This window comes from Mixophyes fleayi, chromosome 2 (assembly GCF_038048845.1).
Source record: "Mixophyes fleayi isolate aMixFle1 chromosome 2, aMixFle1.hap1, whole genome shotgun sequence".
Taxonomy (NCBI): Eukaryota; Metazoa; Chordata; class Amphibia; order Anura; family Limnodynastidae; genus Mixophyes; species Mixophyes fleayi.
This window is the reverse complement of record NC_134403.1, coordinates 51,033,247-51,105,335: the sequence shown is the minus strand read 5'-3', so window position 1 is coordinate 51,105,335 and position 72,089 is coordinate 51,033,247. Positions and strand designations below refer to the sequence as shown.

The 72,089-nt window shown below is 41.8% G+C and overlaps 3 protein-coding genes across 3 annotated transcripts in view; all 3 read right to left on the bottom strand.

Annotated features, from left to right (window-relative positions):
- Positions 1–6,828, bottom strand: part of TEX26 (testis expressed 26) — a 21,140-nt gene extending 14,312 nt beyond the window's left edge. The window contains exons 1-2 of the mRNA XM_075197949.1: positions 6,554–6,828; positions 5,219–5,420 (exon numbers count right to left, since the gene is read on the bottom strand). Coding sequence (XP_075054050.1) covers positions 5,219–5,420; positions 6,554–6,568 — 217 coding nt within the window. The 5' untranslated portion in view covers positions 6,569–6,828. The remainder of the gene's footprint in view (positions 1–5,218; positions 5,421–6,553) is intronic.
- A 25,715-nt stretch (positions 6,829–32,543) lies between these two features.
- On the bottom strand, positions 32,544–50,871 carry MEDAG (mesenteric estrogen dependent adipogenesis). Its single transcript, XM_075198954.1, has 5 exons — positions 50,422–50,871; positions 45,005–45,117; positions 40,497–40,609; positions 36,626–36,917; positions 32,544–33,563 (listed from the first exon to the last, which is right to left on the bottom strand). Exons 1-5 carry the CDS (start codon positions 50,673–50,675, stop codon positions 33,487–33,489), a joined length of 849 nt encoding a protein of 282 aa, XP_075055055.1. The 5' UTR covers positions 50,676–50,871; the 3' UTR covers positions 32,544–33,486.
- A 16,208-nt stretch (positions 50,872–67,079) lies between these two features.
- The window catches only part of ALOX5AP (arachidonate 5-lipoxygenase activating protein), a 17,535-nt gene continuing 12,525 nt past the window's right edge, over positions 67,080–72,089 (bottom strand). Inside the window, exons 3-5 of the mRNA XM_075197948.1 lie at positions 69,072–69,142; positions 68,024–68,105; positions 67,080–67,375 (exon numbers count right to left, since the gene is read on the bottom strand). Coding sequence (XP_075054049.1) covers positions 67,213–67,375; positions 68,024–68,105; positions 69,072–69,142 — 316 coding nt within the window. The 3' untranslated portion in view covers positions 67,080–67,212. The remainder of the gene's footprint in view (positions 67,376–68,023; positions 68,106–69,071; positions 69,143–72,089) is intronic.

Genomic DNA, 72,089 nt, shown 5'->3' with positions numbered 1-72,089 from the left:
GTGACACACGGGTGGGGTTTGACCATGGAATGTGTGACTGTGCGGAAATTTCTAATTTTTCAGAAAACAGTGCTACACTATAGAAAGAACGAAAACAGAGACGAGATCCTAATCTTAATCTCAAGTGACTGTTCACCCAATTGTTTTAGAACACTGTGTCATTAGTTCTACTTTTCTCAAAGTGTTTTGCAACTCTTTTATTACTAGATTAGAAGATCTTAATTTAAAAAGATATTGGGAAGCCTATTTAACATGTATCACCTCATTTCCTGTTCTGCTACCACCATTTTGATGGTTATCTAAGCCATACCTTTAACAGATCATATGATACAAGCTATCATTTGTAAGAGATAAACACTACACAAGGGCAGTATATACAGCCCAATTAAGCATGGGGTCTGCTTTAATACTGGTTATAATTCATAGAAGGTGACTTTCAGATTATTAAATTTTTATATTCGGAAAGGTTAATTTATAATAAGCTTACCATAATAACTAGGTCAGGGGAATACAATCCCATAGAAACCTTTCAACCTGAAATTACGATAAAAATCTTATCATGCCTCTTGATCAGATAGTTTGGTGACAAAGAATTCATTAACATTTTCAAGTCATCTAAAATATGTTGTATTAGAGAAACCCGGCGGAAACTGCCTTAAATTAAATGTAATGTTGTGACTAAATTACTTTATTAATAGAATTCAATAACTTTTTTATGCATTACATGTAGAAATGTTAACAATGGAGTATAATAAATAAATAACAATATTATCAATCACTATCTTAAAGGAACTAAAGAATTTCTTTATATACTACACTATATGTAAAACTTATTCCATCAAAATTACATTGCTGAGCATGGTCACCACAAGACACACTGATATATGTGGCTACAAATAACTGTCACAGGTTTCAGACCACCCAGCAGGTCACATGTTCCAGGTCACCCAGCAGGTGCACAGGGAGAGTTCACTAACTGTCACAGTTTAGCAGGTGCACAGGTGTACTGCCGACTGTCACATTTCCAGAGGACAATGGTAATGCATAGTTGTAAATGGGGGACAGACGTTGTGTGAAATAACTCTGAAACAATGAAAACGATTACAACGCTATAAATATTTTTCTGCAAATCTACAGTTCAAGACCTTTAATTTGGTATATGATGTGCCCTGCTCAGACAATGGCATCATAGAAATAAGTCACTCATAGAAGACATACTTATGCTATTAATATATACATAAGCAGGGGTGGGGTGATGTCGATTTTTCACTAATAGCAGTAGTGGGCAGAGGCAGCACGCTATATACATATTCCCATCAGCAGTGACTGGTAGGCAGCGTGGCTGGACAGGATTCTCTATTTGTCTCTCTTTTACTGCCTTGACACATGGATTGAATCGAACCCATGGCCCCAGCATTGTGTGTCAGCACCTAGTATTCCCAAGCGGTCTCCCATTCAAGTACTAACCAAGTCTGACCCTACTTAGCATGCAAGATCGGGTGATGTTGCCGTAGAAACTAATGTTTATTTAAGTGCACCATAGTTTTAGTCCATGGGGTATATCAGGGCCCTCTTAAGAACATCTTGGGCCCCCGGGCACAGCAGTGCACCGGAGCCCCTATATATACATATATATATATATTAAAAAAAAAATGATTATATATATGGGCCCTGCAGCCCAGGGGGGCCCGTCGGAGGCAGCAAAAAAAAAAACAAACCTGTAAAAAAAAAAAAAAGACAATACTTACGTTGCAGTCAGCTGCCGATCCAGCTCCCTCCATGGTCTCCTCCTCCGTCGCGCTCCGCAATGGATGTCGGACGGGCGTGATGATGTCACGACCGACATGCACTGCGAGCGCCGTACGGAGAAGGAGACCATGGAGGGAGCCGGATCGCCAGCTGACCACAAGGTAAGTATTGTCTTTTTTTTTTCCAGGTTTTTTTTTTTTGCTGCCTCCGACGGGCCCTCCTGGGCTGCAGGGCCCCCGGGCACCTGCCCATCGTGCCCAATGGGAAAGACGGCCCTGGGGTATATTTATTAAACTGCGGGTTTGAAAAAGTGGAGATGTGGTCTAAACTAACCAATCAGATTCTAGCTGTCATTGTGTAGAATGTACTAAATAAATGATAACTAGAATCTGATCGATTGCTATAGGCAACATTTCCACTTTTTCAAACTCGCAATTTAGTAAATATAACCCCAGGGCTTGTGGAAGGTCCAACTGAAATGTTATTAAACTTGGGAGAATAAACATTATCAAATTTGGAACATCGATTAGTGTTCTATTCAGTAACTTTCTGTACGACTCCCTCACCACCTTAGTACAGTCATGGCCAAAAGTTTTGAGATTGAGGCAAAAATTGATTTTCATAAAATTTGCTGCGTCAGTGTTTTTAAACCTTTTTGTCAGATGTTGCTATGGTATACTGAAGTAAAATTACAAGCATTTAATTAGTGTCAAAGGCTTTTATTGACACTTTACATTAAGTTTATGCAAAGAGTCAATATTTGCAGTGATGATCCTTGTTTTTGAAGACCTCTGCTATTTGCCCTGGCATGGTGCCAATCAACTTCTGGGCCACATACTGACTGATGGCCGCCCATTCTTGCCTAATAAATGCTTGGAGTTTGACAGAAGTTGTGGGTTTTTGTTTGTCCACCCGCCTCTTGAGGATTGACCACAAGTTCTCAATGGGATTAAGTTCTGGGGAGTTTCCTGGCCATGAACCCAAAATTTTGATGTTTTGATCCCTGAGCCACTTAGTTATCACTTTTGCCTTATGGCAAGGTGCTCCATCATGCGGAAAAGGCATTGTTCATCACCAAACTGTTCTTGGATGGTTGGGAGAAGTTACTCTTGGAGGATGTTTTGATACCATTCTTTATACATGGCTGTGCTCTTAGGCAAAATTGTGAGTGAGCCCACTCCCTTGGCTGAGAAGCAACCCCACACATGAATGGTCTCAGGATGCTTTACCGTTGGCATGACAAAAGACTGATTGTAGCGCTCACCTTTCCTTCTCCGGACAAGCGTTTCTATAGATGCCCCAAACCATCTGAAAGGGGATTCATCAGAGTAAATGACTTTACCCCAGTCCTCAGCAGTCCAATCCCTGCACCTTTGCAGAATATCAGTCTGTCCCTGATGTTTTTCCTGGAGAGAAGTGGCTTCTTTGCCCCAGGCCATCCACCAAAAGTCTTTGCCTCACTGTGCGTGCAGATACACTCACACCTGCCTGCTGCCATTCGTGAGCAAGGTCTGCACTGGTGGTGCCCTGATTCCACAGCTGACTCAACTTTAGGAGACAGTCCTGGCGCTTACTGGACGTTCTTGGGAGCCCTGAAGCCTTCTTCACAACTATTAAACCTCTCTCCTTGAAGTTCTTGATGATTCGATAAATGGCTGATTTAGGTGCAATCTTACTAGCAGCAATATTCTTGCCTGTGCAAAGCAAAGATGACTGCACGTGTTTCCTTGCAGCTAACAATGGTTAACAGAGGAAGAACAATGATTTTAAGCACCACCCTCCTTTTAAAGCTTCCAGTCTGTTATTCCAACTCAGTCAGCATGACAGAGTGATCTAGAGCCTTGTCCTCGTCAACACTCTCACCTGTGGTAACGAGAGAATCACTGACCTGATGTCAGGTGGTCCTTTTGTGGCAGGGCTGAAATGCAGTGGAAATGTTGTTTTTGGGATAAAGATCATTGTCATAACAAAGAGGGACTTTGAAATTCATTGCAATTCATCTGATCACTCTTCATGACATTCTGGAGTATATGCAAATTGCCATCATAAAAACTGAGGCAGCAGACTTTGTGAAAAATAATATACAAGTGTATGTGTCATTTTCAAAACTTTTGGCCATGACTGTAGGCTCTGGCCTCTGAGCAAAGCAAGATTAAAGTCATGTACTTCCTCTATAACAACTGCAGACACCTGTCATAACTCCAAACCACCAAGACTAGACAGCCTGAGGTAAACATATATTGCAGGAGCCGAAAATGTCATCTAAATAATCTAAAATTTTCAAAATGACAATTTATTAGGCATCCTGGTGTTAGATAGTATATAACTGAGTAATGTTCTTTGTGTGTTACAAAGCTATTACTCTGTAGTATTTGTAAATGTAAACTTTTTCATGTTCAAACAGGTCTCCATAGACATCAATCAGTTGACTCAACCGTTCCACCCATAATAGTGCTACATAGAATAATGTCAGCCCGCACCTCACGTTCCATGTATTTACGCCTTTATTGTTGTGTACTTTCAGCAATTATTTTTTAAAAAAATAGCATTCTCCTAGAGGGATATTCAATTGGCCGTGAGATTTTTTTTTCCCGCCACATTAAAAAAAAAATCACCCGCGGGTTTTTAACTGCTATAGCGACCTTTTTAGTTAAAGCAGCGTGAAAACTCGTGCAATTCAATTGAAAAAGAGTGAACGCTGCCCGGGCGCATTAATCATTGTGTTTGCGAGTTTTTAGGGGAGTGAAGGGGAGTTTTAACGCGGTCATGTATAACACAAACAAAAGATTGTCATACATTTTCATACATTTTATTGCATTACCCAACCATCCTAGTTGATAATATCTACATTACAGTACTTTTATTTAGCATATTTTTTTATTTAACTATTTTTTACTATAGAATCATCTATACCATGTCAAAACACATTAGTACAAACATATTTGTACCAAAAACATACATAAATATATTTAATTAGTGATTTTGTTTTTGAATTTTTTTTAATGTTTTTTTTATTTCATTATTTTTTCACAAAAAAATCAACTTTTACATGTTAGGCATCAGTGATAAACATAGTTTATCTTTTTTTTTTCATAATTACATGATTTCGAATAGTTTTCAGAGGTTTTTTATTTTTATCACACCCCAAGGAGGTGCGAGATAAAACAGCATATTTGCCTGTTTAACGCGCCGCGTTAAAAAATAATTGAATTGCTTTTAACGCGGCTGCCTCTCGCACACCCTATACTTTCAATAGACCTTCCACTGGAGCGCGAGAGGCCCGTTTGATAAAAAAAAAAAAGGAGTGTTAAAAATGGAATTGAATCGCGGGTAAAGTTATCCAGCTCGAAAATGATAAAAAACAGTGTTAAAATGCTTAACACGGTCTTAAAAAAAATCTTGCAGTCAATTGAATACCCCCCCCTAACATTACTTCTAAATGCATGTTTGCATCTCACATTCCACTTACCTAGAGCAGCCATTGCAGTCTTGGGTCTTTTTGGAGTTCTGTCTATGGGCCGGGAAGGCTTTTCACTGCCACCTGATTTGGAGGATATTAGTAGACAAGCGGCCAAGTGCTCACATTTCTCTTTCTCCCCCAATGATTTGCTTTTATCTCTCAGATAGTTCAGCTGTTCCATGAACTGCGGCTTTAGGATGTCTCCATTGAGCTATAGAGTTATTGAGATTAAAAAAGAATTACCATAGACATTAAGCATCAGCTTGATGTGTAATGTGTTTTACATACCCACTGGAGTTACCATACTCAACGTTGAAATTAAAAAAACCTTTTTCTAACATTATGTTATTTTGAAATTACATCATTGATGACCTAAATTTATACATTTAAATAGCCATTAACCATAAAAAGTTGACCCCCATATTATTACATATTTATTATACAGTATTCGCAAATACTTTATATACTGCACAAAGGTACCCATGTATTGGCAGAATTTAAAACAGCAGACAATGGTCTTCAAAAACCATTATATATGTACTTAAGGATGTTGCTAGCAGCACATTTGCATAAAGTTGCTGTTATTTTAGTTTTATGTGGCTTTTACCACAAGTTCTTTTTTCAGTCAACCCCTCTGAATAAAACAAAGAAATGCATAAGGGAAGTAAGGGCAAACACGGATTACTAGGAATATAATTGTGTGCTTGGCATCTATTTCTAGAGAGTGAAACGTCCCAGTTTGATTTTCCAATGAGTTTGTTGCTTTACCCTTGTTTAAGTTATTTTTTCCACAAAGCACTTTAGCAATCCGGTAACCATAGTAAACTATATAAACCTTTGTTTGCCATGCACAATGGCATTTGGCTAAACCTTTCAGCCTCAAATTTAATTATAAATCATTATTATACTAAACTACGCCCTGATCAACTGCATCATTCTTGGAAATTCACTTTCTACTGCGATGACAACCACCTTGGCTTCCTATGACATGTACTGGTACTACATACATGCCAACCTGATGGGCCAGAGCAGTGTGGTTGTTATCTACTTCTGCTTTTTTCACTTAGTTTACAATTGTAAATAGCCCAATGTTAAATCAGGTGTTAACAATGCCTGCAACACCAGAATAATTAATTCAACCAAGGTTATTGCATTTGCACGTGTGAAAACCAGAGGCAAGCCATAATTAAACTGTAAAAATGAGTAGAGTTAGCAGACATGCTAGCAGAAAACACAAAGCACTATATTACTTTTCATCTGGGTACTCCACACACACACACACACTATGTGACCCTGGCACAACAGCCCCAGTACACAGGGACTGTGCCCTCTGCTGGCTCCCACCTGGGTGGTGATCATGGTGAATGAGCAGAGAGCTTCTCCCCAGGCACTTAGAGGAGATCGGGTCCTGGATGCAGTTCTGTCCCGGTGCCGCCGCCCGGCCGAGTCTTCCTCCTGGCTCTGCCCGGCTGATCTGCTCTTTATTCCGCTTGGAAGCTTTTAGTTGCCGGGCAACCCCCAGACCCTGCGCTGGAAGGGGAGCGGCCAGTTTGCTACCATCAGACTCATATTGCAATGTGGTATTATGTGCAGTGTGTGCAGTGACACAGTTATGTCATTAATACTACTGCTGGCCGGTGTGTGTTTGCCCGGAGCTGACCAATGTATTCATACTGGAGGACAACAGCTCTGTTGTTGTCAGCAACAAGATCAGCAAAGAGCAATTAGATTTATTTTATGCTATTCGGAGCACCATGCCTAAAATATACTAAATTACATTTTTAAAATGAACTTTCCCCACACTGCCCACATTCTCTCCAATTTTTTAAATAATTTAGCAGTGCTCTTCACAGTGTCTCGCAGAAAGAAATTATTGTTGACTTACTGTCAGCGAAGTGCTGAGAGAGTTTGCACTTTGGACCTTTTAATTGGCCACTGGCGGTAACCAATTACAAGCCGGCAATTTCATGTCAAGAGTGACAGTGAACAGCATGAAGGAGGGAGAGTCACAGTTGGTTTAGCAGTTCAGGACTGGAGGCACTCAGGTGAGGAGGGGAGAACACAGCTGAGGTGAGTACTGTTATGTTTGTGAAGCAGTTACTAGAAATAGATGTTACTACAACCAGGGCTGGTGCTACCATTAGGTGAATCTAGGCGGTTACCTAGGGTGCCATAGGTTAGGGAGCGCCTAAAGCACTGAATGAGTGACATAATGTCGCTCATCCAGTGTGTTTAATACCCCACGGTGCCCCTACATAGAGTGCCAGCCGCTGGCATGGACGGAGAAGCAGCTAGCTGCCAACTGCTGCTGCTGGGAGTGTGACATTTGAGTATGATGTCACAGCCAAGCGCTACACTCACACTCTGGGAAGCAGATGATGCCGCCCCCACCTCCCAAAATCTAAGGAAAAAACATACTTGCCAACTTTTTTATATTCCCCTCTTGGATCTCAATTGACAAGAGTGGGTAGGGAGGGTTATGACAGACTGAATCGCGTCCTTTTGGACCCACCCCACACAGCGAAATGCTGAGGTCATGGCGACGGGGCAAACCCTGGGAGGGTAGGCAAGTATGCAGGGGCAGGGTGGGCCGGGGGGCAAGGGAGCATGTGCCCCCCGGGCCGGTCGCCCACAGTACACTTTGGGCTGCCTGGTCAGAGGAGGGGGAGGCGCAACACCCACCCACCCGTTACTGTAACACCCACCCGTTACCCTAGCACCCACCCATTACCCTAGCACCCACCCGTTACAGCAACACTATATTGACTAATTACAGAGAGCTGGTGCATCCGATCTCTGCTCACTGCAGGGATCTGACATCATTTTTTCACATCAGGTTGCTGCAGTGAGCAGAGAGCGGATGCACCGGCTCTCTGTAGAAAACAGAATAAAAGGACAGAAGGATTGTATTTTCAGGGCACTCTTTGGTTATTGTGTATGATATTCCATTATAAAATGTATATATTTTATTGGTATGCAATAAAAACAATTATAGCGCAATATTAAAAAAGGAAAAGATGAAGGTGAAAATGTGATTAATGAACAATACTATTAAAAAAGTAGAAAAACTACCCTGCTGTCTCGCTGTTGTTATTAATTATATGTTATAACAGTCCACTAACTTGCTGTCAATTATATTTATGTGTCAATCATGGGAAATCCAACCTTTATCAACATTTTACATTAGAACAATTGATAAACCATGGGTACCCCAATGAAAGATTATTCTAAACTCTGGTTCAGAACAATCATATAGTTTAGTGTAAAATTTCAACCAGTTAAATTGTAATGAATCAAATATTGATAGTATCATAACATTTCAGGGGTATTTTGGCTCCAAACTCCTGAATTGTAAGGGCTAATGACAAACCTATCATAGGCAAACCGAGGGGGGGTTCCTAGTGCCCGGAAACCCCCCTCCAAGCACTGTGTAATTGAGGTGGCTGGACCCTGCCCCCTCTTCACACGGCTCTGCTTGAAAAGGGAGAGCTGTGTGCACCTAGCAGTAGTGCACGCAGCATTGCCCATGTATATTATAGGGATAGATAGAGTTGGAGAGCAGCCAAGCACTGTCTAGTATTATAGCCATGCCCCCATGCATGCTGGTCATGCCCACTGGTGGCGTGGTGTGGAAACCCCCCTTTACAAATCCTGTGTTTGCCCATGCCTATTATGTGCTATTAACACTACCAATCTGGATATATGAATGTCCACAGTGTGTTTGCTCACACAAATTATTGGTAAACCCAATAACTTATAAGGGATCAAATGTCAACTATATGGTGACAATTCAGGGGTGTCACTGTGAGGTCACCACCTCACAGTGTGTGAAAGCTAAATTAAAATTTAGGGCTTTTTAGTGTGTGTATAAAGTGGGCATAGCTCTGATTGAAAAATAATAGCGACTTGGTACTTGGCATTTAAATTCTGCACGAGTCTTCAATTCCACTGTGGCTTAAGTACCGTATTTTTCGCTCCATAAGACGCACTTTTTCCCCCCAAAAAAGTGGGGGGAAAAGTGTGTGCGTCTTATGGAGCAAATACTGCAAAAAAGAGTCACTCCCAGTGACGAAGCGCATTGGGTCCAATTGGAGGCATACATGAAATAGGCCACGCCCCCTCTGCAGACATTCCCCGGGCACTCTGAAGCTCGGTCCTGCTTATCGTGGTTGAGTGATAGCTACGGGGCACCATCGCATGGCTTAGGAATAGCGGCCAAAGAAACCTCTATATGCACATCTGTTAGACGCTAAATGTGAGTGTTTAATTTTATATTCATTTTTAATAATAAAGACCCTACGTTATTACACCACGGGATACCCCTTTCTATTTTTTCCTATGTATACAACATCTCAGTGCGGAGGAGAAGGAGGAATAGAATTAGCGGGTATTAGAGGCATATCGCGGTGACACATTGTGGAGGAAGACAGCACATGTTTATGAGAATATACGGATGAAACATTGGCATCATTTGTGGAAAGTAAACAATCTGGACATTTTACACTAAGGGCTAGATTTACTAAGCTGCGAGTTTGAAAAAGTGGGGATGTTGCCTATAGCAACCAATCAGATTCTAGCTTTCATTTATTTAGTACCTTCTACATAATGACAGCTAGAATCTGATTGGTTGCTATAGGCAACATCCCCACATTGCTATAATACCATATGAGCAAGCATTATTCACTGCTTCATGTTTTGGTTTATGGTATTGCTCTAATACATGAGACATGATCCTATAATGGATTGACTTTCACTTTCTTAATAGAGAATGACAAGTACCTCATCCACCCTACATGACAAAAAATACAACAAATTTACCGTATTTTTCGCTTCATAAGACGCACCTGACCATAAGACGCACCTAGTTTTTAAAGGGGGAAAACAGGAAAAAAAATATTCTGAACCAAATCTCATACAGTGCTGTCTAGTAATGCAAGTAAAAACGGATATGTACAGATAGGCCACACAATATATCATCTGTGAAGTGCATAAACCATTGAGTTTCACCTGCACCTTATGTAGACATTGAAGCTGAGGCAGTAAGAGAACAAATTATACTTTCTACTGTATAGTGAAGGACCACTTGGAGAGTAACAGTTATAGGGATAGTAATCACTTCAACAATATGGTTTACTGACAACTGTGATATTACCCTGGGCCAGTTGCCAATTTTATATTGGACTGGCATTAAATGAGTGGAAGGGACTAGTTAGACGCTAAAATTTATATAAGGGCCTATCATTCATTATAAATGTATATTTATGTACTGAGATGTTATATATATGCATCCGATTGTAGTTAGTGAATCTATAGTATTGCAAATGTGTTAACTTACGCTATATTTAAAACTTACATTTCAATTAAGAAATTCGATCTAATATAAGAAAGTTAAGTCAACCTCAGAAAATTTCTTTTGGAGCTTACACTGGATTAATAAACAGGTCAGCGTGGTTTTCAAAGAGCAATTTGTGTACTGTTATTGTTTGTGTGTGCCAGTGGTTTTATTAGTAGGGGGCGGAGGGTTCCTTGGTCTCCCGCTGGTGTTGCTTATACAGAACACTACCCAACGAAGAGCCTACTGCACTCAGACCAAGGTGGAGGCACTGCGCTACTGAAGATTGAAGGTAAAGAGAATACCCCAGATCAAGGCACATTTAATTTAAAAACACTCACTCGACTCTAGCAGCGGCGCACGGAGGATTGTCGGGGGGGGGGGGGTTTCCCCCCGCCGACCCAAAAACAAAAAAACAAAAAAAAAAAAACCAGAGAGAGCTGCCAGCGCTGTCCTATACAGCAGCCGCGGCGCTGTCTAAGAAGCGTCTGCGGCGGTGCTGTTTACAATACAGCACCGCCGCGAACGCTTCTTTGACAGCGCCGCGGCTGCTGTATAGGACAGTGGCCACTTAGTTAGCACAGGGGGGGGGTTTCTAGAGACTCAGAAACCCCCCCTGCATGCGCCACTGTCTAGGGGAAGGAGAGGGGTCATATATATATATATATATATATATATATATATATATATATATATATATGTATATGTGTGTATATGTATATGTGTGTATATGGATTTGTATGTGTGTATATATATATTATATATATATATGTATATGTATCTGTGTATATATATATATATATATATATATATATATATATATATATGTGTATATATGTGTGTATGTATAAATATATATATATATATATATATATATATATATATATATATATATATATATATATATATACAGGATATTGAGTGCACAAAATCTGCTTCCCTAATGGGCATGGTTGTGTAAGCTTTACATCTGATTTACCAGGACCTTGTACCATTTGTTCTGTGGTAGCCTATGCTGACCTAGGATGCGCCATGCAATGATACACCGCTTGGTAAGGTACCTATATATTGCTCAAAGTAAAAAAAAAAATGTCTTCCATGCGGTAATGTTCTGTGTGACTATGTGCTGTTTCATGGTAAATATCATTTCTTTTTATACTCAGATCTCTCTTTCTCTCTCTGAGATTTGAAATTCCCTTTTAATACCAGCACGTTGATGTCTGTAAGACTGTAATCTGGTCTGTCTTTCTTTAGTTTACTGGGTGGCGACAAAGAATCCATATGCTATTCTGTCTGATTTTCTCAACATTGTGGCAGTACCTTCATCCCATCACCACAGTTCTCAGTGGTGCAAACCAACCCTTCATCCTATCTTCACAAAACAATAAAATACATACATAAACATCCTTCAGCCTTAATTCAGACCATGATTACATGTCTATGCTATCTACATAATACATTACTATAAAAATAAGAAAGACGCAAAATCAATAAGACAAGCACTGTCCCAGGTAGACCTGGTGACATGAGTCTTTCCACATGAGTGAATTTTAGAAGTCTGTATTTTAGAAATCCCACAATAAATCCCAGTTGAAATTCTCTTCAAAGGAAAAGTTTTTTAAGCTAAAAAATCTCTAGTTTCTATTCTTGAAAAGTCATCCAGATAATGAACAATGATCTGTCTTTGCAAAACTCCCATGACGAGTGATTCAGTAAATGAAACTTTTGAACATACCTCTTACAAGAAAGACCTGACATTATACTCCGTATAGACTACCTCACCCATTGCATTACTAATGAACTGATGTGCGTGAATAGTTAGCCTACAGTAATATGGCTAAACCTCTAATCTCTAGAATGACAGCTGGTTTTTCTTGTTCTGCATGTCATGATATCGCAAAGGAGGATAAAATATAAACAGCTACATATGTAAAAAATTCAAGAGTTTATCAGAGCTGAAATATTTTCCTATACACTCCAACTTGCTGTCAGTAGTCCTATTGATGGACATTGCAGCCAGCTTCTCTTCAGCTTGAAATGATTGACACCAGAGAACATTAGCTTAAACTCGGCAGCATAGTAAATGTAAATACAATGGGGCTGATGCAGAATAGAACATACACTAGTTTGCATAGTGTATCTTGCATGAACTCCCTCTGTGCATGTGCAGAAAGTGGGCACACACGTATGCGCCTATGCTGCAGAGTTGCGTGACTCTGCCTCTTACATACGCCTGTATGGAGCAGTGGCGATCAGGGCAATCGACGCCCCACCCAGCACAGCAGCACAAGCATTCTTTTAAATTACGTTTAAAACGGAGGAGAACGGGGCCAATTGGGACCCAAGGGCAGGGCCAACAGAGACCAGCCAATCAGGATGAAGGAGGGTCATGAATATTGCCCCCCCTAAAAATAAGGTGCGCCCCTGGTATGGCGGGACAGGGAAGGGAAGGGGCATTCTAAACTTGGCCAAGTTGATCATGAGGGATGTTGGTTTCCTTGCTCTTGCACTGTACCCATCTGGGTTTTTAGCCACTGGAATGCAGGTTAATGCTACTTTTTGTTCCATTACAGTGGTAATGATCTCTAGGAGAGACAGTGCAATTACCAGCACATTAAGTTTTTTAGTGTATGCTTTGGGATTCCTATGCTCTGCACAACAAGAGCCTTATTTAAGGCTTGATGCATTTTGCTCTCTAACCTAATAATTGCAGTCTTATGTAGGGATGTGCACCGGCCACTTTTCGCGTTTTAGGTTTTGGGTTCTGATTACCTTCAGGTTTTGGGTTCTAATGGGTTTTGCCAAAACACCCCCTCAAGGTTTTGGGTTTTGGGTTCTGATTTTTTTTTAAAAAAGCATAAAAACTGCTAAAATCCAGATTTATTTATTTTTTCACTCCTACGCTATTATTAACCTCAATAACATTAATTTCCACTCATTTCCAGTCTATTCTGAACACCTCACACCTCACAATATTGTTTTTAGGCCAAAAGGTTGCACCGAGGTAGCTGGATGACTAAGCTAAGCGACACAAGTGGGCGGCACAAACACGTGGCCCATCTAGGAGTGGCACTGCAGTGGCAGATAGGATGGCAGTTTGAAAAACTAGGCCCCAAAGAGCACATAATGCCAAAAAAAGAGGTGCAAGATGGAATTGTGCTTGGGCCCTCCGACCCACCCTTATGTTGGGAAAATAGGACATGGGCACTTTAACAAACCAATCATTTCAGCGACAGGTCCTACAAAACTACTGTGGCTGAAATGATTGGTTTGTTTGGGCCCCCACACAAAAAAAGCAATTCATCTCTCCCTTATTGCAGCTTTACATAAGCTACATATGGCAATACATTTGTTGTCCGGATTGGGATAGAAATAATTCCAGACCGAAGAGGTGGATTTATTGGTCTTCTGCCCAGGCATGACGATGGGCTTTTTCATCCCATGGACAACAACTGTTTCCCCCCCTGGTGCCTCATTTAAGCAAACCACATCAGCATCCTCCTCGTCAACATCCTCCTCAGCGCCAGCTACATCAATATCCTCCTCCTGGTGTACAACATTGACACCTTCATTATCAAAATCTGTAACTGCACTGTGGGTGATCCTTCCAGCATATGCAGAGGGCGTGCTGCAAATGGTAGAAGGAGCCACCTCTTCCCGTACAGTGATGGGAAGGTCAGGCATCGCAACCACCAACACCCTTAGACTCGCCTTGGGGATTTGTGATGCCATGTTTTTAGAAGGCAGAGTTGTTTGCTGTGTTTTTGATGACAGCTTAACTCTCTTAAATTTTCTAGAGGGGGGGGAGGAGGAGGGCTTAGATCGTTGTGTGAAGCTGAACCACTAGTCATGAACACCGGCCAGGGCCTAAGCCGTTCCTTGCCACTCCGTGTCGTAAATGGCATATTGGCAAGTTTACGTTTCTCCTCAGATGATATTAATTTCTTTTTTTGGATCATTTTAGTGAACTTTGGCTTTTTGGATTTTACATGCCCTCTACTATGACATTGGGCATCGGCCTTGGCAGACGACGTTTATGGCATTTCATCGTCTAAGTCATGACTAGTGGCAGCAGCTTCAGCATTAGGAGGAAGTGGTTCTTGATCTTTCCCTACTTTATCCTCCAAATTTTTGTTCTCCAATATATGCAGCACAAGAGAGCGTACCCCTAAACCACACACACTCGGCAAAGCCTTTAAAAATTATATGCGGCACAGGAGAGTACCACTGGACTGGAGTTATACGGCTGTACCACTGGACTTATACGGCAGGATCAGTGGATTTATACAGCAGTACCACTGGACTTATACGGCAGGATCAGTGGACTTATACGGCAGTACCACTGGACTTATACGGCAGTACCACTGGACTGGACACAGGACAGCACCACTGGACTGGACTTATATGGCAGTGCCACTGGACTGGACTTAAGCAGCACAGGACAACACAAGACAGCACCACTGGAATTATGGCAGCACCACCACTGGACTGAGCAGGACAGAGCACAGGACAGCACCACTGGACTGAGCACAGGACAGCACCACTGGACTGAGCAGGACAGCACCACTGGACTGAGCAGGACAGCACCACTGGACTGAGCAGGACAGCACCACTGGACTGAGCAGGACAGAGCACAGGACAGCACCACTGGATTCAAATGGCTGTACCACTGAACTGGACACAGGACAGCACCACTGGACTGGACTTATATGGCAGTGCCACTGGACTGGACTTAAGCAGCACAGAACAACACAGGACAGCACCACTGGAATTATGGTAGCACCACCACTGCACTGAGCAGGACAGAGCACAGGACAGCACCACTGGACTGAGCAGGACAGCACCACTGGACTCAGCAGGACAGAGCACAGGACAGCACCACTGGATTTAAATGGCTGTACAACTGGACTGGACACAGGATAGCACCACTGGACTGGACTTATATGGCAGTGTCACTGGACTGGACTTAAGCAGCACAGGACAACACAGGACAGCACCACTGGAATTATGGCAGCACCACCACTGGACTGAGCAGGACAGAGCACAGGACAGCACCACTGGACTGAGCAGGACAGCACCACTGGACTGAGCAGGACAGCACCACTGGACTGAGCAGGACAGAGCACAGGACAGCACCACTGGACTGAGCAGGACAGAGCAACGGACAGCACCACTGGACTGAGCAGGACAGAGGACACCACCACACACCCTCCCTCTCCAATGCCCGAGTGAAGATGGCGGCGGGAAGCGGGGAATAATATGAATCCGGATCTCGCGAGATCCGACGGTGGGATCATGACGTTTTGCCTAGTTCTGAGTTTTGCGTCGGGCGGGAATCCCCGAACAGTGCTCGGATCCGGGCTCGGAACGGCACTGTTCAGGGGTGTTCGGATTTCAAAAATCCGAACCCGCTCACCCCTAGTCTTATGTGTGTTTTTTTTGTCAAATGTATCTCAAGATATGTCAAATTCAAAGTATCAGGAACTATTTTGAACTCAAGCAAGATTAGACCCAGTTGCTGATAACTTCAACCTCTGGCACCAAGTAGCACAATACAGGATGACATAGGTTTAAACTAGAGATGTTCACTGACCCCCTTGTTTTGGTTTTGGATCTGGATTAAGTTCATGTTTTGGTTTTGGCAAAACTGCTCTCGCGTATTTTAGTTTTGTTTTTGGATCTGTATTTTTTAGAGAAATAGCTAAAATATGCTAAAATCGCATCATTTTGCCCTTTTTTTGTTCCTAGAATATTATTAACCTCAATAACACCAATTTCCAGCCATTTGCAGTCAATTTTGACTACCTCACAGGTCACAATATTATTTTCATCCACTTTCGGACAAAGACTGCAGCGGCCTGGCTGGATGCTAAGTGACAGAGCAACGACACAAACACATGGCAGTTCATAGCACATCTAGGAAACATCGGCACACAGCAGTGGCAGAAAAGAAAAGTGGTGCAAGATGGAATTGTCCTTGGGCCCTCCCACCCACCCTTATGTAAAAATATTGAAAAGGACATGTACACTTTAGCAAACCAAGCACTTCAGCGACAAGGAGTGCCACTTTTGAGGCTGATGTGCTTGGTTTGTTTGGACCCCCACAAAACAAGCTAACAATGGCCTTAAGGCACCTAAGCTAACAGTGCTTTTAATGAATTCTACTGTGGCAAGATGTTTTTGTCATCATCCTCAGCCTCATCCTCACCCTCATCAGTGAGTACATCATCTTCACACATTATTAATTCATCCCTGCTGGAATCCACCATTACAGAAGTCCCTGTACTTTGATGTAATTGGCGGGAAAGGCCTTCCTCGTGGAAATGGTAGTTTATTTTGATGAACATCAGCCCTATAATTTCTATTTCAGCAATGACTATTAGCAATTGAGCAATGGACCTCTCCTGTTTCTGTGTGAGCTATAACTCAGTAGAATATCTTTGGAGATTTTTAAGAAAACTGCCACCCCTCCTCTTTATGTTTTACAAATGACGCTGCCCAACTGCACTAGAGAATGCCAAGAACTGTGCTACCCCTTCTGTGTCTCTCTGAGAAATGGTGCTGTATCGCCTTGGAGGGCAGTACTTATAGAATCCAAAACTCGCAAGATCTGACAACGCAACAATGAGGTTTGGCTCGTTTTCACTTCTGAGGGCACGCAAAAGTAGCGGCTCAGTACTCGGATCGTCGAGGTTCAGGTGGGCTCAGTTCTCAGAGAAGAGATTCCGAGCATCTCTAGTTTAAAATGATAAAAGTGCAGTCTTTAATTTAAATAACAGATCATCTTTAATACTCCTTTCATAATTTAGAACAGAAGTGCTACTAGGCCTGAAGTATAGTTCACCATGCATAGAAAATAACATGACACTTCCCAAGAAGTAGAAATATACAGATTTGCATATGCACAGTTCATATTCTTCATTATCAGATCATTCTGTATCTGGATTTCATGTAACTAGCAGCATATAGTAAAGACAAGATCATGCTGGTCAACACATTAGTTCATGTTAATAATAAATCAAACAGAATGGCTGTCTAATAAAAAATCACTGGTCATGGAATGGGCAAGGTCCAACAAAACTCAGCACCCTTGCTTGAAGGAAGATGTACTCAGAATCAGATCATTAATTACCGGTAAAGCTGCGGAATTAGTGGCGCTATATAAATAAATGGTGATGATGATGATGATGATAGTAACGAAGTAGACAAGCTAGAAAAAGTTCAACATTGACACCTGTAGTGAGCTAGACTCAAAGAAACGGAACAGCAAACACGAATGGAGACGCGATGAGCTGTAATGCAGTACAGCACCGACACTGTATTAGGATGCACAGCGACAACCACGGAGTGAAGACAGGTCAGGGACTTGCATATCCTTAATACCATAGATCCCCAAGGTTCAGCAGGTATAGAAAACAGGACACAACAAATACAGGAAGGAAGTACACTTAGTAGTTCAATGCTAAATAGCAGCAAGTGTAACCAGACATAGCCAATACAAGACCAGAGCACAGCAATACTTCAATAAGTATAGGCTTCAGCCTTAGGTAATACACAAAGGTACAATGCCAGCACAGCAGTGTGCAGTAGCAAGATGTCAAAGTGCAAACAGACTGCAAGCAAAGAAAAAAATCGTAGTCAAACTATGCATGGTCCGAATGGCAGGCATCTAGCTGCAGTAGTCAGTACAGAGCAGATCCAGGATACAAGTAAAAGTATTGCTGGACACTGGTCTGAAAAGCTCAATCATCTGGTAGGGGGTCCTTACGCTGACTGGATCTTATAAGCACAGTTATTTCCTCCAGCTCCTGCACAACATCAATGTCCATCAAGACATCATCATATTGCTGTGTTTCTTTAAGCTCAAACCAGCGCTGCCAATCTGGAAAGGTCTGTGAATTATAATCCCCAGCAAGTTTCTTGTATTCCATGTTCTTTATAGCAAATGTTACTCTATGCCTCTGGGCTTCAGATGACACCAAGCTGAAACAGTTTGTGACATACAGCAGTATTTCTACCTCAGGTGTACAAATGCATATGCTTATACCCAGCTATAGGCTGCTTGAGGGCATTAGTTATAAATGTGAAGGTTGCATTACACAATTTGTACACAATCTAATGAGGTGTCATTTACCAAAGAGAGAAGAGTGTTCTAACAGTGTTTTTAATAAAAAAAAGTACCAAAAGTAAATATAAATTAATATAAATACGCCCAAATCCATCATTTACTGCTTTACAAATACAATATGAATCTTCTGTCCTACAGTAATCCAAACGGAAATGACAAATAAGAAATCCAAGTAGATGACAGTAAGTTTACACAATATACTCACAATGCTAATGAAGTACTTTCAGGTGGAGGGGCCAATACGTAAAGAGCCAATCAGAATTGGCTCTAGGTGCTGCAGGTGTCTTCATCATCAGGACATAGCTTTACACCAGGCCTCCACTAGCACTAAAAGATATGCCTCCTAATAAGCGAATTTGGAGATGTGTCTAAGTCTCATTAGGTCACATCTCTTTCATGTACAGGCAATGGTCAAAGTGGAAATTTATACATGGCAGTATGGAAAATGTAATGGTAATGTAAGTGAATGGAATGTGATAGTTTCACAATGGAGGCAGTAGGATAAGTTGCGCTATTGCATACCATCGTATATACCCCCACTTTCACCGCTGTGTACAGGCACTTACTTTACTCAGCTTATACTTGTTCGCTCCTGTTTCACAACTCCAAGACTAAGGGACAAGAAATTTAGGAAATATTGAAATCTAAAGATGGACACATTTTGGTATGCATGGACAAAGTGGACACAAATAGACAAACGTCCAACTGTAAATGAAGTACCAAGTGTGTTTGTCAAGATTGCCTCAACGATTCCTCATGGATGATGTCCAAAGTCAACAGATCTGTCGTTAGGTACATTCAATCACTTTCACAACCCAAAATCACCTCAGGATGTCAGTGAGTATTACTAGGGAGATTTTAGATGGTGAAGCGGCTGAAACACAGAGTGTGACATAAACGAAATCTGTATTCGAGCTTAAAGCATAGGAACCCTCCTTCATTCTCTTAGGATTACCCTATTAAGATGTATCCTTAGGAGGACAAACATGTACACCTCTGCCTCCAAAAATTTACATTATTTCTTGGGTTGCCAAAAGAACTATTTTTCCAGTAGAATTGCACTCAAAGAGCCGAAGGACAGAAAGCAATGCACCATATAGAGCAGTGGCGCACACAGGGGGAGTTTCTAAGTCTCTAGCAACCCCCCCTGCGCTAACTAAGTGGCCACTGTCCTATACAGCAGCCGCGGCGCTTTCAAAGAAGCGTCCGCGGCGGTGCTGTATTGTATACAGCACCGCCGCAGACGCTTCTTAGACAGCGCCGCGGCTGCTGTATAGGACAGCGCTGGCGAAACGGAATGCGCAGCAGCTCTCTCTCTCGTGTTTTTTTTGTTTTTTTCCGGTCGGCGGGGAGAACCCCCCCCCCGACAATCCTCCGTGCGCTTTGTGTGTGTGTGTGTGTGTTAGGGAATTTAGACTGTAAGCTCCATTGGGACAGGAACTGATGTGAGTTCTCTGTACAGCGTTGCGGAATAAGCGGCGCTATATAAATAAATGATGATGATGATGATATATAGCATACATACAGAATAATGTATAAAGAGAATACTCCTCTTGACTGGAGCAGCCTGCACATGGGCTATAGCTACCCAATGTTAAACGAGAGCAAACAAATAATGAATCTAGGAGATAGAAGAAACCATATATAATGGTATTATATAATTATATAATGGAGAATATTAAGTGCAATCAACCCAACAACTTTAGGGCAGAAGCAGCAATAGAAGCATTAAGACTAGCGTCTAAACCCATGGTTCTTCCAGTGGTTGCTAAACACTGTCTATTGTTGAGACAATGACAGACAACATGATACATTGAAGATTAATTGGGGCCAGCTACCTTTTAAAGCTGAATTCCTATTTAGAACACAATTAGACCCCACTTTTTCCAGTGCTACAGAAGAGCAGATTCTTTGCTCTCACAGTAGAAAAGAATTAGACACACTTTCTTAAGGATAACAGATCATCCTTATAGGAGGAAGGACATCCAGGAAGTACCGCGTTCCGAGTGTCGGAACACAGGTGACTATTCTTTCCTCTTCCTCATCATATGACGTGAGTATTCACAACTATTCTGAACTTAAGAGAGCTAAACAAACTTCTGTGCATCAGGATGGAGTCATTAAACATGGTGTCCTGTCTAGGAAAGCACACTACTGTGCTGTGTATTTTCTTTTAGTGGTGAGGTATCTTTACTGTGCCACTTTGCTCAGTCAGAACTTTGGGGTTTAACTGATTTTCAGCACCTAGTTGTCACCAGCTACTCCTAGTGGTGCTGCTTGGCTAAGCTACCCATTCACTGACTGTGTCAACTCGTACCATCTCCAGTTGAAGGAAGGTAATCTCTGCCAAAACTGGACTCCTTCACTAACATGTGGAACATCCCCAGCTGCTTGGGATATTTGTAGCTGCTGCAGCACCTCTTTGCTGGTTGCTCTGTTTGAATACTTAGTGACCACTTATTGTGGATGTGCTGGGTAGCTGGAATATTGCTAACTCAGGAACACTGGACTCAATGCAGGACAACTGGGAGATGGGTTACAATGTGAGATTGAATCTGTTATTCACAGAAAAACAGCAATTCAGGCACAGGCATAGTCACCTGAACAAGCAGAATCTAATAGTTATTGTGTTTACTGGCTCCAATAGAGCTATTCCAAGTGTATGCACATAAACCAGAAAAATATGGCTTTATATGGGATACAAGCCCTCCTTTTAGATAGTTTTAAAAAATGTGAGTAAACCCTCCCAGCAGTGTTATGACCATAGCTAGTAGATGAGCCTTTAGAACCAAGCTATTAGAGGTCTTCACCTTTAGCAGCCGCCTTTCCCGTAGGACTGATGTTGTTCGGAAGTACTCAGATGCACCCAGGACTTAGGCTCTCAGGTAGTAAAGACTTATCAATATAACCACGGTACAGGATGGAGGTAATTGGATTACTGGAGGCTGGTACCAAGGACAGATCAGGGTCGTGGGTCAGAAGCAAGCAAGGAGGGTCGTGAAACAGGCCAGAGGTCAGTGCAGGCAGCAAACAGAGGAATTCAGGAAACAAGAAAATAGTGAATGAAAAAAAGGTGCGCTTCTTTAAATTAATGAAACATGTACAAGTGAATAAAATCATTTGAGACGGCAGCCAAGGATAAATAAGACCAATGTGCAAGTTCAAATAAAAGAAAAGGTGCTGCAGGCTTTATAAGATGGAGGTTCAGGGAAGGTTCTAAATGAGACACCCTGAATATAAATTTGTATCACTAGCTTAGGGACTCACCTACAGGAGATGCCTTAATGCTGGCAGGTGAGCTTAACCCCAATATAGCAATATTGTGCACAAAATTCTCCTGTATGTATATGCTGACACAGTGATTTTTATATATTGTTTCTTTCTGAGCGCCGAATCCAGGAAACAGGCAAAGGTCAAAGGGGCACAAGCGTAGTTGCAGAGTCCTATAAACTAGCCAAGGGTCACAACGGGTTAACAATCTAAGGACAGAGCACGTATCCAACAGCAGGTCAGAAATCTGTGCAGCACACTAACGCTATACCCAGCAGGGAGGCTAAACCCTCCCTGCCTTAAAAACTGTGATGGGCCAATGAGGAAAGAGAAGGCAAAGGGCTGAAAATAAGCCTCAGGAGGCTGTTAGTTAATTACTTATTTGGGGACGGTATTGGACATAACATGTATTATCCAGTTTTCATTAATGGCAGGGCTCCAGCTGGAATTGTAAATGTTCCTGCACATTCTCCTAATAAGGGCCACAAACAAGATTTATATTGTTTTATATCGGGTCATGCGCCCGACTGCTAGATCATGCCGGGCAGTGGCAATATTTACAAAGAGCGACCCGACCGTTTTCCTTGCAATGGTCGAGAAGGGGAAATTACATCCCAGTCGTCATGGTGACGGCCGAGAAGGAGTGGAGGAAGGAGCCGAGAGTCGAAGCTGCAGCTCGTGACAGTATCCCCCCTTTGAGGAGGTTTCAAGGAACCCCGACACCCTGGCTTCTCGGGGAAGCATCTGAAAATTTCCCTGATTAGTCTGTTAGCATGTAAACGTCTCTACGGAACCCAGAATCGTTCTTCCAGCCCAAATCCCTTCCAATGTACAAGAAAGTGGATTTGACCTTGGGCATTTTTGGAATCCAAAATCTTTTCCACGAGGAACTTTTTACGACCATCTATGTCTAGGCGAGGTCTCTGAAGTTGCTAGAAAAAACAGCTGGTTTCAGAAGGGAACAATGGAAGGTATTGGGAATCCTTAAAGAACGAGGCAACATGATTAACCTTTTTAATAATGGTAAAAGGTCCAATGAACCTAGGCCTGAGTTTCTTACAGGGCTGCCTGAGCTTGATGTTCTGGGTGGAGAGCCAAAACTTCATCCCCAACTTTAAAGAAGCAAGGTCTATGATGCTGATTCAAAAAAGACTTGGAAGAATTGTTATAGGCAAATTCAGCCCAGGGAAGTAAAGATGACCAATTATCATGGAATTTGGATATATACAAATGAAGGAATTGTTCCAGTGACTGGTTTACCCTTTTCCTCTGTCCATTGGATTGTGGATGGTAAGAAGTTACAGAAAGATCTCCAAAACTGGGCAATAAATTTAGAACCACGTTCAGAGACGATATTTTCAGGCAGGCGGTGTAGATGAAAAACATGTTGGACGAACAATGAAGCCAGCGTTTGGGCATTACATAGTTTAGGGTACAAAGTGGGCCATCTTACTGAAGCGATCTACGACCACCCAGATAGTATTGTGGCCGATGACCAAGGTAGATCTACAATCAAGTCCATTGAGAGATGTGTTCAAGGTCTAGCTGCAGTGGACAAGGGTAATAACTGACCTGAAGGACAACTCCTGGAGGACTTGCCTCTGGCACATTCTTCACAAGAAAGGACATATTTTTTAACATCGGAGGACAGAGTAGGCCACCAGACCCAGCGTGAGAGAATTTCCGTGGTCTTAGATATTCCCGGATATCCAGCAAGTTTGTTCCTATGACATTCAGTGAGTACCCTTTTTTCTAAGATGAACTGAAACAGACAACTTGTCTGGAGGGGTTTCCGATGGGGCAATTCTTTAGAATTGACAAAGCATAACCCCAAAGTCTTGGGTCAAACCAGCGTGAATTGAGGAGGACGGAATGATGGGCCGAGGATCAGGAGGCAGAGCATGACAGGACATGAAGCTCCGAGAGAGTGCATTGGCCTTGATGTTTTAAGAACCTGGTTGAAAGGTGATTAAGAACTTGAAACGGGTAAAAAAGAGAGCCCATCGGACTTGTCTAGGATTCAGGGTCTTGCCTGCCTGAAGGTGCTGAAGATTTGTAAGGTCCGTGAGGATGGTAATTTGATGGGTAGCTCCTTCCAACCAGTGTCGCCACTCCTCCAAAGCCTTTTGATGGCTAATAATTCGCGGTTGCCTATATCATAATTGATCTCGATGGCCGAGAATTTTCGGGAGAAATATGCGCAGGGATGCAGTCTTTGGTTTTGAGGGTACTTCTAAGAAAGAATAGCACCAGCCCCCACGTCTGAAGCATCCACTTCAACAATTTACAGGAGTTCTGGGTTTGGATCTCTGAGGACTAGAGCAGCTGTAAAGGCATCCTTGAGGGCGCCAAGGCTGCCGGCAACCAATTAGCTGTATCAGCACCTTTACTAGTAAGAGCAGTAATAAGCGCCACTAGTACTGAAAATGAGCGGATGAACCTCCGATAATAATTAGAGAATCCAAGGAATCTCTGAATGGCTTTCAAATTACTGGGAAGCACCCAGTCCTGGACTGCCCGGACCTTGTCAGGATCCATTGAGAACCCGCTGGAGGAAATTACATAACCCAAGAAAGTTACACGGGTAACCTCGAATTTACATTTTTAGAGCTTATCATAAAGATAGTGCTGGCAGAGATTAAGGAATACCTCACGAACATGCTGACGATGCTGAACCAAGGACTGTGAAAAGATTAGAATATCGTCCAGGTAGACCACAACAAACTTACCTAAGAATTCCTGCAGGACATCATTAATTAAATTAAATCCTGGAACACTGCAGGAGCGTTACAGAGGCCGAGTGGTATAACCAAATATTCGTAATGCCCCGAGTGGGTATTAAATGCTGTTTTCCACTCATCTCCTTCTCTTATCTGGATCAGGTTGTAGGCGCCCTGAAGGTCAATCTTAGAGAAGATAGTAGCTGATTTTAGTTGATCAAAGAATGCAGAAATGAGAGGAAGCGAGTGTTTTTGACCGTGATTTTGTTCAGAGCAAGAAAGTCAATGCAAGGCCTCAAGCTGCCATCTTTTTTAGCTATAAAGAAAAACCTGGCTCCTACCGGAGACTTAGAAGTTTGAATGAACCCTTTCCAAAGATTCTCCTCTACCTACTGCTCCATCACTTGGGTCTCAGGAATGGATAGGGCATATAAACATCCTATAGGTAATTTAGACCTAGGGATCAGGTTGATTGCGCAGTCATATTCTCGATGAGGAGGAAGAGAGTCTGCCTTTCTTTTAGAAAATACATCACAAAATTCTTTGTATGGAGCAGGAACAGGTTCCAGACTAGGCCGAAGGACTCGAAGAGGCAAAGTCAAGCAGGTGGATGAACACTCCAGACTCCAACGAACGATCTTCCCTTCCTTCCAATCGATGTTTGGATTTATGGCCTTGAAGCCAAGAATGCTCCAGAATCAAAGGAGCGGAAGGACACAAGATCAAATAAAAAGAGAGATCCTCAGAGTGAAGGATACCCACTGACAACCATATAAATGGAGTCTTAGGAAGAATCCTGCCCCAATTAAAGGGTTACCATCCAATCCGCAGACGATGATGCTTGAGTCCAAGTTAATCAAGGGAATACCGAGAGTCTGGGCCAACTTGAGGTCAAGGAAATTACCAGCTGCATCACTATTGAGGTAAGCTGAAAGATCAGTAGACCGGGCACCATAGACAAGGCGTGCAGCAATCAACACATAATTGTCTGAAGAAATAATTTGAAGACCTAGGCACACCACTTCTCCAGCACCTAGGCCTGATCTTTTCCCGGCTTCTTAGGGCAACTAAGTGGTCCTTGTTGCCACAATACAAGCAAAGACCCAGGGAGAATCGTCTGGAGCGTTCTTCCAAAGAGTGGCGATAGGCACCAAACTGCATAGGCTCAGGAATGTCCAATGACACAGCGTAAGAGGTCGGAAGAGAGACGGGAGAGGCAGATGTATCCCTTTCAGCTCTTCTTTCCTTGATCCTTCGATCAATCTTGATTACCAACTGCATCATATTCTCCAAGGTAATTGGTACCGGATATTGCACCAAGGAGTCTTTGATTTGTTTGGAGAGCCCGAGATGGTATTGACTCCGAAGCGCTTAGTCATTTCACTCACTATTAGTGGACCATCGCCTAAACTACGCATCGGCCTTGCTTCAGGGCCCCGAGATGAGATTGGGCCGAGGCCCCACGGTCAGGATCATCATATAGTAGACCCAGGGCACTAAAAAAAAGCATTAACAGACTGTAAGGAAGGACTCGTGGGAGCAAGACTGAATGCCCAGGACTGAGGGTCACCTTAGAGAAGCGAGATTATGATACCGACCCTTTGTTGCTGCGAGCCTGAAGAACGTGGTCTTAAACGAAAATAAAGTTAACAACCTCTTTTAAGTTGCGGAATAAAGCTCTATCCCCAGCAGATTCAATTGGGTTCCACAGTGGGTAACGGAGAGGCATGCTGAGCTTGCAAAGTTCTGGGGGCTTCTTCCTGAGCAGAGAACCAGTGTGATAGGCCTTGGACCATCTGAGACAAGGTCTGGATATGACCCGCCAGAACCTGAGCTGGAGAAGGGTTCGTCACGTTGTCATCCATGAAGTGACTCCCTCCAAAATCTTCACCGGTCTGTTATAATGTTATGACCACGGCTAGTAGATGAGCCTTTAGTCCCAAGCTATTAGAGGTCCACCTTTAACAGCCGCCTTTCACGTAGAGCTGATGTTGTTCGGAGGTACTCAGATGCCCTCAGGACTTAGGCTCTAGGGTAGTAAAGGCTTATCAGTATAACTGCGGTACAGGATGGAGGTAATTGGAATACTGGAGGCTGGTACCAGGGACAGGCCAGGGCTGTGAGTCAGAAGCAAGCAAGGAAGGTTGTGAAACAGGCCAGAGGTCAGTGCAGGCAGCAAACAGAGGAATCCAGGAAACAGGCAAAGGTCAATGGGACACAAGCGTAGCTGCAGAGTCCTATAAACTAGCCAAGGGTAATGAGGATTAACAGTCTATGGAGAGAGAACGTATCCAACAGCAGGTCAGCAATCTGTGCAGAACACTAAAGCTATAACCGGCAGGGGGGCTAAACCCTCCCTGCCTTAAATACTATGATGGGCCAATGAGGAAAGAGAAGGCAAAGGACTGAAAATCAGCCTCAGGAGGCTGTTAATTAATTACATATTTGGGGACGGTATTGGGCATAACATTACCCAGGAACATGTATAGGTTAATGTATTAGCCAGTTTTCATTAATGGCAGGGCTCCAGCTGGTATTGTAAATGTCCCTGCACATTCTCCTAATAAAGGCCACAAACAAGATTTATATTGTTTTATATATGCGCCCGGCTGCTAGATCATGCCGGGACGCGGCGCTATTTGCAAAGAGCGTCCTGACCGTTGCCCTGGCAGAAGGGAAAATGACGTCCCAGTCGTCATGGTGAGGGCCGGGACGGAGCTGAGGAAGGAGCTGAGATTTGGCGGTGTCCCTAGTCGCCGTTGCTCGTGACAAGCAGATGGTTTATTAGACACTGGAAGGTTTCTAGTGAATTCTTCTTGCACAAGCCAAATTATGAGCGCTGACAGCTCTTGAGCCCCCAGGGTCGGAATGTCCCCATACCCTTTACTCAAGAAAAGTAGGAAATGTTTTGAACTCCAGCTAACGCATCTAACAAAACATCAACACGGGTCAGGGGATGTGCGTTAGACACAGTTACATTGTCCATATCAATTTGTCTTCCAGATGCACTTTATATAGGAAACAGAATTTCAAGGCGTTTTTCAACAATGTAATAAGAACATATATTTACAATACAAAAAATAAAAGGCTAAAGTATTTGGGGTGACAAACATAAACATTGAAATTAATGAAGGGAATGGTCCTAAAGTGGTAGTAAGGTGGACTTTGAAGTGAAATATTTACTCTTTACTCTATTTGCATTCCCATTAAGGGGCAGTTTTAACATTTGGTACGTGAGTCTTTTCCGTTTTATAACATCTGTCTAAAGTGAGTGAAATCATGAAATGTAAGATTTTAAAACTTCTAAAATAGTTATTCATTTGACGTTAAAGATAATTATATTTGAATATTAATTAAGTATACTTTAATTAGCAGAATAATAATTATCTTCAGTTTGAAAATGTTTAATGTGCGTGTTTTATTAAGAGGACCCTTGAGGGCAGCAGATGTCCACACATACATGTATATAATGAATTAAGAAGTAAAGTTCCATGTGGCATAAGGATAACTGGCTTTGGTCAGATTTCAGACTGGAATTCCTGTTCCGAAGAATCTGCCAGACTGACGAGCAGTGAGCCATACACACAGGACAAGCCCAGATGTAAACCTTAACGAATGATCTTTGAAGATGGGAATGATGGGGTTGTCTTTATTTTAAACCACTTCTTTCTCTTGATTGTAACAGAAGTATTTGCAAAATAGGAAAATCCTCAGAGCGTTCACACTGAAGCTTGCCTAACGTGTTACTTGCGCATGTGCCTAATTTTGTAAATAAAACCTTTTTTTATCTTTTTAATGTTCTTGGTTCTGTTGGTATGAACAGTCAATTATTGCTTTAATAATGAATAAAAATAAGTCAGGTCACAAAAATTGTAAATAAAAATATAATTAAAAATATAAGACACAAAATGGATCATTTTATGAATTAGCAAAAATGTGCTCCCGCACTACATTTCTACTGTGCCACTTAACTTATTCTATTTATCCACGTCACATCTTCTTTTTGTAGGATTGTGGGTGTAGCTTGAAATGTGCACAGTAGACAGAGTGAAAACGTAAACTCAAAGTTCTGCTTACTATAACTTTAGGACAATTTCCTCGATAATATAAACTTCTAATTGTTTTCTCCTAAAATACTGCTCATTCTAGTTCAATTATGCCTTACAATAATCGTGAGACTGAGAGGACTTTATCACAATTGTCACGATTTCTGTAAACATTTGTTATTAAATGGGTATAAATATGCATACCTCAAAATTTGCCAGTTTTTGTATGTGATTTTAAATCAAATTGAAAGACTGCGCCCAGAGAGGAATTAAGGGGGTGGGAACATGTCTCCCACCCCCCCTCCTCTCTCAAGGGGTCCCCTGGTCCTTACTTACCGTTGCAGAGACAGTTATTAGCCTTATTAGGGGGTTACAATGAGAGAAATGTTGAGGAAACAATGAGAGAGACATGGAAGAGGGCAATGTGAGAGAGACATGGAAGAGGGCAATGTGAGAGAGACATGGAAGAGGGCAATGTGAGAGACATGGAAGAGGGCAATGTGAGAGAGACATGGAAGAGGGCAATGTGAGAGAGACATGGAAGAGGGCAATGTGAGAGAGACATGGAAGAGGGCAATGTGAGAGAGACATGGAAGAGGGCAATGTGAGAGACATGGAAGAGGGCAATGAGAGAGAGACATGGAAGAGGGCAATGTGAGAGAGACATGGAAGAGGGCAATGTGAGAGAGACATGGAAGAGGGCAATGTGAGAGAGACATGGAAGAGGGCAATGTGAGAGAGACATGGAAGAGGGCAATGTGAGAGACATGGAAGAGGGCAATGTGAGAGACATGGAAGAGGGCAATGTGAGAGACATGGAAGAGGGCAATGTGAGAGACATGGAAGAGGGCAATGAGAGAGAGACATGGAAGAGGGCAATGTGAGAGACATGGAAGAGGGCAATGTGAGAGACATGGAAGAGGGCAATGAGAGAGACATGGAAGAGGGCAATGAGAGAGACATGGAAGAGGGCAATGAGAGAGACATGGAAGAGGGCAATGTGAGAGACATGGAAGAGGGCAATGAGAGAGACATGGAAGAGGGCAATGAGAGAGACATGGAAGAGGGCAATGAGAGAGACATGGAAGAGGGCAATGAGAGAGACATGGAAGAGGGCAATGAGAGAGACATGGAGGGGGCAATGAGAGAGACCTGGAGGGGGCAATGAGAGAGACCTGGAGGGGGCAATGTGAGAGACATTGAGGGGGCAATGAGAGAGACATGGAGGGAGCAATGTGAGAGACATGGAGGGGGCAATGAGAGAGACATGGAAGAGGGTAATGAGAGAGACGTCGAGGGGGAAATAAGAGAGTAACAATAACACAGATGTTGTTGCTCTTTCTTGTGAATCATGATGAGATGTATATAATTTTAGATCATAGGGTCCCGCTGTATTAATGCCCTGGGCCTCCAAAAGCATTATTCTGTCTCTGACTGCACCCAGTCTGCTTTTAGCTTGACTGAGCCTGATCTACCAAGGTCCTTGCAAAGGTAGATGAACAATCCCCCCCCCCCCCCTCCCACCCAAGATGCCACCAGTCCCCAAAGGTGATGAGTGCTATTAGGGCACATATTTGCACTTTGTGAATAACTCTTAATGTGGTCATATAAATAGGAAAAAGTGTGTACAATATGTAGCAGGACAGCTCCTGCTTTCCATGGCATATTGTATATCATATTCTGCAAGGTTATAAAGACTAACATAGTAAAATGAGTATAAATGTTATAAATATCTTTATATATCTAGATATATTTTTCAATAGACAGTGGGCTGGTCAAAAATAAAACGTGACTTGTTACAAAATGTTCATTCAATATGCGCCATGTTATTAGAACGATATACATGTTTTTTCCAGTTTTCACTCTTTTCTGGTTTTCCTGCAGATAATTTACTTAAAGCCAAAATGTTGCCTAGATGTGAAAGGAAACCATATTTCAGACTGAATGTTGTACTTCGGCTTGGGCAGTGTGTGTCTCTCCAGCTGTTGTGGGACTACAAGTCCCACCTTGCCAATCACCAGGAGATTTTTATTTAAATGGCACTTTTGTACGTAAAATATAAAATTGTGTCTGGGCCATAAGATCTCCGCCCACTCACATTGAATAGCTAAAGAGGGGTATTTGTCCAAGAGGTTTTGGACATAGCTTACTAGTATCCCAGAGCTGGGTAATTATACTTTTTGTTTAAATGCCAGTACACTGCTCAGTTTTAAATAAGATAGAGAACGAAACCATTTTCTAGGGAGTGTTTAAAAGTTAGAAAGTTAAGGGTAAAGTATTCTGGCTCATGGAGCAGTAAATACCAGACATTGGGTGCAGTTGTAAGAATACTTGAGGCATGAGTGATCCACTCAGGGTTTGAGTAATGAGAATTCTGTAAATTTAGAGCTATAGAACTCAATAATGTTCATGTACTTAGTCACGTAGAGGTATAGAACCCTATAATGTTGCTGTACTTAGTCACATACAGGTATAGAACCCTATAATGTTGCTGTACTTACACGTAGAGGTAAAAAAAAACCTATAATGTTGCTGTACTTAGTCACATAGAGGTATAGAACCCTATAATGTTCCTGTAGTTAGTCACATAGAGGTATAGAACTCTATAATGTTCCTGTACTTATTCACATAGACCTATAGAACTCTATAATGTTGCTGTACTTAGTCACATAGCGGTATAGAAATCTGTAATGTACCAATTTTTAACTGACCTGGCAGTTCTGGTGTAGCTATTGCTTCTTTACACTCCACTCCCATATGTTGAATGCTATATAAATGTCTAGAAAGCTCAACCTTCTCCGCAGCTATAGTCTCTTACCCCCTCCCCTACTCTCTTAGTAACATGCCCTACCTTCTCTGTCTCTCTTCAACCCGCCCCATCTCTGGTCCTCTTCCTTGCACTATTCTGCGCCATGTATACCAGTCAACAATGTAATGTTTACAGTGGCTCTTATTTTATTTATTTTCTGATACTATGACATTAAAACAAAAATTGTATATATTGTTAAGCAATTCCCTTCCTCTCCTAAGCCCTATTGTTATGTACCCTCTCCCATCTGTTCTGAAACAAATTTTCAATAAAGCCTTATTCAAAAAAGAATGCTCTAAAGTTACTGTACTTAGAGGTATAGAACTCTATAATGTTACCGTACTTAGAGGCATAGAATCGTAACTGTATTTTTGAAATGCAGTACTTAAATGTCTCCTATAGTCATAAAGGTGTTAAACCTACCGGTTGTCAAACCAGTCCTCTGAGACCACTTGTCTCTGCAAACAAAAACTCAAGAGTATTGTAGGAGTTTCTGTTGCAGCAGGAATTCCTCAGTACTACACTTTACGTGTCTGTTATGTTGCTGGCTGTACTACTGCTGCTTCATCCTGATCTCTTACTCCCCATCTTGATCTTTAATGCTATGAATTATATGTTATTTTTATGATGTTTACCACTGATAGAACTATAGCATTCATTACCCGAAGCTGATTATTTTATTTTTGCAAAAAAAAAACATGTGTACCAGACAATCTGAACATGGGTAGGTGGATGAAACAATGGCAGCGTGGTTATTATTTCTGTTGCACATTGCTGGGGCGATGAGTTTTATTTCAACCAGGGAAATATCCGTCTAGAGTTTATATGTTCTGCCTGTGTCCATGTGGGCTCCTCCCTCAATTAAAAATTATATTGGTAACTTAATCTATGTCTGACAAAGTTGACCCTAGTGTATGCAAGTTCGGAGAGAATTTAGATTGCTAATGCCAACAGGCCAGAGACTGGTCTGAATAATGGAGCATTCTCTCTAAAATGGTGCGTAATATGCAGGTGCTATTTAAACGATAATAGCGAACCCTACGTGGTATCAAAGTTTTTTAACTTAGACATTTTTTAATAGAACAAAGATGACCAGCGTGTAATATGTCAGTTTAACATACTGCACTGAAAAGGATAAATGAAATCTACTCATATGGAGTACAAAATTCAGATAAATGATTGATATATTCTTTTTAAAAAGGAGTCACAGAAAGCACTTTACAGGCAATATGAAGTAATCCAAACGACTGTAAATGATATGGATAGTATGATTCTGCAACCACACAAATACCAGTGGGTATAAAGGACTAAAGCAGATATTATTCATCAGAAGATGAGCATTACTAGACAAATCGAATTGATCTTTGGAGTTACATCAATTAAACCCAAAAAGCCCATCAACCTGCCATGAAGCAGAAACGTATATATACACAGATACAAAATAATGCTGTTTTGCATTTTACTAAACCGTTGCTTGTAACTTCATATTGATATGTTTTGCTGTAGATCTGAACATTACAGAATCAGCCAGATTACAAAAGTGCTTAGAACTTAGAATTTTGCTTGAGCGTCTAAGAGCGCTACCGTTTTGATCTATGTGTAAACAGATATTTATACAAATATATAAAATAAAACCCCTAACAAATGAAAAAACACCCATTAGATAAAAAGTTTCTTATGCAGCCATATTCAGCTCTATTATAAAAGTGCATTTATGAAGCTTCTACAGAAAATTATGTGTACACTTATTCTACTATTAAAGGGATGATCTTAGACCTCAACATCTGTAGCGATGTCCATGATGTCAGGATGTCGGCCTCCATGTAAAAAGCTGTATTTATCAAACACATCTGTTCTTGTTTTAGTAGCAAAATTTACTTTTTGGGGGAACTTCAACTTAAACATGGATCAAATATTGAAGGTTTTCTGTTGCGACACAGGTCCTTATATAGTTCTTCCACCAAGTTTTACTTCATGAGTGCGGAGAAAAGACTGGTGACTCATCGGTGGTATTTTCTTCTGCTGGGAAGGGATCTTCCTGGATCACGTCTGAAAATACAATGAGATAAGTACTTTTTAGTAGATAATATTTCTATTGCAAGTACGTGTATGTAAGTAGGAATACGTTGTTGTTTTACTACTCCACAAGCCTTTAATTCTTTCCTTTTGTAGCTAAACCACAAGTTAAACCACAACATAAATCATACTTACCCGCTCTAGGAATATGTGGTAGACTCCCGAATACCGGGTAAGTCTCCCGAACTCCCAGGCCATTCTCCCGCATCCTGCCCACTTCCTAGTGAAGTTTTCAGGATGGGAACCTCCGTAACGTGATCTCACAGAAGGGAGGTGTACAAAGCAGGACAAAAATACTTCTAGCCCTTCTTGGGACAGTGTTTTTCTATACGTCCAGCTGTCATTCCAGCAATCTATGTCCCAGGTTTTTATATGAATGTAACTATATTATGTACTAATCACCAAATAACTCCTTGTAACAGAATTCCAGATACTGTATCATCTATATTCTGGGACTGACCTTACTGAGCAGGACAGGGCTGCAAGAATGTTGGGAGTCAGGGCCGTAACTAGGGCTGTGCGACAGGGGCAACCGCCCAGGGCGCAACGCTGAAGGGGGGCGCAATTTAGGAATATTTTAGGTTAATTTGGTTAAAATTGAGGTCTAGAGGGGCGGCATTTGTCTCTCTCGCCAAGGGCACTAGAATTCTAAGTTACGGCTCTGTGGAGGTATAGATGGCTGTTCCAAAACCCATTTCTGCAGCTCTGATTTATGTTTGCATATAAGAAAGGGTATATGTGGTAATATAGGACTAGGGGACAGCCCACCTGTAAAAGGAGTGACTACGCACGCTCCTCACCATGACCGCTGTCCACACAAGAATCCACTTGGGATGATCATGTATACTAGCCGCAGTGCACTGCGCCTGCACCCACTCTGCGCGTGTGCAGTGCTGTATCTATTCTGCTCACACCCTTCTCAGCCCATGCCCAATACTGCATGTGCTCTGTGCAAGCACCTCGCCGCATGCGCTGGCTCAGCACCTAGACTACAGAGCACTCCAGCGAGCTTCTCTGCACACTCCGCAATACATATCCATAAACTGTAACTAGTTGCTGCAATCTCTCTATATAACACAGCCCTATATCTCTATAGGACGCTTTATCTGCCAAACCTCTACTGCTGGTCTCTCTCTATTATTAGTATCGGTCCTTCTACATTACTTTCTCTCTCACTCTGTCTCATATGTAGACATGCACACAGATAGGGTAGAATCATCACACACACACACACAAACACACACAAGAAAACCTGATTAAGATGTTGTATATAACACAAGGATCATTACAAAACAAAGGGCTAACATAATGGGATAAAACTCTGTCTGTGGTTGCTGTGGTATAAGACAAACATTTAGGAAGGTTGCCTAGAACGATGTTTTCTTTCTAACGTGCAAAAGCATCAGTCTGCTGTGCAGTTCGCTGGGCTGGGATTATTGCAGGCATCGTGTCTCGATTCACAAAACTTCATCTGGGTGATGTCCTCCTGTAAACATCTCAGACTGCCCCAGATGTTTGAGGACTCCCTGGCTGAGGGATAGGATGATGTAACTCTCCTTCACCTCCTACATTCAGTCCCTCTCCCAATCCTGCCATATCCACCTTTGTAATATCTCCAGAATCAGACAATTTCTCACATCGGAAGTTACTACAACTCTTGTTGTCTCATCTTGATTACTATAACCTTCTCCTCTCTAGCTTGCATTACACCCGTCTCTGCTCACTTCAATCCATCCTCTACGCTGCTACCGTCTCACTTTCTCTCTCACTGCTCTGCCGCCCACTCTGCCAGTCGCTACACAGGCTCCCTGTATCCTACATAATTATAAGCTCATTACCCTCACTACAAAGCCATCAAACACTTCTCTCCACCTTCACCACTCTGTTCTGCTAACTAATGCCACCGCCTCAGCTCCCCACTGATTACCTCTTCCCACTCCAGCCTTCAGGATTTCTCCCGCGCTGCTACCAAACTTTGGAACTCACTCCCACCCCCAATAAGACTATCTACCAGTCTCCAAGCTTCAAACATGACCTATAAATCACCTCTTCATTCAAGTCTACCAGCCCTTCTCCTACCTCTGCCCCCTCTACAACCCCAACCTTTGTCCCCATTCAACTCCTCACTCTGTCTGTCCGCCCCTCCCCTCTAGAATGTAAGCTCCCATGAGCAGGGTCCTAGTGTTTTTATTCAATATAATTATTTAATTTTGCGGATTCTTCATTTTGATGTTTATAGTTTTGTTATTGTTTAAACCCCCTATGTATAACGCTGCGGACCCCTTGTGGTGCTTATTTTTAAATCCTCCAGAATGCCTTGAGTTATCTCTAGAGCAATTTCTCTTAAACCTTTTAGAATCAACAGTACTATTTGTTAAATGTATAAAGTGGACAATATGCTTTTTTTTTAGCTGAAACTCAACAACAGAAATGGGAAGAAAGTTTGTTGGTGAATAATGTGAATGATACATTGTATAACATGTAGCAGACAGCCAATAAGAGAGATTATAGACCTAATCATCCAGCTCTCATCCCGAGTAACCTGGTGTAAGAGACCCCGCACAGCACCACACACACCCTCTCACAAAAAGTCACACTATGAATAGAACCGCACACACTTAATGATTTAACATTTACATTCTAAACATTGTCCAAGAGAAGGCTCACTAATTTTTTGTAAAAAAAAATAAGTGAACAGGGAAAATAATGTATTCAACACTACCTGAAACACATTTCACCAAAAAAGTTTATGCCCTTTGAAACGACTTAGAAATATGGATTGACATAAAATTTATAATGTGCCATAATCTGTATATTTAATGTTTTCTCATTTTTTTTAAAACGGTTTTTAACACACAAATGCCTAGGTTGAATGCTTCTGTATTCCTGGACATTCAGAAATACCTCTGTCCATCATACCAGACATATATATATATATATATATATATAACACATTGTAAAGAAAGATATTGCAGTGGCTGAATGCTTTCAATAACAAGCTTTACTACTATTTCCCCTATGTTAATGAACCTTACCTAGGGCGAATGAACTCTTCCTCCGTTCTTTGTCAAAGCTACTGCCCAAACGGATTAGGGGGTTGGTCATTTTGGACAGGAACAGTTTAACTTTTTCCTTTTTCTCAGTCTTTGAACAGGACAAGTTCAAAATCATCCCATTCAATTCGCAGTATTTTTTGCTCAGACCCAGTAAGTAGGATACGTCCAGAAGCACGTCAAGTTTGAAAGTGTAAGAAAAACTCAAACTCTCCTCTGTCACTTCGAAATTCTGTTTTAGAAGGTATTCTCTAAAAGTATTCTGGAGACTAAACTGCAGAGAGAGAGAGAGAAAATATGAATATTAACCATTTATCTCTTTGAAACATCTTTTATCACATGACTAATCACGAACAGGCACAGTGACATGAGGCAGCTACAAGGGACGGGGAGAGTGCTTTGGTTGAGAGGGGCTGCATCCAAGGGGGCAAACAATTATAAGTTCACGCACACATGAATGCAGAATGACCTATTGTTTGCACCTATGCTCATCACGTCTGGTCCCGATACGTTTTGCTCTCAATTTAAAATTTGTATTTGTGTGACCAAATGCTGGTGCTTTTACGGATTAAAGTTAGAACCACTCTAATATCAAAAATGCCTTGTATGTGGTCAGTGTAAACCCATATATCTGCAAATGTATGCAAGGCTGACAATTTTAGGTAGGTTTTTAAATTAAGTATTTTTTCTGGATGGCAGAGGGTCCTGTTTTGCACTGCAATGAATTGCCCCTCCCCATATTCACATATTCTGCTAGTTGTTAAGTTGCCTTTCCCCCCTTCTCATTGTGTACTCTGAGTGTTTGTGTATATTGTTGCCGTGTTCTTCAATTATCCCTATTTTAAAGTGCCAGTTATGCTTCATTTAGCAGTTAGTGACGTTAGCTCAGAGATAATGTACCGGGGCGCACGAAAAGCAATACTTGTGTATGGGCCCTAAAATGACGTGGAACACGAGCGGGTTTATTGGAATACAGATTCATTTCTTGGGTGATTTCTGTTATGTAAAACACACATAATATAAAAGGAATCCTGCAATCATAATAGAGGTGGTCAGAAAAAAAAGGGATAAATCCAGATTTCAACTCAGTTTAGGGAAAAGATGACAAAACCTATTAGCCAGGATGCCAAAGCTGGGATGACCCTTTGTCAGGATAGCAGCACTCACTTATCAGATAAAGGACTGTTTTTATTTTTAAAGTAGCTCAATTAAACATTTCCCCTATGTATATCCAGGGGGTGAGTAGCTGCAGGGGAGGGGAACTTCTGGTCTTGGAGGATGTTCTCCAATACCAAGGGGCAGATTCAACTGACGGCGTTACTCTCGAGAGTACGGCAATTTCAACGCTGATTTTTTGCTTGCGGCTCAGAAAGCCGAGAGAAGAAATCCAGGTTCAAGTTATAGTATTAATGGTAACAGTCCGCAGGTCAATTAAATCAGCCCCCAGGTGTCACAAGAACTGATGTTAGCATAGGAAAACACAAAATAAATTAGTGTATAGGCAATAGGTAAATGATGTCCCAATTATTAATTAAACCAATTAAATCAATTTGCTTTTTTAACATTCATATATTATTTGGGTTTGACACACTACATTGATGTGCCACAAACAATGAATTATGTGGCACCTCTGTCAGGTGGGTCGTTGCATCAAAAGTGTTTGGAACCATTTAGGGAAATGTAGCAAAATACACTGCTTCATTATAGCAGCCTTTTACACTGCCACCCTCACTTACTGCAGTCATTCCATTAGACAACTCTATGAGGGGGTTCAATTAGACGCAAAGTGTCTCCGGAACGTCCGCGAGACGCTCTGCGGCAGGGGCGGGCTGGACCGGGCCGCTCAGTCCAACCGCTGTTGGGGTCGGGCCCCCCACCCTCCCCCCTCTCCGATGCTGTATTACCAATTTATTTTCTTCGGCCGCATCACATGACACGCGATGCGGCCGCGTCATCAATTACGCGGCCGCATCGCGTGTCACGTGATGAGGCCGTCTGTGCGCCCCCCGGGCTTAAGCTCGCCAGCCCGCGCCTGCTCTGCGGTGATTATTTGATAGAAATTTCCGCTCATTGACCTCAATGGAGTGTAAGGAAAAATGAACAGAGATTTCTACCGTAATTGCTGGTGATGTTCGCGGCACGATGTCCGCGTACCACAACGCCGGCAACTGAATTCCCCCCTAAAGCTTCATACCCAGTTTTTTTTTTTTTTGCTTAAAACACTAGTGAAACTCATGTAAACTGAGTTTGATGAACATGATGTGTGTTACTAGTGTTAGAAAAGACAGTGGTATGAAATCGTACAAAGACCAAAACAAAATAAAATAATGTTTTTCAAAAGCCTCCTACAGGAAATATTGTGGAAAAAAAAAAAAGTGACAACTCAATTTTAGACAAAACCATAGGACCTGTATGGGTTCATAGCAGTTTGGCTCTTCTACCAGGGAAAAGAAAAAGGTTAACAAATAACATGTTTGCACTATGAGTCACATTCTGTTGTGAGGGTCATGTGACACCTTCCTTCACGCACAACAACTCTCGTTATACAAGTTAAATCCCTGTAACTGTTCAACTTCCACCTACATGAAGTCTCACACCCGACCAGAGGCTATACTAGCTGCTTCTATGCATATTGCAACACTCACACATGTATGTATAGGCGTTCCCATATGTTCCCATATCTTCCTGAGTACATTAGTAATGAACATAGGAAATACACGCATAGGATAGAAATATAATAAGTTGAAAATACATTATAGAAAACAAGAGTGCTCAATAGAAATATAATTACAAACACACTGACTGTATCATTAAGTCACTGCTATTATCCTTACACATTACAGGGCTGGTTTTATGAATCTTAGCTATGGGGGCCAAATCAAAGGTCGTACCTGGAGAACCAGAGATACAGCTGGCTGTTGGCAGAAATAGACATGTGCAAACTCTTCTCCTTGCAGCCTGCGCGTTCTATGCAGACATGAGCGAGTGTTTGGACAGAATCAGCATCTGGACATTGACATTATGCCAATCAACTTAGACTAACCAGGCTGCAGATGTCAATGTGAGTGTGGGTCCAGTACAGCTGCTGATCCACAGTAGCTGCTGACTGGGAAATGTGATAGGACAGAGATCTGACAGGTCAGACAATGACTTCACACAATAACTGTGGCCCGTAGAATCCGGACATTTACAATGAGCACTTACCGGCCAGATCTGACACACGTGTGGGACCACCTTAAGGTGGAAGATTAGGTACTACATCCCAAGTCACACAAACTACTCCTCTGGAGTAACTCTAAACCACCTTTCTCCTGTCCTATATTTTAAAGTTATACCTGCAAATGCAACCTTTGTTAGTAATGAATTTCACATTTATACTATCCTTGCTCCAAAGAAATATTTACTTTTGCAGAATACAACACTTTCTTTACCTTATTACACAGCCAAGTGTAATAAGGTAATATATGGAGACACAGGAATGTATCTGATATAGCTATGCCGTAGTTTAAAGGAGCTCTAATGTTTTCTCTGCATAGTTGTGCCTAGAACATGAGAATGTATATGCTAGAACATACATTGACATTACAGCTACAGGCAAACCTGGGGGGGGGGGGGAGGCATTTCTCTGCTTGTGAGAGTGTTACCATACAGTCATTAGATTGATATGGAATGAAATATGGGGATCAAAGGACAGCCAAACCAATGGATCTCTTGTGCATAGTAATCTCTGCAAGAAGAGTTAGTAAGACCCCTATGGGGGCTACACAAAGCTCTGCAAAAGTAAAGCTATTATATGATATATTCAAATCATAATATAATTAACGTAGATACATAGAAAGGAAACGTATCTCACCTGTAAACAATAGTTTTCTCCCCAAACTGAAGATATTACATTATCCATACCCTTCACCACCATGCTTTTCATATTTGGATGCCGCGTATTTACAATTAAGGCAAATGTTGTAGCTGAAAAAGACAAATGTAATTATTATAATACTATTATTATCTTTTATTTATATGGCACCACAAATGGTTTGCAGCACTATACTAGTCATTTAGTAGTACACAATAAACAAACCCCAATGATACATAACATTACACATAACATAATACATGAAAAATAAAAGACTGCAAAGGCCAGTCATATGAATAAAACAAGCTACACACAGATAACTTGGTAATGTTTATCAAGTTATTTATGGGTCAGTGAGTGAGAGTGATGGTAATGTCCAATGTGAAGTAGGCCTGGGCCAAAGAAAACAAGACCAGGGAAGAAGTCTTAGAGGTACAGTGGGTAATGGAACAATTGAAAGAGAATACAAGCAAAGAAGGCCCCGCTTTTGAGAGCTTACATCCTAAAGGGAACAGGAAGACACAAATAGGGTGGTATCGAGTGAGGGAGGTTTGGAGGAGGGCCGATAGGCTTGAATAAATAAATGAGTCTTAAGGGCACGCCTGAAGCATTGGAGAGTAGTGACTAATCTGATAGGGTGTGGGAGATCGTTCCACAGCTGGGGAGCAGCCCGCGAAAAGTCTTGGAGATGGGAGTGGGAAGAGGTAATCTTTGTGGTAGTGTGGCGGTGCTCGTTGGCAGAACGGAGGGGGCAACAAAGAGTGAAAGTAGAGATGAGCCTGGAGTTGCAGAGGGGGAGGATTGGTTGAGATCATTGTAAGGTCAGGAGTTTAAATTTAATTCTGTAGGCCACAAGGAGCCAATGAAGCGACTTATAGAAAGGGACAGCACAGAGAGCAGCGGTAGAGAAAATTAAGGTGGGTAGCAGCATTCAGGAAACACTTGTCGGGGACAAGGTGGGAGTTGTATACAACCCCTTCAAAAAAAATTAGAGGAAAAAAGGAGAGAAGAGAGAATGAGAGAAAGGGTCGAAGGATGTTTTTGAGTATGGGTGAGGCGAGAGAATGTTTGAAAGAGGAGCGGAAGGTACCAAAGAAAGAGGAAAGGTTAAGGCGTTGGGCAAGGTGGGAGCAGGCCTCTAAAGAGAGAGGGAGTTGAGGAAGTGACAGGGGATGGCGTCAGGTGGAGGGGGTGTGTGGAGGATAGAAGGGTGCAGACATCTACAGAGTGATGGGAGAGAAGGTGGGTGGGCTAGCGAGTCATGGTGACAGTGGGAAAGCAGGGGGTAGAGAAAGCATCCACAGAGAAGGGTGGAATGGGGAACAAGGTTGGTAGGGAGGGGGGGGGGGGGGGGAGGTGTGAAGAGACTAATGGAAGAAGATGTCATGACGTATGGACTCAATTTTGGAAGTGAAGTGATTGTAAACCCAAAATCAGAGAGCAAGGAGGGGAGAGGAAAGAGATAAAGGTGGCAAAGAGGTAACAGGGGTTGGAGGACTGTGAGTAAATTAGAGCGATTGTTCTTATGCTCTAAATTGATTATTTGTGGCTTTTCAAATTAATGGAGGCTGCATGGAGTATCTCCAGATTCGAGTAAACGGAGGTGGTTTCTTCCGACAGAACTGTGTCATGTGAACAGCTGATATTTTTAAATGATCTGTTTCATGTGTTAATTGATCAGGATTCCATTTTATATGTTTTTATTACATTCTTTATATTGCGTTTTATACATCAGTGCACCGATTTATTATATATTGTATGTTTTTTCAATTTATTTTATTTTAATAAATTTTGGACATATCTATCCAGTTTCACAGATTCTGTTATTGGTCAGTGTTGTATCACAATTTCCAGGGCTGTTATTGTTGCTTTTTTGGGAGTAAATGAGAGCCTTGAAGGACTGTTCAGAAAGTAATAGGGAAGAACTCTAAGAGGAGCCAATGAACTTGAAGTGAAAGAAGTCAGCAGGAGTGCATGACTTCCTGCGGAGATGTTCCGTGCTACAGGAGCGTTTTTAAAGATAGCGGGTATGTCTGGAGTGACATGGTTGAGGCGGGCTCCGACAAAGCTCGATAGTGACAGTTGTGGTGACAGAATCAAGTAAGGGTGTGATTATAGAAGGAGACAGCCTGATTAAGGTAACAAAGGCTGGTGATAGGGAGAGTAGAGACCAGAGAGGAGGAGAATGTGGTAGGATCGGTGGTGTCCAGGTTAAGCCTCAGAGAGTGGAAAATGTGAATTGTTGAAAATGGACACAATACAGAGGTGGGAAAAGACCAGATGAAGGGAGTGGTCACTGCAGTGGGAGGGACATGGAGAGTGACCAAAGGAGGAGGAGAGGGAGAGCATGGTCAGAGGGATTGTCTATGTGGCTACTAAAGTCCCCCAAGATGAAGAAGGTCAGAGGAGAGTCAGGTGGTAAAGTGATCAATGACTTGAGAGAAGGGACCAAGAGGACGGTAGGTAATGGCCACACAGAGGGGGGCTGGGTGTTAGAGGCGGATGGCGTGTGCTTCAAAGGAGGAGAAAGAGGAAGGGTTCAGCGGCAATATTCTGGAAAGTGCATCAGGGGGAAAGATGGATTACAATGCCACCACCTTGCTGGCCTCAAGGTCTGTGTGGAAGAAGGACATCTAAGTTTGCAAAACTTGCTCTATGCTTTAAATAAAAAAAAAAAACAGTTTACCGTTTGTGTTTTTGCATTATCAGTATTTACAGTGCTACAGTAAACACAGGCTTTATAAACATATAAATAAAGTGCATTCAATACCCCACGTTGGTGCCTGGGCATTTTCCAGTTGGGATCTGTTTAAGATCAGCCTGCAGTTAATGTAATGTGAATGCTCTCATCTTAGGCAGATGACGCTTCTACAGATAACCAAGGGAGGAGAACACTCTCCAAATAAAAATTCAGTGCTGTCACTCCATCCTTAGGGAAGAGCTCCTGAGAGGAGCGAGGTAGGTTACACACCAGCTTTTACAGATAATTCTTAGTTGTCAACATTTTGCCACATCTGTCCTATGTTTATTTGCAAGTCTTGAATGCATGTCCTGACTTTGCAGCAAAGAGCGCTTTGTATTTGTTATGGAGTACTAACTACTTCTGTCATCTGTTGTGCTGATCATTTAGCAGGGACTCATTTAATTTTGGCAATTTAAACCTCATGAAAAATGGGCGAGGTCAGACCAAGTCATCTGTCCTATTTCTGCCTGTACTACCAGGTGGAGAGGGTGATGCTGCACCTCACAATAACCAAGGTGTGAGTAAGGCTAGGTACACACTACAGAATGTTCCGACCAATCTATTCTCTAGGATCGTACCTACGACTGAAGGTCGGATCAGTCCGAAGATTAATGCGTACACACTATACACCATTTACCTTCAGATCTGTGCTCTTCATCTGGTCCTATAGGCGTTAAGAGAATGACAGAAAAATATCCATTCATTCATTTGTTAACCACCATAATAAACTTAGACTTTTCCACAATGTCATTATAAATTTTGTTACCTTCTTGACTCTGACTATTTTATTTCGGTCTCAGAACGAACGGATCAATTATTCCAACTACAGCACTCTCTACATTTAATGGACAGCAACTGATGCTCTTTTCAGCCAATGCCGGCACTGAACAGATCATGACTCTGTAAACTCTATGGAGATCCTGATCATGAGTGCATACACACTGGAGGATTGGAAGGTGATTAGAACAAGATTATTAGTTTTACCGACCAACCAAATGAACAGACACTACTGTGATACCGGGACAGTCAGTTTACTGTAGTTTGGGCCGATAATCGGCTGAGAAACCTGTAGTGTGTACCCGGTCTAAGAATTCTGGGCATGAACGAAATATGTGTAATCCTTAACAATGGGGTAGAGAGTCCTTCAACAATCCATATAGTGGTAAGAACCTGGCTATATCATTTAATTAGGCTTTTGGGGGGAGGGGGAAAGTACCACTATAGGTATTTAGACTGGCGTCAAGTTCAATTTTAAAGTCATTCCATAATATAGGAATTCCTTCTATAGTCCTTAGCGCTTGCTTGAAAATGTACCTATGCAAGAATAGGGAGATCTCTGGTATAGAAAGGAAACTGGATACGGGAACAATAAGTGGAAACCGATAGACTGGCATAACTCATCTTAAGGAGCTTGTGAACAAAATCCCCGTCCTTGAGTTCATAGATCTCAAATGGTTCAAGCTTAATGACGGTAGTGCGTCGTGTCCAATCATTCATGGACAATATAGAGAAAGAGCAAATCTGCTGCAAAGTAGGAGCAGAAACATTTACATTAATAAGAAAGGTTATAAAAGCACTAAGCATTGCATATACAGGTTCAGCAAATGCCACAATCATGTACAGCAACAACCCAGGTGTGTCTGAGCCAGAGACCACTGAGCCAGAGCTAGGGTATAAAAGGGTCAGAACTGTATAAAGGGGGGCAATGGAATTGGAAACAAGCCAATTCCGTATTGCTGCAGCAATTGATAAAACATCATCCTACCTGAGGTAGAGGGGCTGTTAATTTTTTTCACATTTGTTATAAATAGCATGGGTTTTGACAGCAATGTTTCTCTGTAATCCTTGTAATCGGCATGACTTTTAAGGACGACTTTTCTAAAACAAAAAGAAAAGACAAAACATCAGAAAATATTACTATATAGAGCATGGTGTAGTACAACTGTGATTCTGCAACGGTTTGATTCTTAAACTGCACTTGTCACTTACAGGTAGTGGGGGAGCCCTGTTGTGGGCTGAATGACTATCTAGGAGCATGCTGGATATCGATTCACTAGAAACTTGTGATATTACTAAATAAAGGATCAGTCCACAAAACGTCTGCTCCAGCTGCCTGCACTGTATGTGACAGGTGCACATTAAGAGGCCAAGCAAATTTTAGGTGCATGGTAAGTGCCCTGGGCCTTTAGGCTTAGAAAGAAACTAAAGGTGACTCATTCAGTACATGTTCTCGATCATTCATAGATTTTTAATTGAAAACTTAATTAAGACAAAACAGCTGTAACAAATTTAATCTACCTGTATAATCCATTACATTGGAATCTACCAAATCTATATTTGTATTCAGGGGCAGGTTGGGCTGGGGGGGAGGCAGGAGGGCATCTGCTCCCTGGGGCTGACCCCATAGTGGGCTACCTTGGTCTGGGTCACTGGGCTATCTAAAAAAAAATTCCTTTAAAATAATAGGCTGCTGAGTTGTCTCTCGCCCCCCCCCCCCCCTCCCCCACAGCTAATATTTGGCAGCCCTCCCCTGTTTGTATTCTGTTAGATGTATGGATAAACTACCTGGAGCTCTTATCGCTAAAACAGTTCTCCTTCACTTGTGATACCCACTTTTAATTGTGTATCCTAAGTTATACTGCAGTAAACTGCACTTTTACATTTGTTGAGCTTTCTGATACTAACTCCATCCAAAAGTAAAGAGTTAACTTAAAGCTGTACTACCACCTGAAGCATTATAGATCTGCCTGCTCCCTATAGCCAGGGCACTGCTCTGTGCTCTAACAGACAACGCAGCTTCTCATTGGTTCTCCCGCTCACATACCCGTGTTTTAACCATTTTAAAGTGGTGAATGAAAATGTTCATCACTCTAGGTAACACTACATTTTCTCCAGCTAAAAATGATTACTTTTCGATAATTCATACATGCCAACCCTCCCGGAAAGTCCGGGAGACTCCCGAAATTTGGGTCAGTCTCCCGGGCTCCCGCGAGAGCTGGCATTTCTACCGCATCCCAGAATTCACAGAGAATCGAGTCATTTGACAAATTTACAGGATAAGTGGGAATAGGATCATATAACTGCTGTACTTTATTTGGGACCTAAATGCAGGTTCTAAGTAGTAGATTTTATGGTGTGACCAGACTTCTGGTCACATGAGAGTGCCGGGATTTAAATGTCAAAAATGATTGGATTCCTAGGAATACCTAGCATTCAACAGTGAGGGACAAACTGAAAATAAAAGCTGGTAGGAATCAATTCCACCAGCAGGGCGGCAGCAGTTGGAAATTGTTAACTTGCACCCTAGCGCTAACTGCAGAAATAACCCAGGTGTGAGGCAGGGAAACTATCATCAGTATCATTGTTTGTTTGTAAATTGTCACAAAACTGTGCAGTGCTGGACAGTCAAGGTTACAATCATGCAAAATACAAATCTCACATAAACCAGAACAGTACAGACAACGTTGGCAAAGGAGGTGCAGATGTGAGACAGAGGGTAGAGAGTGCCCTGGGTGCAAGAGCTTACAGTCTAGAACGAGATAAAGGATTAACCTCTAATGTGTGCTGGGATTACTAACTTCACAAAACAATTAAAAAATATATATATTAAAAAGGATGCAGGAAATGTTTCTTTCATTTTAATGATCAGTTCTGCTGCTCCACTTCTTAAAATGATTTCATTGGAATGGCTGATGCCAAAAATGATGTCTGTAGTCAAAGACTGCCAATAACTAATGGACCTGACATTCCAACACTAACATATTCCAACACGGTCACCATTAGAGACACAAACATGTTATTATAAAATGGGTTTACATACAAATCTCTAATTGTCACTTAAAGCCGATTACGTTTTCCGTCTTTATACGTTACTCTTTTATTCCTGGGAAAGTGTAAACCAAGTTAACTCACGATAACCTGCAAAGCTCCCATACAGTCACCAATAAACACTCCACCTTGAGTCAAACTTACGTCAGTATGTGTGACATCACTCCTGATGACTTCTGACAGATGAACACCACAAGTTTCCCACAAGCAGCATAGAACTTAAAGGAACAGACATGCCGTGGTATTTTCTGCTATTGTACTATCTGAAAGTCAATGAATTGGTAAAAAGAAACACTTGAAACACTCAGAAAAGCAGCAACGAAGCTTGTGCATGTTGATGCGGCCATCAGTAGAGCGTGCACCAAAGCCATCGTTTAGTATCTAGCTGAATACCAAATGCTTTTACAAAATAATCTGCCAAGTACTAAAGAAATATAAACTTGCATATTACTATTAAGACGGAGGGGCCTAACTTAAAAAATCTAGTAGCTTTAGATCTCCTTAGTGCTAGTTCTCTATCTTACTACAATCCCAACAATATCAGTAGTTGGACAAAGTTGTCAAAGAGTCTTTCTTAAAGCCTGGGTTATGCAGACCCCTGCTATAGGGCCTATTTATCAAACAACATCCCCCTGTTAAACCACAAAAATGTAATTTACCATCATTGCATCGCAGCAGATATCTGCTGCTTTGCATCTCTCTTCGTTTTACTGATCAGCCCCCATAACAGTGTAAGGGGAGTGCTCAGTAACGCTATTTATCAGTCAAAGAAAATCACTTTTTCCTATGTTTTTTCCTATGTTAATGTACACCAGTTGAAGCTGGCGCATATTAACATAATTGAAAAGTTTCACTGTTGTCAGCTCTCAAGAGCAGAGCTGGACAGCGCATGTGTGGTGAGATCATGTGATCCCTCCCTGTCACATGAATCCACTTCATTTACTGCACTTTGGGAAGTTTCTCTGTGCGCATGTCCGAGCTTTCCTGTCGGCGCATGCGCACAGGGATTTAAAGCAGGCCTATCCAACCTGCGGCACTCCAGGTGTTGTGAAACTACAAGCCCCAGCATACTTTGCCAGTTGACAACCTGTTGATAGCTGGAAGGGCATGCTGGGACTTGTAGTTTCACAACATCTGGAGGGCCGCAGGTTGGACAGGCCTGATTTAAAGCAACCAGGAATCCACATCGCAAAAGGACCGCAAGTGAAGAGCCTGTGAAAAGTAAGTATTACACTTCACAGGAACAGACGTTTTTCCAGTGGATGTTTTTTGATAAATATAAAAGATCTTTCAATTTTTATCTATGCGATAAGGATTGATAAGTATCTTTTATATTATGCAGTGCTTCTTACATAGACCCCATAGACAGACAGTAGATAACAAACATACAAAAAAACTAAAAACCCAGCTGTCAGACATGAGAAGTCTACACTTTTATCCCATAGAACATGTTCCCCTTACAAATTACACAGACAAGCGCCCAATAAACAGCAATCCGAGTAACTGAGAAGGGTGGTGTATCAGACACAGCTGTAGATGGTTTGAGTGAATGAGAAAATTGTTATCAGCAGCACTTGCTGCCAATTCAAACCTCACCACTTCCTACTCTTCTCCTTTCCAGACTAAACAGCTCTCATCATTGCCAGATAGTTTTTTTCGCAATCCTGACCTACACGGGACTCTAATTGGCTGCCAGAACTCATCGCAGACTAGGAATGGCGCAATCAGTCAAGGGTGGCACCGGCTGTGAGGGGGGTGAGCGCGATCAGTGTGCCAGTGCAGTGGATACATTGAATTTGGCACCAGATATAGCTTGGCACATTAGGGGAAGTAAGCAAGTTTAAGATTTCTTGATACAAGTTTGCCTTATAACCACACACTCTATCTTGTTCTCTTTCAGCTCAACAAACTGGATTTTTTTTTGTAGTATGACGTAAATGAACATCTATATAAAAAAAAAATATTTAAAATCTGAAATAAATAGAAAAGTGTCTAACTCTACCAAACATTTACCTGCGCTTTTATTTTACATTTAGATTAAATAAACTGAATTGTAAATTGCTATATTTAATGAAAGTAATCAATACATATGGATATATTTGGAAGAACATTTTAAATTTTAAAAAGAAGAATCTCTATTAACTTATACTGATATGATCCCCTTACTTCACTTCCTAAAGGAACTCTGATCCAGCAGAAAAATGTTTAGGTTAACACTGCTTAAGCCATTTCCCCACTGGGGCTATTTACTAACCGCTTGCTGGAGTATTAGTGTGCAACTAGATATTTGCTTTTATTGTGTAGCTTGCACTACATCTAGCAAAGCCCACTGCTAATTGGTTTCTATGGATGCGCATTTGTACTGGTACTTGTTAATTATATGGGCTCCACTTGAGATGTGGATGACGCCATACGTAGATACTTTTCTCAAACGACAGAGCTGGTCAAGCATAGAATGGCATCCTGTTTAAAAGTCCTCTCAGACCCTCAGTTCTTCAAAATAGCAAAGTACATAAAAAAAAATAAAAAAAATATTTAACTGGCTTATATGGGAAGTTCTTAATCTTTTTCAGTTGGGCCTATATTAAGACTGCAGAGCAACTTAATTTTACTAACTTGCAGATTCCAATGGCAAAGGTGATAGAATATACAAAAGCGGTCATCAGCTGGTTAATGAGCAATGTAGAAATACTGCTCCACTGTATGGAAAACAACAATACAAACCTCTTGTAGTGATTCCTAGACAGGTCAGTTCCCCTGTGACTCTACTTATAACAACATGAGACACAAGCTGGATATCCAGATTACCAGACAATTGTGGTCTGTTTTATATTTTTGTTTCTTATCTGCACCATTCTTATTAGTCTCTATTTTGTATTGGGAGGGGGGTTATTATTTTATGATCATACATTTAGGGTGCTGTAGACTTCTTTAATATATTGGTCTTCTAAGATACATTTAGAGTAGTTACTAAAGAAGAAATCTGCCCAGCCCCTATGTAGTCACAACACTATAGCTGCAATAACATAAAGACAGAACTCTAAGGAAGGAGCCATACACCTGGCTCACCTACCGTTGGCTCACTCACAGCTGGCTCACTCACAGTGGGCTCACCTACACCTGGCTCATCCACAGCTGGCTCACCTACCGCGGGCTCATCCACAGCTGGCTCACCTACAGCTGGCTAACTCACACCTGGCTCACCTACAGCTGGCTAACTCACACCTGGCTCACCTACAGCTGGCTAACTCACACCTGGCTCACCTACAGCTGGCTCACCCACACCAGGCTCACTCACACCAGGCTCACTCACACCAGGCTCACTTACATCTGGCTCACTCACACCCGGCTCACCTCTGTATGTAGTTTATGATATTGCACTGACGTCCATCTATGTGAGCGCTGCCGTCGCTGAACAAGTTGAAGCCCCCGCACTCGTTCTGACAGGTCAGGGTGCCGTCCTCCAGGCTGAGGAACTCGGGCTGTAACTCCAGCAGGACCGGTAAGGGTAACACGGCGATCTCGCAGTTGGCCGTGGTGGCTGTGGCCAGTATTTCCGAGGACACGGAGCCACTGCTGAACCCCCGCTGCAGGGTGACTGCAGACATTGCGACAGCCGCTCACTACTAGGGTCCGACGGGAAGAGTAAGAGCCACCTCTACAGGGGCTGCACTATAATACAGAGACACTACTGCAGTTCAGAGGAGCAACACACAACACTGACACATCTTAAGAGCCCAGCAGTGTCATGGGATGTCCAAAACAGACACACACCACACCCTAGTGCGAGTGACAGCCCATCCCACTACCACTCTCTCAACAGGTGTTTTTACAACAAGGAAGAAATGTGAAGAAATGAACAGTAGAGGGAGGATTCCTGCGCCCACAGATGTGTTATTTTAAAGTGTTCTATAAAATATGAGGTGTGTCAAGTATGTGCTTACGTCATAATGCTAACTTCTGTTCCAAGCCTAATGTACAGCATAGTTTACTGAGTTACTGACTGCCTTGAGGTCAATCCCTGCTGTGTGATCTAATGCAGATTACCTGACCCTTTTCCTGTACTTTGTATTCTCTGCACACATTTAGCGGTCCGCTTATAAAGGCCCCCTCTGCAGGATTTAGGGCTTATCGTCGTTTAATAAATAGACAGTACTACAAGTTACTAAGTAAGTGTAACATGTTTTTTTTTTATCTCATGTTGTTTTCCATTTATAAGGGTTTCAAAATGTCAAAAGTTTGCAAAGCTTTGCATTTGTGCATTTACATTTTTCTTATTTTTTCAGGCCTGGATTAAATAAAACAAAAAAAAATATTTTGGTCAGAGTTTAACATTGATATATCTGACTAGGGGGCACATTTACCAACAACCGCATAAAATGAAAAAGAGTTTTCAATCCTTATCGCATTGATAAGGATTGAACTATTTCTCAAATTTATAAAAAAACTTCAGCAGGGAAAGAAGTCACAATAAACTGCTGTCCCTGTGAAGTGTAGCGCTTACCTTATCACTGCCTGGTCACTGCGAAGAAACTAGCGATGCCGGCATCTTCGTTGAACTCCTACTGCGCATGCTCAACCAAAAGTATAGGGCATGCGCACGGAGACTATACTAACGAGGGGCTGTTATCATGTGGGAGGGAAGGATCACATGATCCCTCCACACATGCGCTGTGCAGCTCTGCTCTTCGGACAGCTAGTAACGTTTTCAATTACGTTAATGTACACCAGCTTGTTTCTGAAAATTATTCATTTTCGGAGCTTCTTAGATTGCGTTAGGGAGCAGTCCCCATACTATTTTATGGGCACTGCTCAGAAAGCGAAATAGAATGCAAAGCAGCAGATGTGATGCAACGATCATAAATTTGAAGGATCCTTCAAATCACGGTAAGTGTCCTCTGGGGACATTACACTGCTTGATAAATAGGCCCCTAGGTTTGAGGAAGTTACCATATCTTTGTGTAGGTTCATTTACTTGTATTACTGATTTATTCACACAACAAATCAGTAATAGAGATTAATGTACCTACACATAGATTTTTTTTAACTACTTTTTTTTGGGGGTGGGGGGGTTCCTATATTTTGCGGTGTTTTTTTTTTTTTTTTTAATTACATTAATTATTATTTTTTGTTGAATCTGGAACCCAAGTACAGGCTTCCAGTTCCAGTGCGGTGACTGGCTTCCTTTTACCGCTGCCAGCCAGTGTCTCCAAGCATCAGAGCCTCACACTCCCTCCAGTGACATTTTTGTGATAAATTATAGTGAGGGAAGATTTTCTATCGCTGCACAAACTAATCAAAGTCCCAATCCCTAATCCTGGTCCTCAATACCTTAATCCTCTGAATTCCTAATACAAAATGTCACAAATCACCCTACGAGTTAAGTTATTTATATAATTGTAAATGTACTGATTTTTGATACCGTGCATTAGAAATGTGCTGATTTCTGAGGTATTGATTTCTGAGACAGTATGTCTGTCATGTTTGGGTTTTGTAACTTTTCTATAGGAAATCCGAAGTAAACACATGTGTGGAGGGGATGTGTTTTTGCCACTGTCTGGAGACAGGTAATCTAATGTTAATTAGACCTTTTCATCACTGAGTGACCAACACGTCTGCTGAGCCTGAAAGCACAGGAGAGGTAATTAGACTTGCTGGTAGACTTCCTATATGTGTAAGACTCAGGATGCAAGTGATCACAGATTAATGTGAAATTTGCAAATTAAATTGCGTTTAAAGCAAGATTAGAGAAAATGTTATATCCTGATGGTAAACATTCAATATGAAACCTCAGATGTTGTGGTGCCGCTAGCAGCAATGTAAAAAGGTGTTAAACCTTCCAGGCTGATTTATATGCAGGCTGCATGAAGCACCTAGATTGGTTAGAGGAGCAGGAGGCTGTATTACCTCCTGCCAGGGTATCTGTGTTAATCTGTATAAAAAGATGACTGTTTGACTATGCAATGTATTATTATTTCAACTGTACCTTTCTGGAGCTCACTAGTACTACAAACTAGTGTAACTGTCCTTATTAGAACACTTGAGCTAATAAAACATCACTGCTTCAATGCCTACTTACCTGCTGTTATTCCTGTGACCTACAGATTAGACCAAACCTAATCCGTTATCCGGCTGTTCTGAGGTTGGCACTCTGCATCCAGTACCAACGCTCTGTCCGCTACCTGCAGCTCTGGCCAGTGTGATAGCCCATGGAGAACCATCTACAGCAACCCTGACCTAAAGGAAGAGATGAGGGGTACCAGCCCAGGTGCCCAGCAAGGGGGTACACTACCAGTGAACGTTACCAAGAAGTAACCGGTTCTAGGTGTCGGCGAAGGAGCCTAGTAGTGCCAGCAGGCACCTCCTACTGCGGTTAGAGGGATGTAATTTGTGGTAAAGAAAGGGGACGGTGGCAAGGCAAACCCAGCCAGTCCCCAGCAACACGGACAGGGTGGCATAGGAGGTCCATCCTGTCTCACAGACCTATGGTGAAAACATAAAAGTTTAAATTCATGACATGGCCCAGACAAATCTGAAAGTAGACTTTCTACTAATTTCTAATAATTCAGGAGATATTGGAGATATCTCCTGAATTAGGCCAAGTACCGTTCTATCCAACAGTCCCCAGAATTCTCAATGGGAACTGCGGTGGGCAAATTTATCAGGCTCCAAAAAGCTTATGTTTTTCATGCAAGTCTTGACTATATGTTAAACATATATAATTTGCGGCACTCCACGCACTGCTATTACATGCGGGATAGGGGCTTATGCAGTGGAATAGCGGCTCATGGGATAGAGCCACAGATCATCTTAATCCACCACCGCTATTATCATCTAGGCAGCGGTCAAGGCCAGGACTTTTGAAGGCAAACATTGGCAAATAAAACCTCAAGACTGCTTGCGTCCCTGCACAAGTTTTGATCAGAAAATCAACTCATCCCTCCAACTGCCATGGTCCAGATGGAACAGTAATCGTTCAGCCAGCAACAAACAGGAAATGCGCCTCTTCCCCTGGCTTAGGATTCTTATACATCTTGGTATTCCCACGCTATGACTCTGGGCACCAGACTCTGCTTCTCCAGGACAAGCTGACCTGATTGGAATGGTATGATGTACTTGACCCCTGAGTTCCCGGCTGGTTTGGCTCCAGTGAGCGGAGCTGTTGGTCTGAGGCATAGCACCTAGTAATTAGAGGGGACAATGGGCAGATAACTGAAGGGGTTGGGTGTAACTTTAACAAGTGTAAATTTAACCAGTGAGTGGAAAATGGACTTTACTGGATGTTTCCAGCCAAATACATAACATTCATACCAACTGCTTATGCCATACAAATAGGGAATTACTGATTTAAACAGAAGCCTTATTTGAAGATGCATGTAAAGTCCTACATCTACTTATACATTTTGTGTAAGAGCAAAGAGGCACCTGCATGCTTTTTTAAGTCTGTATTTTGGGTTGCATTTACTGAAATAAAGAATAGAGATGCACCTGGAGCAGAGATATGGCTAATTTGAAGTGATACCCATAGAGGTGCTACATATAATATTGCACATTCGCTGGAGTTATGAATACTACACAATGTAACTTTCCTTATATTCCTGACAATGTACTACAGTATTGTCATGTATATGATGATTGTTTCCTATATACCTGGCAATGGAGTTCAAGATGATATCGGCTCATTATAAAACACGGTTATAGTGTATTGAACAGTATATGTTCGATTGGGTTTGACAATTGCTCACTATCCATTTGTGATTACAAACAGATAAAGGAGAGTGTTGGAACGGACACTGATCATTTGCATCTAATATAGACTATCAAGATTTATATTTGGAATATACACATACAGTATATACCTATTTAATATCTGTATAGTGAAAGCACCAGTCCTACCCTATTGTAACGGTACCTAAGGGAGAGAGTGCCACACAGGTGACAAAGCCCTTCCCGACACTTCAAGAACTTACCCAATCCCGAGGGACCACTATGGAATACTCCACTCTTTCCTATTCCATCAGACCAGAAACTGAACCTATGTCAGATCACTCCACTTCCCCCTAAGGAAGAAACAGAAATTAAGACCCATGCCTACCAGAAAGGACTGTCCAAGGCTATGGCAAGGAGTAGAGACAATCACTCAACCCCGCCTGCCACCACTTCATTTTGCTACGAGTACTTGTGACCGGGAATAGTCCCACCCCAAATACTCTACTCACCCCTTGGTGAGGCCCTAAACAGAAGTAAGAATCAAGAGAGCTATACTCACCCGGGCACTCCAACTTCCGGTCCCTGCTCTCCTGCTCCTCTCCGTCACTTGTGGAAGACAGCATACAACACGGCCTCCCTCTACTCTACTGGTGAGGCTGGAATGTACCACCCACACAACTGGCACTAGCTAACAACAGGTGCCCTGACCCTACAACCACAATGGTCGGGTAACGCAACTTTGCTAGGTACTGGGTGTGGTGTACTCTCTAAACCTCCTCCCTCTACCTATGGGGAACACCATCCGGTGTTCGCCTTCTGCTCCGGGGCTGTCCCTAAACCCGCACCCAGGTCGTACCAAGAAGACTGTCTTCTCACTACGGGGTCACTCACAGAATCCAAAGGACCAGTTGCCACCTGCCCGACTGGGGCTCACTGGAACAACGCGCCACCGGGGTGGCGGCTTGCGCTCAGAACCGTCAGTGGCCACTGCCAGAACTCGAGACGGTCGGGTTCACCCGAGTGGAAGCACCGCCCCAATCTGGAATCGTCAGGGACCCTGCTGGAACTCAGACTGGGACACTCAATTGGAACCACGGAACGCATTCCTGGAACTCAAAAGGGCCATGCTGCACTGTCAGTTAGGTGCCCAATCACTGCCTCAGGAATCCTGCGTAACCCCAGGGACCTACGGGACGGGAAGACTACTGTGTGTCCTACCCTAACTGTGTGTGCTCTAACTAACCCCTTGTCGCCACAGACACAGAGAATTGCAGTAGTACAGTAAGAAAACAAGCACCTACCTTTAATGGGGGCGTGACGTTTTTCACCTGTCTCCTCAGTCTTCGGGGATCTTCTCCGAGATCCTCCCCAACTGCCGCTGCCTCCACGCGCTGCCGCTGTCTTCTTATGTGGATCCTGCCGGTCTTCAGGTTGCAGAGTAGCTCCTAGCCCTAACAAGGGCTCTCTGCTGCCGTGGTCTTCGTTCGCTGTCTTCTTATCTTCTGCTCTTGATCGCGCAGTTCTCCATCCGACGTCTTCCTCTCTTGCTCTCCGCCATCAGGCGGCGCCGACGGGACACTGCGTAATGACGTGGCGCAGAACATTCAAACAGCTGGGAGGTGAGCCCTGATTGGCTCACCGACTGACCCGGCCAAACAGGAAGCAGCGCCGGCGTTGCGGGGATGGAGGAAACCCACGGATCCTCGTCCCGCAGGTAAGTCCTCCACATTATTACCTTTTTTTGTTCAACTTGTAGTGATTTTTTTTAGATTAATTGTGTGTGTGTGTGTGTGTGCATGTAGGCTACCTTCATAGACACGCCATTGAATTGTATCTTCACTACTGATACAATTGCTATTATGTTGTTTTTGTGTGAATGCTTAAATTCCGCGATTATATGTATGGCATTATGTAACCATGAAGTTAAACAGGGTTTTCTTAAGTGTTGCCAGATGGGTTGATGGTCTGAGATAGGGTAAGAAAGGCCTGGGGTAACCAGCTAACATATGCAGATATAATTGTATCATGCTTATCCTGTTAGCTAATAGTATCATTGTTCTACCAGTAACAGGGCTCAGACTTAGTGGCGCCCTCTCCACAGTGAGGGGCGCACGCAGGGGGGGTTTCTGGGTCTCCAGAAACCCCTCCCTTCCGCTAAAGAAGTGCCCCTACATAGCGGCACTGTACTATATAGCAGCAGCGGCGCTGTCAAAGAAGCGTCCCCAGTGGTGCTGTATTATATATATATATATATATATATATATATATATACAGCACCGCCACAGATGCTTCTTTGACAGCGCCGCGACTGCTGTATAGTACAGTGCTGCCGAAACGGACCTTCCCACCTATCCTGACTTGATTACCTTTCTAGTTCGTCACCCTTTTAGCCCCGCAACCATGGGAAAAGTGAGGGACATATAACACGTTTTAATGTGAAATGGATGTAAGAAACTCTGGGGACTAGGAACTGCACTTCTATCCCTGGTAGATGCAATCTTAAGATTGTGGGAATGTTACCATTTATCTGGTGACCCATAGCTTTACTCAACCTGTACTGGCGTTTCGCGTAATAAAGCTGCATTTTTCATTGCTATGGTCTACCTAGGTGATTTCTGAGAAACCACAAGAGCGTACAGTCCTCACACAACCAAAATTATTTTAATATGTATGCAAATATCTATACATTTATATGCAACTTACAAAATATATTCATCAATGATACACATCTGAAGCTTATGGAAATAAATGTGTATATTACACCATTATGTGTATGTTTTTTAATAAAATGTTGAATATATAAACTGATGTAATATTTACAACTTTAATCTCATATTACAATGATTATAATTGTTATAATTATATTATATTATATTATTAATCATTGGTCATGTATGGTTAGTAGATTTTTTTTAATACCACTACACAGTAAAAAATTATATGTATTTTCTAATAAAACGTTTAATACGTAACTGGGGAACAGTAATGATCACAGTTAATATTTAAGTATGACTTGGATACCTCTTATTATTTTCTACCTAATCTAGGTTGATAAAAATGTTTCATAAAAAGGAATGATTCGTCCTTTGAGAAATTTCTGTCTCTCGTGTTTCATTTTTTACTGCTTAAACTGGGTACACATCTATGGAATTATCTGCAGATCACACAATTCACCTATTGTTCGGATATTGCAAGAGTGTGTATGCTCCTATGGTCATTTTTTATTGTACCAAAACAAATTGCATCTGTTGATTTGGTGTTCTAAACTTCCCAAAAATCGCGATACACAAAAGCACTTTTCTTATGGGTCAGTTTAAACCGGTTCTTCAGTGGGAAGACACTTAGGCAATAGCTGGAGTGAGCAGCCCCCTCCTTTGGGAGAAGATCAAATGAACTGACCTATGACCTGCAGTCTACTGGAACATCGTAAACCCTGGACCAATGAAGACCTCTCTTAGTGTTATTTGTGTATATGTTGTGACATCATCAGTGTTTTTTCTAAACTGAACAACATAAAAGCAGCCTCTGATTCAGAAACGGTCTCTTTGCCAAAGACATCAGGATTGGCGGACAGTTCCTGGATCCAGGGCTGCGCAGCTTATGTATCAGTTGTACTTTGTGTTATTATTGTGTTTTGCTAAATTTTGCTATTAAATCTTTTTTGTGCTTTGGAACCACATTAATCGATCATACATTTATTGGTAGCGACAATACAGACATAACAGTACGGAGTCACAATCTTTTCAGCAGATGCTTATGAGAGATGAAGAGCACAGATCTGAAGGTAAATTGTGTAGGTGTGCACACATGAATCGGCACACTTATCAGTACTTTCAATCGTTGTTGGTGGAATCGTACAAAATTGCATTTGAAGTAAGATTGCATAGGTGTGTACCCAGCTTAAGACATTACGTTGGTTATGAAATAGTATGCATTCTATTGATCCAGCAGTGAGAATTATTGAGGTTTCAAGAAGTGGTGGCAAGACTTGGTGATGTAGATATACATATTGGCCCGTTAAAGTAATCCTTTATGTGTCCAGTCCATATGCTAATCACAAGTTCTATTAGACACAGATGTATGCATTTTGTATAAAAGTGGTAATATTTGTCTTACTATAGAAGAGTACAGAGGGTTAATTGTTTGAACTATGTGTCATACTCTTCCTGCTCCCTAATTGCTATAAATGCTATCTTTACAATAGCTAAAATTGTGATTGGTGCCAACTTTATGCAGACTCCAACATGACTTTTTCTACCTTATATAAAACGTTACATAGGAGTGAAAATGCCGTCTCGCTGACTCATTCTCTTATTTCCAAAGACAATGAACGTGAGCAACTTGAAAAAAAAAATGCAAAGGCTCTACGTGAAACCGAAATGAAGTCAATATCATTCTTTAATGGGCCTCCAGACATCGAGACATTGCAAAGTAAGGATGAGCGAGACAGACCCTCAGCAATGTTACCCACAAGAAAGTAACCAGTTTCAATATGATGCGTAAACAAAGTGGGTTCTTTACTTTGGAAAAGGACATTTACCTAAATCCTTTTTACTGATAATTCATGGTTATTACAAAGATTTGTCTATCAGACTTTTTGTACCAAGGGCCATACAGAAAAATGAGTCATCAATTGTAATTTGAAGAAAAACTGTTTCAACATCAGTATTGAATGTGTTCTGCAGTGTTAAGAGCTGTTAAGCTGTGGAATGTCTTACCAGATGAAGTGGTAACAGCATTTTCATTAACTATTTAAAAACTGATTGGATGTTGGGTATTTTTTTTTTCTACAAAATGTTGTATCTGTAATTATTAGAGCACATTATTGGTTCGTGAGTTTAATCCAGGGAATCTATTTGATTGCTATTTTTGAGGTCAGAAAGGATTTATTTGCAACTGTCAAACTGCCTTCCTCTAGATCAACACATTTGGAATTTATAAAGCGTTAAAATTGATGGAATAGTGGCAAATGCAGGATTTCTAGAGGGGTTTCCAGGCCACACAGTCACAGTGGGAGTGACCATCATGCAAGGGGTGTGGTTATCATTTTAGCCAGTGCTGGCTCATCCACTTTAAATACATGGAAAGTGCTGCATGTACTTCTGTTCGTGGCAAGGCATACCCATACTTGCCAACTTTTCCTCGTTGGCTTCAGGGAGATCCCGGGGGAGATGGGTGTGTGGGGCTTGACAAATCGCATAATATTGGCACCGCCGCCTAAATGATTGTCACAATTTTAGCCAATTACAGCAGGGGGCGGGGCTAAGATGATACAATATTTGCATAATTAATCCCCAACCCTTATATATTGCAGGGCAAGAATCGGGAGGTTGCCCTGCTTCCCCGGAATCCCCAGAAATGGGGGAGTCTCCCAGACATTCTGGGAGAGTAGGCAACTATGCGCTAAAGAAAAGCAGCTAATGAATCTCTAGAGACTGAAGTGTCTTTTACATTTCTGTCTCCATTACTGAAGTCATGTTGTCTTGTCAGTCTTTGATTAAATCTTGGCCTCCATGAAAATGGCCACCTCCATAGGCAATACATGGACATAGGACACAATTTCTGAACTGTGGCATCATGCCACAAATGGAGAAACCAACCACATCTTGTACTGGCTCAGTATAAGGGAGAATGCCAGACTCTTCAGGGAGTGAGGGAGATCACCCCTATTTCAGGTAGTCTCCCGGAGAGTTTGCAAGTATGGGCATACCTCCTGACTGTCCCTGCAGTTGGGACAAAGTCCTTACTGAGCAGGACAGTCACCCAAAATCCCCAGAGTCAGGACAGTTTGCAGACTGTTTTGCTCTCTCCTACCTGTCCTTGCAACTTTCACTACCTACTGCTGTGTCTTAAGCCCAGTGGCTGTTTGTCCAGATTCTGGAATGTTGGGGCCATTTGACAAAGTTAAAGTTGAACTTAAATATTGATACAATATAACTCTTGCTGATTCTTGTCTGTCGTTAGATCTTTAGAAAAGTATAAGCTCCTCATGAATGTCTAATGGTGCACTTATATTGTTTTTGCTTCATTGATAGTTCTGCTTAACCAATTCATTAATATTATTACATAGTCAGTGAGAGAGACAATCGCTCTCTGTATCCTCTTAACGAGCACTAGTTTGGAAGAACAAAACTTTATAGCTATGTTAACCCTCGCAGCTACTGAGCCACATTCTAGGTCTATGTCTAATGGTGGCAAAATCTAAGAGCCACTGTAGAACTACAATGATCGAGGACATGGAGATACACTCAGCATAAATGCTGACGCGCGTTTCGCTGAGAATAGCTAGTTAGAGTTGAGAGGTAGAAGGCTACATGAAAAAGCAGCTGTATGTTCAGTGCAAGCCAAAAAAAAATGTTTGCTTTGCTCCTGAGTGTTTAATTTATTTTACATTTATTCTTGATTTGGTCTATTTGGTGGAGGATAGATTTAATAAATATAGTTTTCTATCCTAAATTCACCATAGTATGATTGATTTTCATCCATAGTTGAGATTATCATGAAAAAGGTTATAGAAAGCTTTATTAACATATATAATTCTATTTTAAGTTTCCCGATAGGTGGAATGAGGCCAAGTAAAAATTCCCTGGCTGTTGGCCATTTCTGTACCCAGCAGAAGTTTAGTAAACCGCAGATCTTCAGTCAGACACGGAGTGATGTCAAAGAAGCAACCACGTGACAGCTTATGAACTTAGACTGTAGAACTGCCGGCTGTCCCTTGACATTCCGCATAATTGGAGGGTGTTCCAATACATTGACAGTAATATTTTACATTGATACCAATGTTGACATATTTATTAGCAATAGTGTCTACAGCTATTAACGTCAAAGCACTGGAGCCTAATAGGGCTGTTAGAGCCGTAAAGTTGATAGTTATTATTATTTGTAGCAAATCACTCACGTATATATAATATGGTCATTTATACTTTTCATTCATTTTTGCTTTGATAACCACTGTATACTCTAACATTAGTAGTACCGGTTTGATCATTCATATTCAGTAATAATTTATTTGATAGCTTTATGGTTTTAATGCTTTGATTGTTTTTATATTTAAACTATATAAATATTAACTAAGCTGCACCAAAAGATTACATCTAGTGTGTACAATTTATCTGAAATATTGAAATAACAGTTAAGTATTAAGCATATCATACGCTGTCAGTAAACCTGCAATTAGGCGGACTCAGTAAATCCTCTCAGTGCTTTCCTCTCTCTTCCTGATTATAACTAAGTAACCATGATATGAAGAGTAGATACACAAGACATTAAATTTAATCAGAGCTTGCTTTTGTCGCCACATAGTGGCCATTCTTGAGAAATGCATTTGCAATGTTCAGTTTTCATGATATGGGACTTCACCTTCTGAATGTCCTGCCTGGTGTCAAGTATACAACGTTGAGTTATATCTTTTGCTAAGTGTAACATGTCAAATCTGCGGCCAAATATAATATATGGAACAATATCTGTTGCCAAGTGTAAAAGGATGAGCTAAATATCTATGGCCATATAAAATAATATCAGCAACATCTAGAGCCAAGTAAACAAAGTTGGGCTATATTTTCTGCAAAGCATAACACACCGTATCTGCCCTCAGATATAACATGTTGAGCAGTATCTCATGCCAAGTGGTAATACATCAAACCATATCTGGTGCCAAGTACATTATTATATGCTAAGCCATATCTGGTGCCACGTCTAATACACTGATGCCAAGTCTGATAGGCAGAGCTGCATCTGCTGCCAAGTGTGAAAGGTAGAGACGCGGGAAGGATGAAGAAGGGGGACTAAGAAACTAGACTGAAGTAGAAACTTACCGCCATTGCTGTGGGCCCTGCAGACAATGCTCCCCAGGAACACACAGCCGTTAATGTGGCGATATTATTAGATGTTGACAGCCGTGTCACTGCATCTGCTGCCTGCTGGGAGCAGGGTCCTGTGGAGCAATTTTCCCTGCTAGGATACGTATATCTTTGTGCAGTTTTTATTTTAAGCAATAAAAAATAATAGAGAAAAGGGATTAAGGATCCAGAATATCTTGCCTAACATGCTTTAGTTGGTTCAAAGGGTCTAGAAGACTTCACCCAACTTGCTTAGTTGGTTAGATACACTTTCTAAGAGTGTATCTAACTTTTCAATGACATCCCTTAAGAAGTAATTTAAAAGTCTGTTTGCTAAAGGAAGAAATGAAATTGTGTCGTGACAACTGTGCTACCCTTTTTAAATTATGAAACTAAAGTAATACATTCAGGAGAAAAAAGTATGAAGAAGTGACCCTTAGGGCTAGATTTACTAAGCTGCGGGTTTGAAAAAGTGGGGATGTTGCCTAGAGCAACCAATCAGATTCTAGCTTTCATTTATTTACTGCTTTCTACAAAATGAAAGCTAGAATCTGATTGGTTGCTATAGGCAAGTTCCCCACTTTTTCAAACCCGCAGCTTAGTAAATCTAGCCCTTAGACTTCTCTGTAGTAGTTCATTCATCACTTTTGATAGAGCAGTTTCAGTGGAGTTTTCAGGGCAAAAGCTTGATTGCAGAGAGTCAAGAATGGAGCAAGAGGAGTGATATAGGCGGTTGTATATGAGTCACTCAATTAGTTTCATGTAAAATAGTAGTTCCGGCAAATACTAGTTCCATGTAAGATAGTAGTTCTGACAAATACTAGTTCCATGTAACTATATCAGTCATGTAAAGTTCAAATGTCTAATATACTGTATGTAAGGGAATTCTGAATTGTAGCTGTTCCCTATAGTTGGTGTCCTGAGTTTTAAACACCCTTGTGTTTTTCCATCATTTGTAAAAAAAATTACATGGGAAATACAGATGGAGGAACTCTACAAAAGCCCTAGAGTAAAGATTACAAGAAACCTTCTTTGATACAGAATTAGGTTTATGATTAATGCATTTCTGTTATGGTTTTCATTATAAATAACGTTCTACCTTGTCCTTTATGTACCATGAAATCACTTCCTGAAATTGAGCAAATGTGTCTCACATTTCAATAATCATTTGCATTTTGTAACAGCGACCTACAGTCGTGATGTACAGAACAATCATTTCCATTATGTGTAGCCAGGCCCGGCGCTCCCATTAGGCAAGGTTAGGCAGTTGCCTAGGGCGCCGGGCTCTGGAGGGCGCCACAGATTAAAAATTCCTTTAAAACTGTGCGGCGACCACTGACCATACCTTTCACGGCCGCCGCACAGCTTCAGATACATCCACAGGGAGGGGGGGAGGGACTATTGCTCACCACCACCGCCTCTCTGCTCCGTCTCCTCCCCTCCACTCACTGACAGTGTCAGTGAGTGGAGGGGAGCAGACGGAGCAGAGAGGAGGCAAGTTAAGGTAAGAAAAGACGCACATTTTCAAAATCGGCGCCCCCACCCTGCACACTTACACACTATTTTGTAAGTGTGCAGGGTGGGGGCGCCGATTTTGAAAATGTGCCTAGGGCTCCACGGACCCTAGCACCGGCCCTGTGTGTAGCTGTGAGGAAGTGACTAGTGAGGAGCTCTTATCTGTACGAGACAAATAAACTGAGACTCTGACATTCTACTCCTCTAAATTGTCGTTTCATCCAGGATCTTACTGCAGATCATCATCACCATTTATTTATATAGTGCCACTAATTCCGCAGCGCTGTACAGAGAACTCACTCACATCAGTCCCTGCCCCATTGGGGCTTACAGTGTAAAGTCCCTAACACACACAGACAGACACACACACACACACAGACAGACAGACAGACACACACACACACACACACACACAGACAGACAGACACACAGACGAGGGTAAAAGCTCTCTTTGTACTGCCTCAAAAGCTGCCCCTGCTTCCATGTGATACTGCTTGGAGAATAGCAAAAATTCACTGCTGGTGGGATAGGTACAGTGCCCAATTGGTTCCGCCCTGATTAGGGCTGCTCGAGTCCAAATAATTATTCCTCCATGTCTCGTTAGGTTATTGTTTAATACATTTTTGCATTGCATAAATCATCTGTGTTATTTACTAGCAGTAAAAACAGTTCCAAATTGTACAAGTGGTGTAATCCATCGCTATCAATCAACAACTGTCTATTGGAAAACAGAAAATGAATTCAAATGCTCATTAAGTGCTATGTGTAGTTTCTAGTGCATTTTTTGTAAAATAGCCAGTATACAGTATTTTCAAGGGTCTGTTGAGGTTAGATCTATATGTGTTTCCATTGTGTCGTCCTATTCCCAAAACAGTTCTGTATATTACATGAAACCCATTTTCTCAAGAATGACTGTACTTTTAATGTCAGCAAGTGTTTTGGGGTTGTAATAAGGAACTTGTATTTACAAACTATTTAGTATCTTAGCGTATAAGTTCCGTCAACAAGAGGACTCTTTGGGGTAAATGTATCAAGCTGCCAGTTTCCGGCCTGGATTGAAAAGTGGAGATGTTGTCTATGGCAATCAATCAGATTCTAGGTATCATTTAGCACATTCTACAAAATGACAGCTAGAATCTGATTGGTTGCTATAGGCAACATCTCCACTTTTCGAACCCGCTGGAAACTGGCAGCTTGATACATTTACCACTTTGTCTTGAACATTTTCACGCCTATCACCTATTTTTTGGGCTTTTCATAAAGACATTAAAAGTACATAAGTCAGATAAGATTCAAAATTAAGAAGTGGGCACCAGTCATTTTATTGCAGTTTTATTTTAGATTTCTGTACCTCCTTTATTTATCTCAGTCCCTGTCTTTGGTCAGTATGTCTGCTCTGTATACACACCTAACACTGTTTCACGCAGCAGATTTTTTTTCAGCAATCGTAAAAAACAGGCACTAGAAAATAACAAAGTGTGATTTGAAGACTGAAGAGACTCTTACGGAGAGAACTGGACAGGTGACCCCCGTAATGTCTTTTATAGGCTGAATACACTGTTACATTGGATCTCCAGCAAATGCTCGGCTTTCTACCTATAGGTGAAATGTTCCTATATAATCATGCTAACTTACAGCAGGTGTGCAAGGTCAAGTGCAGCATGTATCCAACTTCTTAATGTAACACCTGGATCCAGCGCTCACCTGAGCAGAGAGGTCCAGGGGTCCACGAGGGGTTTTGATTTTTTCCCGTTGTTCCATGTTCCCTCATTTTGTATTACTTCTACTCTTTGGCTTCTTGAGGAGAGCCACTGAGGACCTATCAATGCTTTTGATCCTTACTTCAAGTGCCCACTAGGGGGTATAGTTACTAAACTGCGGGTTTGAAAAAGTGTAGATGTTGTCTGTAGCAACCAATCAGATTCTAGCTATCATAGAATGTACTAAATAAATAACTAGAAGCTGATTGGTTGCTATAGGCAACATCTCCCCTCTTTCAAACCTGCAGTTTAGTAAATATACCCCCTGGTGTCCAGAACAGGTTGGTGTCGATGGCAAGTGTGAGTAACCTATTTTATACTGAACCACGCTATACGTGGATGAGGCTGAGCACCAGTGCAGCAGCCTGCCTGAGCTAGAGGTCTGTCCTTGAACCGTAACAGATGACTCTATTTTCATGTTTTTCATGTATTTGTGGCCATTATTATAATTGGGATTACTGCCCTTATCTTTTCCATATATATTCATAGTCATTATCATTGTTGACTATTCCCTTCATCATCGTCTTCAAGTGAGAGATACATTATTCTTATCACACCTGTTTACAGAGGAATTTAGTGTAACTCATTGGGGTATATTGAACAAGTGGAGATGTTGCTTATAGCAACCAATCAGATTCTAGTTATTTATTTAGTGCATTCTACAAAATGACAGCTAGAATCTGATTGGTTGCTATAGGCAACATCTTCACTTTTTCAAACCCGCACTTTAGTAAATATACCCAATCACCATAGTGATAGATAACACGCCTTGCTGCTACCTCATACAACTCCTACCAATTGTTTAATTACCTGGATCACGGAGTTACTCTTTTTTATGTAAGATTTGCAGTTCCTCTCTTCTATTTGTTATCCATTGATTTACTGCTCTTCCAGTTGTCTCAGTAATATATAGTGACTTGTCTGTTTTTGCCTGGGGTAATCACTAGTTATTTACTGCCAGTCGGGCAGGGATTTCCCGAGTCAGCCAGTCTTAGACCTTGTCAAGAGCTACAACCACGAATTCAGATGTGGAAGTAAAGGAGTTTGAGAAGAGATGAGATTTGTGTAAAACTGAAATTATCCACACACCCCAGGAAGCGCAGGTACCAGGAGGCAAGGGGGCTACATTAATAGCACTTAAAAGTCTATTCTGTGTAAGTAATTAAATATAAATTCAAGACATGTGTAAACGTGAAAGTGTATTTATTTATCTTAAAGGAATAATGACATCTAACATGTACATAACATGAGCAACCTTCAATGATGTCCATAATACAGATTTGAGATAGAAATTACAATTTTAATGTTTGTCATAACAATTATGGGATTAGCAGTAAAGGAGAGAAGGTGCCACTGACTGTCTTTATATACATCTCCATATCACTTCCAAAGAGGACCACAAGGTAATGGTTCAGAATCCCAGCCAGACTCATGGCGAACAGGAAAAATATAATACGCTTTCCGAAAATGTACCCAGGAGTGCTAAAAAAATACAAAACAAATTAAAAATCCAAACAAGTTAAAATAACTCTAAGGCATGTGACTAAATAAAATACATTGTCACTTCAACTAAATATTTTTTTTTGTTTTACAAATAATGGAGAACGTTATGTTTTCGTCGAATAAGACGCACTGAGGTTTTGATACCAAAGAACACAGCACTGAATTGATCAGATAGCTGCAAGTTTTGTACCTACCAGAAGGAATATCTAGAGGCCTGGTCTAAATAGGCTGTTTCTCCAAGCGGTGTAACCTCACATACTTGCTGTAAATAAGCTGCGCTAATACTGCCCCGATCCAACTCTGGGGACTCCATGTGCAACTTACGTTTTATATTCAACTTTAAGGGGAGGATTCTATTAGCCGTGAAGTGTCTCACGGACATTCCGCAGACACTTTGGTGGAGATTTCATAGAATGTTCGCGCACCACATCGCCGGCTATTGAACCTCCCCTTAATAAATTAGGCCAAAAATAAGAAGCATTACACCAAGACCAAATCATTATCCCATTAATAACCTAATGGCTGCAAACTTGTAACCCAGCAATTGTTTATGTGACATCTTTATTTTTAGCAATACTGAAAGAGTGGAGCAGCTGAAGTCACTGTGATATACAACGAACACGATACCTTTGTGTCTTCTCTCCCAGGTAACCGACAAAGTATTTCTGGCGGACAAATAAATACATGAGGCCAGCGAAGGCTGCGGGTGCTAAGGAATTAAAATACAGAAAGAAAGCATTTAGTTTGGCACCAGTTTCACATTGCCATTAGAGACTCTCATTTTCTGTTGAGTAAAACAAAGATAGTCCCAGTAGAATATACAATGAGCCAGGCTGCGAGACCTCTGGAACTCATGTACTGATGTAGAGAATGCTGGGAGTGAGTGTGGTTAGCACTGCTCTGCTTGCATTTGTGTTTATAACAGATGTTAAAAAGGAAACATCCACCTTTATCAAAACTTTTTTTGTCCTCTAATATGTCATTACAGCTCCTTAACAAACATATGTTTTTGGTTAGATAAACTCTCTAGCAGTGTATCCACAGCGTTGTGAATACACTGACAGAGGTTTTACTATCTCAGGGGGCGTCCGTAGGTCGTAATCCTTAGCAGATTTTTGGCTCCCACTGGCATTTCATGTGCATAGTTGCCAACATTGGCAGCTTGTGTCCCGGGAGGTCTGTGGAGCAGGTGGGTGTGTGGGGGAGGGGCTCTCAAAGAATCGTGCCATTAGCCCCACCCCCAATGCTGTCACCATCCTTTTGGACCAATAAAAGTAGGGGGCGGGCCACAACTTTTCCACAGCCGGTCGGGACCCAGATTTCGGGAGTCTCCCGGAAATTCCAGGAGAGTTGGCAACTATGGTCATGTGACCAATATCTGTGCGTTCTGAAATTCCCAGTGTGAGAAGCTATATGTGCAGAGGTTAAAATCCGCCATTGTCTGACAGATGGCGCAGCGATGAAGTACAGCAAATTACTACAGCGGCCTGCAGAGATAAAGCCCTTCACTTTCTGCACATCCAGGTGCTGTTAGATTCACTATACTAGATAGTGTATCTAACCATTGATATAAACTAGATAGGACCCTGCAAGGGGTCTATGTCTCACATTTCTGCAAGTCTGTAACTTGTGCTAAACCACAGGTAATTATTTAAAGACTCTGAGCTTATGTTACCTTGGCTACATAATAATCCGGCGCACCAAAGCACGACCAGGAATGTAGGATACGCATCAATGCAGTTTTGGCTGAAAAAGATAAAAAAAAAAACATTAAGAACTGTACACAGTGTTTTAACCACAGGAAACAAGGTTAATTTTTGAAGCACATATCTGACATCATTGTGGTTAGTTATGTGCAACTGTGACCTTGAGAGTGACTCAATTTGTTTCAAGCTAGATGGCTGCAATTGTAAGCACACAAAGAAATTGAATGTATCCATGGTCATAAATAGCTGATCTTACTATTAGACTGATTATATGCCGAATTATGTCATGTTTCATTTAATTTTAAAGGGAGCTAATTAGCTGTGTAAATAGTTGCAAAGCTGGACCCCCACAAGTGAGGTGTCATCTTTCATTGGAAGAGCCAGAATCCAGCATTTGATTCTCTCAGAAGATCTTCCTACACTCATACATCCATTTGTGTCTTCACACTTGGACCACTGTAATGCACTCAGCACCTGATGATTGGTTCAGGTCACCCTGGGCTGAAATGCTAGTGCCGCCCCCTCGCCGTCCACGGCAGGTTAATACGCAGAAGATAAGAACTAACTGACCCTTAAATTAAAATCCAGCATCCTTCTATCCCCTCCAAACAATGTTTATGTTCCTGCCTTTTGGAAACTCAGCTCCACTTGGCTTTTACATGGGTCACGACCAGGGCCAGACTTGGACTAAAAATCAGCCCTGGCATTTAAGGTACACAGGCCCACCTCAGTTCCAGCAGGAAAGAAAACATGTGCCGCCGCGCAGCAGCGGCGCCAAACAGGGTGTGACCTCATTGTGCTGTGGGTGTGGCCAACATGGGGCATTGATACATACATTATAATAATACATTACATTTATCATTTTAGACAAATACACAGGCACTAGTATTAGAAGCACATAGCTTTGCCTTCGCAAGCAGTACGTTGTGAAGCGGGACATACCTCCCAATTGTCCTTGCAGTCGGACCAGATCCTGACTAAGGGAGACATTCACCCAAATTGAGGACTGCCCCACCAGATTCAGGACAGTTGGCAGACTGTTCTGCTCTCTCCTACCTGTCTTGGTCACTTTCACCACTTGTAGCAGCTGGTTTCTTTAGCTCAGTTCATTCTTGTCTTGATCCTGGATATTGGATGCCTTATTTTGATAAAAAAAAAATGGGTACATGAGATTTAGAAAACTCCCTGGTGTTAACAATAGCACTCACGTTTTATAATTAGGCCTCCCTCCAGTCCCCACAATAATAATATTCACATTTAATAAGTAGACCTATTTCCCTCCAACCAGCCCCAACATTAAATTAACAGTATACCCATTTACTGAAAACATATTTCCCTCCCTCCAAACAGTCCCAGCAATAAATTAAATAGCATTAAAGTTTAATAAATATAGCCATTTTCCACAACCATCCCCGACAATAAATAATTCATATTCACATTTAATAAATAGCCCTCCTCCCCAAAATCATATTACACACGCAAAATAACACTACAATCAATGGCGCAAGAGTACTCAGAGGCAGCTTATAGCAAATTCAAAAAAGTCACACCAGTACCTACTCATATCAACCAAAACAACAGCAAGAATTTGCTGACAAGCGCCAATATATGTAGGGAAAAAGGAAAAAATATATGAAGTAATAGAGCAAGGATGTAATTACTTCTCCAAGCATCAAATAACATTAATGGCAGATAAAATATAATCCCATTCAATATGGAAGTACACACAAAAGTTTAGTCCAAAGTCCTGGATTCCAAAATGTAAATAGGGTCTTCTATAGTGTACCCGGTCCACTCGCGAATAACCCAATATACATAAAAGAAAACAAAAAACAAACAAACATATTACACACACACACACACACACACACACAGACACTTACCTTACATCCAGCAGCAGCACTCTGCACGCTGCTCGGCAGAAGGAGAATCAGTGACAGCCGCCTATGCGAGCAATCACATGGGACAGCACCACGTGACAGGTGCCGTCCCATGTGATTTCTCACATAGGCGGCTGTCACTGATTCTCCGTCCGCCGAGCAGCGCGCAGAGTGCTACTGCTCGGCGGACATGGGGACCGGCCCCTCTGGCCATCGGCCCTTCTGGCATTTGCCAGAAGTGCCAGTTGGCCAGTCCGGCCCTAGTCACAACAATTTTGCACCCCCCACCTCAAGCCTATCGCCCTAGGCTGCTGCCTAGTTAGCCTATTGGATAATCAGGCCCTGGAGGCACTGTACTTGGTTCTCCCAGAAAAACAACTGCGCCGCTTGCAGCTAGTACAAAATACAGCAGCCGCTGTTAACTAACCAGCCCTGTTCCTGCCACATAACGTCTGTTTTCTATTCCCTTCAGAGGCTGCCTGTATTATGGCAACTCTGTTTTAAGACTGGCTTATTGACATTCAAAGCCCTACACAACTTCAAGCAGCTTCTGATTCCCTACTCGCCCACTCACTCAGTTTGATGCACAGATGAAGGACTACTAACAGTTCCTAGAATCTCCCACAACTCATTTGGGGCTCGAGCTTTCAGCTTTACGGCCCCTGCTCTCTGGAGCTCACTGCCTCATACAGCCCGCCAGGCCCCCGGGCTACAAATCTTCAAAAACAAATTAAAGACTTACTTGTTTACTCAAACATATCATTAATGCCCTCTCATTTTCTAAAAACCCAAATACTTAGCTCTCTCTTCTGTAATCTATTAATCCTTTATATGTTTATTTTATAAAGCACTTTCAGTTCTATTGGGAAAATAGTGCATATAAATAAAATTATTACTATTATTATTATTATTATTATTATTATTATTATTATTATTATTTTGGCTGTGTTTAACTCAAAGGTGCATAGTAATATATGGGGTAATGCTTCGCCGTATTGTGAAATCTATTAGAAGTCACCAAGTTCAGCAGTATATACGCAAACGGGCTGTTCACAGTGTACCATACAAGATATAAAGAGATTTGTGGGAAGAACACATTGACACCAG

Coding starts and splice junctions, on each gene's coding strand:
- MEDAG (XM_075198954.1), bottom strand. CDS start 50,675: ATGTCTGCAGTCACCCTGCAGCGGGGGTTCAGCAGTGGCTCCGTGTCC. Junction 36,918..40,496: donor GAGAAAACTATTGTTTACAG/GTGAGATACGTT, acceptor CTCTCTCTGCAG/TTTAGTCTCCAGAATACTTT. Junction 33,564..36,625: donor GAAGAGTTCATTCGCCCTAG/GTAAGGTTCATT, acceptor TTGTATTTTCAG/ACGTGATCCAGGAAGATCCC.